Source organism: Pelophylax lessonae, assembly GCF_965119305.1.
Source record: "Pelophylax lessonae genome assembly, chromosome: 5".
NCBI lineage: Eukaryota > Metazoa > Chordata > Amphibia > Anura > Ranidae > Pelophylax > Pelophylax lessonae.
Genome location: NC_138772.1, coordinates 451,050,229 through 451,122,317, shown reverse-complemented (window position 1 = coordinate 451,122,317; position 72,089 = coordinate 451,050,229). Strand labels below are relative to the sequence as shown.

The window sequence follows — 72,089 nt, the reverse complement described above, 5'->3', positions numbered from 1 at the left end:
CAATAGCACACCAGGGTTTATGACTGCCCCAGTGGGTGGGCATTGTTGCAATGCATCCTGGGATTGGGAATAAATCCTGAGGGAGTATGTGACAGAGTGTCTTTTGGCAGGAGCAAAGTCCCAGGAGGAGGTGGATGGCTGTCTCTCCTCCTGCTGAAGTGAGGAATGTGGTCCAGGCAGTCGGCCTGGAGACCAGGGGTTGAGCTGTGCTGCAGAGGATCCAGTGTGCTGACCAGTGGAGCTGCTGGGAAGAAGACTTCAGGAAAAATAGTGTTGTGAGTACTCAAGGATCTGCCCAGGGGTCTGCCTAAGAGAGGGGACCACTCCAGAAAGGTCAAGGGGATCAAGGAGCCAGCTAACCCAGAGTGTTACAGTAAAGTGGGTGCCACGTAGTTAAGCCCTTAAGATTAGGGATAAAGGGGCGCCAGGAAGGGCCCTGAAGTTGTTCAGCAGTGCAGTCTACCTCAATTTACAGCTTGCCTTAGGAAAGGATTACCTCAGGAAGCTTAAGGACTCTTTTCACAGCCAAGGGCAAAGTGAAGCAGCGGCATAGCCGTGACTAGCTCAACATAGCGTTACTCAGCGTTAACCAGCGTTAATCAGCATCTTTCAGATAGTCCCTGCCTATTGTGCATAGTTCAATTCAGTTGGAGTATCCCACTCATCCCTTCTCCTATCCAAGTTCCTAATAAAACTTAAAAACCAAAGAAACAGGACTGATCCTTGTCTGGTAAACACTTGAAAACATGACAGATTATTCTACTGTTGCTAATAGTAACCCAGGGGAACCCGTATTCAGCAGCTCCCAAGGGAGTAGTGCTACACAAGTAAACTTGAAAAGGTTTTGTATAATCAACATACAGCAGCAAGCGGGACATGATTGTCCTCATAAAATTTGTGTAAGAGGGGATGCAATCTGAGAAAATCTAAAAATAAAGCGTCAGTAGTAATCTACCAGCCCTAGGAAGGAACAAAGTTCTTTCACAGTTTTAGAGCAGGCCAGTGCTGCACTGTTTGTATCTTACCATCATGTGGTAAAGAGCCATTGTTATTGGCTCTTTACAGTGATCAGGCATGGGCTGTGTCCCGAGGGACATGCCTCACCTCTGATCGCCCGCACTGCGTGCCCCTGGGGGTGCGCGAGAACAGGCGGACGTCCTATTACGACTGCCCATGGGGAGAGAGCACTCCTGCTGGTGTCATTTTACAATGTGCCGGTAGGGAAGTGGTTAAGCTTTGGCAAAAAAACTTGGAAGCTGATTGGCTTCTGCACAGAAGTGAGCCTGATTTTGCACTCTCCAGCTATAGTAAATAAACCCCAAACTGACACGGATAACAAGGAAAAGTAGTGATGTTCCCCATTATAATAGATACAAAACATACAACTCCTTCAATAAAGGGGGGAAATTGTTTCATGGGGATCGGTAACTTCCCCAGCATCCAGCCCTCCTCCCTTCTCAGCATGGGCTTGGGACTGGCCATGGCGAACTTAAAAACTGAAGACCTAGAAGTTGCAAGTAAATACATTACAATAGGTATTGGCTTTGGATTGAATGAAAATATAATAATCAGCAGGGGGGAAAAAATAAGAAGGAAAAATACCAATATTATTTTTTAAAGTAAAAAAAGCAAAATTGGCAAGCCACAAAATCTACCAGTGACAATCAGTGGGAAAAAATATAATAATATGAAAAATACATTTGTAATAAAGGGAAAAAACAGCATTAATAAGAAAAATCATTGGTATTAGTGGGAAAACTGTATTAATGAGAAAAAAAGCTAATAATAGGCAGGAAGAATCCCATTAGGATAAGTGTTAACCAAAAAAAAAGGTATTTAAAAGGTAAAAACACTAGTAATAGTGGGAAACACATTAGTATCATTGGGAATAAACGCAGTATTAGTTCAGAATAAACATTAGTATTTGAGGGAATAAAAGCATAGTTTTCAGAGCATTATTATTAATGGAAAAAAATAATTAGTATGAGTAAGGAGATAAGCATCAGCGTGACAAAAAAGCAATATTGGCATGCCAAAAATATTACTATTAGTCGGAAACAATATTAGTAATAATGGTACAAACCATCTGTATGGTAATTAAAAAAAAAAAAACATTTTAAAGTGATTGTAACCTATCACTTTGTAAAACAACCCATTCAGTTTAAAATAGTTGAAAGTGATCACAATCCCTTTGTTCTCAGCTGCAAAAGCGCTGGGGGGAGAAGAAGCAACAGGACACTGAGCTTCCTAGTGAAAGGGCACACTGAGTTCCCAGCATAGCTAGAGAAATGACCATGTTTTGTTCTCATGTCTAGCGTGATCAGTTTTTAACAGGAAAACAGAGGGACTGGCAGAAGCACCAAGGATTTCACATAAAGAAAGCAAAACAAAAAGAACGGAATGCTTTTCCATACAAGTACATGGTACAGCAAGCACATACTGTATCAGGAATATGAAATGTTGGGTTTACATATTCTTTACGACCAGGCCAATTCTGACACTTTTGTTTACATTTAAAAATCTGTATTTTTTGCTAGAACATTACTTAGAACCCTCAAACATTATACATGTTTTTAGCAGAGGCCCTAGAGAATAAAATAGTAGGTGTTGCAATTTCTTATGTCACACAGTATTTGCACATCTGATTTTTCAAACGCATCTTTTTTTTGAAACAATACACTTTACTTAATTTAAATTCCACAAAACCACAATATAATACCCAACGCGTTTCGCAGAGCATTTGCTCATTTAAATGTTTCCTCAGAAACCATATATGACAATCAAAGACTGTTTCCACAGGCTTAAAAAAACAAGAAACAACATGATAATACAGAAAAATATATAATATTTATGTACCATAACAGTACTTTCATTTTTAGATAGTTCAGACTATATTTTTGCATAATATGGTGTGCTCACCCATTAGATCAACTGCTGAAAATGTCAGACACCTTAAACATTGGACGGTGCACAGTGGATGACACACAACGGATGGCCATAAGCCCCCAGTGGCGAACAAATTTGTCACTATTCTCATACCCAATATTTATTTGCCACTATTCTCATACCCAATATTTATTCACTATTCTCTTACCCAATATTTATTCTTTGATTACTTTGCTACAAGTAAGAGTAAACAAGTAAATGTTACTCCATCTGGAGACCGTGGATTTCTAAAATTCTTCCTCCAGATTTTAATGAATCTGTGCTACTTTTTTGGTAATGCCTTATTCAAACCGGCTCATGTGTCATATGGATACCTGCCCTATTCTCAAGATCTACTTCCTTCTTTTCTTACATACATACATACAGTGCCTTGAAAAAGTATTCATACACCTGTAGCCGGGTCATACGGCTGGCATTGATTTGTTCAAACTGTTATTTGTTATTAAAGTTCTGCAAAGACAGTGACTTTGGAGTTATGGGAGATGTAGTCCGGGAGGAGCCAGGATCATAGACTGCTGTAAGAGAGACTCTTCTCCCAGGGAGCAATGGGACATGCGGAGCTTGCTGGGAGGGTCCTTATAAAGGGGGGTGGGATCAATTCTCGCTCTCTTGCCTCGAGGACAGCGCACTGGAAGGAAGGGGAAAAGCTGCTGCGGATCGCAGGAGAATAGGTCGAGGCCTAGTGGCGGACACCGGAGCTGAGGTGGGCGGTGTGAGTGTGTGGAGGAGTCTCAGTAGCGTGACTGAGCTAAGGGTTTCTGGCAGGCAGAAGGAGACGCTGAGGTGAGCGGGGCCTGGCTGCAGCGGAGAGCAGAGCTCCCGGTTTGGGTGAGAGACATCCGGTATCTACATCTGCATTAATCACAGATCTAGGCTGAGTGAGGGCAGGATTACCAAACGGTTTACTTCAACAAGGCCACACTGACATATAGTAAAACCACTGGACACTGCAGTTATACATATAGTGTGAGGTGGGTGAACTAGGCCTCAAGCCCTCTATTCAGTCCTAGGCTGTTAGTTGTTAAGACGCGTCAGGATTTGTTTTACCTACATCTCTGTGGATTACAATTATTGATTGCTTTGGGGAATACAGTTCATCATCATTATCTTTATTGGAATACAATTACTTTCCTCGGATTGTTGGGATTTCCTTGCCGGTGAAGACTAGTGAGGCCTCACTTTCCAGGAGACTCTTGAAATTCAGCATAAAGGGGGCCCCCGTTAGTACACAGAGTGCACTCTGACAGCAATCTAGCATTGTTATATTGTTTATTCTACATCAGGCATCACTAAATGGCGGACCGCGGGCCAGGTCCGGCCCCAATCACTCTCTCACCCGGCCCGCAGCGGTCGCGCCATTTAGATGCCTGTTCTTCTCTCAGGTGTCACGCTTTCGCTTTCATCTTCACAGAGCCAACTGCGGGAGGCAGGGACAGTTCTGAAGGGAGGGCGGAAGCTAAACAAGCCAGTGATTGGTTGCTAAGATAAAGGGCAGTCCAAGCAACCAATCACCAGCTTGCAGCTTCCGTCCTCTATTCAGAGCTACTGTGCCTCCCGTCCTCCTGTCTGTGTAAGGCAGGGGAAATGTGTGAAGAGAGAGAGGTGATGTGTGGCGAGGACTGAGTAGGAGGAAGAATGGACTACAGCAGAACAAGGTGCAGTGTATGAATAGGTCACTATTTTTACAGCATTAGAAAACTATGATCACTGAGTGGGGAGAGATGTTGCAGCAGTGATCACTGTGAAGGAGGTAGTAAGCAGTGATCACTGCTGCTGATTGATGGGAGATCAATGTCTGAACCTGTGTAAACCCTACATCTGGTGCCTGCTATGTCTGCTGTGTGTGATGGTTGCAGGAGACATTGAAAGGGAAATGCTAACTAATTGTCAGAGTGCTATAGTGCTTTTTTTCTCCTATCTCAATCTTAAGTGCAGTCATTGTTTGCTGCCCCCTATTTTATGTTAAGGGGCACACTGATGGGCACAGCAAAATGTGTCCATCAGCATATCCCTTAAAGTGGTTGTAAACCCCCTAGTAGTGTTTGTATCTAAAGGTAAGCCTATAATAAAGCTTACCTATAGGTACTGTAGATATCTACTAAACTTGCACCGTTTGACGTTATCAGCACATGCGCTCTGAAGGAACCCGTGTGCCCTGTGCCATGATTGGCGGCTCCCGCGCGCATGCACAGGAGTGACGTCATCACTGCTCTGGCCAATCAGGTGGCCAGATGACGCGAACTCGGGAATGTAAGGCGGCTGAACATGTCAGCCATGTTACCAGTGAGCGAGCGGCGCTGCGGGGGCTTCGTTCTAAGGTAAGTATTTCATAATGAGCTAGTATGCGATGCATACTAGCTCATTATGCCTTTGTCTTCCAGGTTTTTTTTTCTTAGGTTTACAACCTCTTTAACATAAAATGTACCCATCAGAGTGCCCCTTAACATAAAATAAGGGGGATGCTGATGGGCACATATTATGTTAGTGGGATTGCGCTGATGGGCACATGTTAAGGGGCACTCTGATGAGGACACCTGAAGTAAGGGGGCACACTGATCTGAATACCTGATCTAAGGTGGCACTGTGATGGCCCCACCTGATGTAAGGGGGCACTCTGATGAGGACACCTGATGTAAAGGAGCACTCTAACCTTATTTGATGGGTACAAATGATGTAAGGGGGAACTCTGATGATGGCACTTAATGTAAGGGGGCCTTATGATGAAGAAGCCTGATGTAAGGGGGGCACTCTGATGGGGACATCTCATATAAGGGGGTACCCTGACAGTGGCAACTGTTTTATGGGGGGACCCAATGTAATGAATCACTCTGGTCGGGGCACCTGATGTAAGGGGGAACACTATTGGGGACAGTTACAGAGTATTACCAGAGCGTGTGGGGAAAACAGTAAGAAAAGCATCATAGAGCGTGGCTGTGCCAAAAAAAGGAAAGTAGAAGCGTACAATCTTTCATGGCACAGACTTGAGATTCGGACCTCGGCCAGAAGAAAATTTTAGTGACCGGACCTCCTTGAATTTTAATTCACTACCCCTGTTCTACATTAAGTTACTAAGTGTAGTTATTCTAATCTGTGGTCATTCTCTAAGTACACTATTACAATCCAATGTGTTTTTACTGTTGCTGAACACAATCCTCTAGCATACATATGCATTTATTTGCATATGTACAGTATGTGCGGCTTGTGTTCCAGATCCTGGGTGCTGAACTAAACCGAAATTCTTGGTTGAGAATTCAGGATCTACTTCCTTGGCAACATTTGCATTATCTTTGGTTCTGTTTGTATACTCTTGTTCATTTCAAAAGTCAAAAGCAGTAAACTGATTCTTCACTGCGATACTTGTGGTCTCAATTATTCTCAATGACAGAGCAAATAGCGTCAGTTGGATTGGAACAGGCTCAGGGCCAAAGAAGTGAAGAGGATACCCATGCAATAAGCCACCCCCTTGGGGGCAGGGCTACACACCTTAAAATGTTCCACATTTTGTCATGTTACAACCAAAATGTAAATGTATTTTATTGGCATTTTTATGTGATAGACAAACACAAAGTGGCACATATTTGTGAAGTGGAAGGAAAATGATAAATGATTTATAAATTTTTTACAAATAAATATCTAAAACGTGTGACGTGCATTTGTATTCAGCCCCCTTTACTCTGATACCCCTAACTCAAATCTAGTGATCCAATTGCCTTCAGAATTTACCTAATTAATAAATAGAGTCCACCTATGTGTAATTTAGTCTCAGTATAAATACAGTTGTTCTGTGAAGCCCTCAGAGATACTTTGTTAGAGAACCTTTGTGAACAAACTGCATTATGAAGACCAAGTAACACACCAGACAGGTGTGAAAACCTGTCAAAGTCTGCAAAAGACTTGAGACTGGGGTGGAGGTTCACCTTCCAGCAGGACAACGACCCTAAACATACAGCCAGAGATACAATGGAATGGTTTAGAACAAAGCACATGCATGTGCTAGAATGGCCCAGTCAAAGTCCAGACCTAAATCAAAATGAGAATCTGTGGCAAGGCTTAATAATTGCTGTTCACAGATGCTCTCAATCCAATCTGACAGAGCTTGAGCTATTTTGCAAAGAAGAATTGGCAATAATTTCATTCTCTAGATGTGCAAAGCTGGTAGAGACATACACAAAAGACTTGCAGCTGTAATTGCAGTGAAAGGTGGTTCTACAAAGTATTAACTCAGGAGGCTGAATACAAATGCACGCCACACTTTTCACATATTTATTTGTAAAACATTTTTAAACCATTTATCATTTTCCTTCCACTTCACAATTATGTGCCACTTTGTGTTGGTCTATCACATAAAATCACAATTAAATACATTCATGTTTTTGGTTGTAACATGACAAAATGTGAAAATGTCAAAGGGTATGAATACTTTTTCAAGGCACTGTACGTGGTCTGGGCAAACAATAAATAGGCTCTGGTTCTATTTAAATATGCACCTTTACCTGTCAGTACAGTAAGTGCCACATAATCCTTGTCCTTGTCGTGCCCATGGGAACCCTAGGTCTTTAACAGTTCTAGCAAGGCTCCCCAGCCTAGACTGCTTACCTGTACCATGTGATTAGCTGTAGCCAATCACAACCATAGGCAAGTTATTCATGAACATTTACCCATTCATCACAGCTAAAATTATTTCTTACACAATGTGTGAAAAAAATGATATAAATTTCATTTGCATACAGTGTTGCATGACCAAGCAATTGCCAGTTAAATTAGCATAGTGCTGAATAGCAAAAAAAAATGTTCTGGTCATGAAGGGGGCAAAACCTTCTGGAGGGAGTGTGATTAAAGTATAGCTAAAATCTAAACTTTTTTTTTTCGTTTTGGATGGAGTGTAGAGGATTTAGAACACCTGTCAGTTATTATTACTGTCTGGGCCCCCCTTAGGGAGATTGCCCTCTCTACTCCCTATTTGTCCTGTTTACCATTATCGTTGAAAGTGAAGGTAAAAGAAAATCTCAAACTTTGGGTTAACCCAAGAAAAGTAATAGAGGGGAAATCTTCCAATGGGGACACTAGTTCTGGTGGTCTGGGGGTCCCCAAGGAATTTCCTTTAATTTTCAGGGATTTTCTCTCAATTCCTGCTTTGGCTAAGGGACAGGAACTGAATGGAGTTGTAAAGTCTCAAGGTTTTTCACCTTATTGCATTCTATGCATTAGGGTGAAAAACCTATGGTGCTGCAGCTGTCCCCCAGAGCCCCCCCCCCCCTTATTCTTAACTGAACCCAATTGTTCCAGTAACGAGCACAAGCCCAGCAGCTCTGGCCACTGTCTTGGACTTCATTGGATAGATTGATAGCAGCAAGAACCATTGGCTTCTGCTGCTGTCAATCAGATCCAATGACAGGGGAGCGGGGAGCGGGGAGCGTTCCCACTGTCTGTGTCAGTAGAGCAGCAGCGGGACTCGTGGGCACACCCGCACGGGGGCCTCCATAGAAGGCGTCTCTCAGTGGAGCCACCAGATGAAAAGGAGGAGCCAGGAGCGCTGCCGGGGCACCCCAGAAGAGGAGGATCGGAGCTGCTCTGTGCAAAATCCTTGCACAGAGCAGGTAAGTAAACATGTTTGTTATTTTGGAAAAAAAGACACCTTTACAATCACTTGAAGGGAAATCTCCCCAATAACACACAGATGGCAAAAAATAATTTGACAGGGGTTTAACTCTCCCTTACTCTATCTAAAATAAAAAAAATGTTTTGCCTATAGTTCTACTTTAATGCATGTAAAGCATTCTCTGATTGGGAAACGTGTAGTGGTGGAATAGGAACTGCACAGCATGGTATATGGAATGAAACAGTGTGGAATAGGGAACATACATCATGGTATAGCAAACGCATGGCATACAGGATGAGAAGAATGGAAAGTACAGCATGGCATATGGAATGAGTTGGAGAGGAATAGGAATGGTACAGCATGGTATATGGAATGAGTTGGAGTGGAATAAGAATGGTACAGCATGGCATAAGGAATGAGTTGGAGAGGAATAGGAATGGTACAGCATAGTATATGGAATGAGGTGGAGTGGAATAAGAATGGTACAGCATGGCATATGGAATGAGTTGGAGTGGAATAGAAATGGTACAGCATGGCATATGGAATGAGACAGTTTGGATTAAGAAATGTGCAGCATAGCATATGGAATGAGATGGTGTGGAATAGGGATCATACAGCATATTGCAAGAGGCCCAGCAATATTGGGAACATATCAATATGTTTTGGGTAATAACACTAAAACAAGTGCAGAGTTTTGCCCATTGGGACTTTAGATGAAGCGCCACACGACCAGTAATAAAAACATAGTACGAGTTTATTAAATATATGCAGCAATGAAACTGGGAAGAGATGTCATGATTAGGGATGATCGAACTTTTCAAAAGTTCGGTTCGACCAGAACACCCGAACTTCCCAAAAGTTCGGCCCGGATTTCAGAACCCCATTGAAATCAATGGGACCCGAACTTCGGTAATCAAAAAACACAATTTTGAAGCCCTAAAACCCAATTAATGCCCCTAAAAGTGCCTAGCGTTCTGGGTCATGCCCCAGAGACTATTAATCACACAAAAAAAGTTCTTAAAAATTTTCATTTTTGATAGAGAGCCAATTATTGAAAAAATTATTGAGAAAAAAAAATGAGATTTCTTTGGATTTAGTGTCTGAGGGGTCTAAAAAGTGTACCTGTGAAGTTTCAGCTCTGTAGCATGTCCAGAACCAGAAAAAAAAATTGTTTGTATTAGAATTAATATAGAACAGGGATATGGCTCCGCTATTTTCACACCTTGCCGGTTTTGTAGCAAGCATTTTTTTGGGCATTTTTTGGGGGTTATTGGAGGCAGGCATAACATCAGAACTTCTGTGTAGGGGTATATATACACACACACTTATATGTATATATACACATACACATATATAGGTGTGAAAGTAGCAGAACACTATACTTGCGCTAATGAAATAATTAACACCCATATGGCTTCTCTGCTACCACACCTATATGTGTGTATGTGTATAAATACATATAAGTGTGTGTGTATATATACCGCTATACAGAAGTTCAGATGTTTTGCCTGCCTCCAAAGACCCCAAAAAAATGTCCAAAAAAACGCCTGCGCCAAAAAAAACACCCAGGTGTGTTATTGAAGGCGTTTTTTTGGGCATTTTTGGGGGGTCTTTGGAGGCAGTCAAAACATCTGAACTTCTGTATAGGGGTATATATACACACACACTTATATGTATTTATACACATACACATATATAGGTGTGATAGGAGCAGAGCCATATGCCTGTTAATTATTTCATTAGCGCAAGCATAGTGTTCTGCTACTTTCACACCTATATATGTGTATGTGTATATATAATTACATGTGTGTGTGTATATATACCCCTACACAGAAGTTCAGATGTCATGCCTGACTCCAAACATGTCCTCAAAAAAGCCCTATAAACGCCTGCAGCAAAAAGCAGGGTGACAGGCGAGAAGCCATATCGCTGTTCTATAAGTGACCGATCTTTTCTCTATAGCTGTCACCCTGAAATGGAAGGGTTCGGTCGCCCTGCCATAGCAGTCAGAGTCAGTTCACTTAACACTTTTCCTACAGAAACTAGATTTTTGAATCTAACTAAAGTGAAAAATAGCACCCTAACTACACTAGATATCCCTTTCCTCACACTAATAATTGCTAAATGACACTTTGAAGCAGAAGTAACAGAACTGCTTCCACTCTCTTCCACGTCCCCGTATTACAATGCTAGGAATTTGGCGGGGCTATCTTATATACTGGGAGTGCGTATTCACTAATGATTGGCCTCTGGACCCCCTAGTCACTCCAATCACATTCCTAGCATTCTCCTGCCCCCTCAATTGGCTTTTACTGTTGGTTCTGGTCCAATCACGGGCTTTTAAAGCCCATTTCCTGTCCCATTGTATTTTGGTCGGTTCTGGTTGCCGAATTCCAAACTTTTTCAGCAAAAAGTTCAGAATTCGGCCGAATTTCGAACACCCAATGTTGGGGCCGAACCGATGGTCGACCCGAACCGTTCAATTATTCCTAGTCATAATGTGAAACAGTTGGCCGAAGTATACAAATCCATTAGATAGGTACATACAGTAATCAAATAGTACATAGTACATGTGTCGTAAAACAGTAGTAAACCGACACATTTTGTGAGTTCAGTCTCACTCTTCAGGGGTAGATGAATAGACATAATCTATAAAGTAAATGGTTAAATATATAACACAGTAATGAGCATGGAAATGTATCAGATAGATTGGAATGTGGGAATCAGACTAAGGGATCCATACTCACAAAAATGCCAAAATTGCACCGGCAGCTACCGGTGACGTCTGACCCGGGAGCTGTGGGTAAAGGTTCCAAAATAGGCCGGCATCGCAAAACAGGACAGATGGAAAAACGGGCAAACAGAATCGTCCAACATAACCTGCCAGGATGGTGGCTAGAAAAAAAAGGAGTCTAAATAGGTGGGGATGTGCACAAAAAAAAAATCGAAAAATTATGAAAAGGTAAAAAGTCAGTAAGAAAAATAAAATGATGATTGAATAGCCAAAAACAACAACATGGTACAATTAGAGTAGTGAAAGTGACCTGCACAGCTGAATTAGAAGAATCCACATGTGAAACTAAGTGTATTGGTTATAAAGTATAAATGCAACTTTGTAGAGGCAGTGACATCAGTGCATGGGAGGGATTACCAAATCAGGTCAAAAAAGTAAGTATGTGACAAATAGAAGAAAATATTTTGTAACTACCAGTACCAAAAATAGTGCTGACCAAAAAATGTCCATTCATCTGGGCGGCATTGCATAGACTGGTGTCTGAGCCCTCCTATTTATAGCCCTGAAGGCCCATCATAGGATCCCTCCCAATGCCAGGTGGACGCCCAGGAGAAGGGCGGGGAATTCCAATCTACCTTATACATTTCCATGTCCATATGTGTAGCACTGCTCCCTAGAGGACTGCAGAGTATTGCACTTTCTGGATTCCCCTGCATTACCCTTAGCAACTGATGGCAGACAAATAGCATTAAAAGTCCTTGGCTCAGTCAATAATCAATCCAGGGGATGTTGGTTTTTTGTGTTTTTATTTAGAACTGGGATAGGAGAAGGGATGAGTGGAATACTCCAACTATGAACTATGCACAATCTTGAGGACAACTAGCTGTGGTGTGCGGCAAGGCCGCTGCTTCACCTTGCCAAGATAGATAATGACTTGGCTTTCTTATTTGCTGTGTGCACTGACACCTGCCCACTGACTCTCCACTGGAGTGGTCCCCTTCCTGGGCAAACCCCTGGCAAGCTTCCCGTTACTTACAGACACTTTTTTTCCCAAGGTTGCTATGCCTCCAACTCCACTTGCCACCACACGCTTGGCTCACTAGGCCGACCGCCTGTGACCACCTTCCACAACAGACAGGAGGAGAGATGCCGTCACCCTCCTCCTGGGACCTGGCTTCCAGCCCAAAGACACCCTGTCACATGTGCCCTTGGCTTTTATAACATATACCAGGATGCACCACTGTTTGTGCCAACCCACTGGGATAGTGATAAAAGCCTGTGTGTCACTGGCTGGGTTTCCTCCACTGTCTAACAGGCTTCCCGATTGGATACAGTGGACACAGTGGGAACACTCCCTCAGCTCAGATGAATCACACCCTGAGCCCATGTAACAGGCCTAACTACTGATCAGGCTCCCCTGATAAGCAGATGGAGCAGACTATAATTTACCTGCTACTGTTCTCCCTGCCTAGTACCTATCTAGGAGGGTGCTACATATGTTATATATTTAACCATTTACTTCATAGATTATGTCTATGCATCTACCCCTGAAGAGTGAGACTGAACTCACAAAACGCGTCGGGTAACTACTGATGCTACGACACATTGTTACATAGTAAGTCAGGTTGAAAAAAGACACAAGTCCATCCGGTTCAACCAAAAAAAAAAAAAAAAACAGTATTGAAAACTCAACCATACAATCCCATATACTCAATCCTATACCCACTGTTGATCTAGAGTAAGGCGAAAATAAACCCCAGCAAAGCATGATCCAATTTGCTACAGTGGGGGAAAAAAATTGCTTCCTGATCCCACGAGAGGCAATCGGATATTCCCTGGATCACCTTTACCTATAAATATTAGTACCCATTTATATTATGTACACCTAGGAAAGAATCCAGGCCTTTTTTAAAGCAATCTAGTGAGCTAGCCAGAGCCACCTCTGGAGGGAGTCTATTCCACATTTTCACAACTCTTACGGTGAAGAAACCTTTCCATATTTGGAGACTAAATCTGTTTTCCTCTAGACGTAAAGAGTGCCCCCTTGTCCTCTGTGTTGACCTTAAAGTGAACAACTCAACACCAAGTTCACTATATGGACCCCTTATGTATTTATACATGTTGATCATATCCCCCTTAATCTCCTCTTCTCAAGAGAGAATAAATTCAATTCCTCTAATCTTTTCTCATAGCTGAGGTCCTCCATGCCTCTTATCAGTTTGGTTGCCCTTCTCTGCACTTTCTCCAGTTCCCTAATATCCTTTTTAAGAACTGGTGGCCAAAACTGAATTGCATATTCCAGATGAGGTCATACTAATGATTTTTACAGGGGCAAAATTATATCTCTCTCTCTTGAGTCCATGCCTCTGTTAATACAAGAAAGGACTTTGCTTGCTTTGGAAACAGCAGCTTGGCATTGCATGCTATTATTAAGCTTAGGATCTACCAGAACACCCAGATCCTTCTCTGCTATGAATTCCCCCAGTTCTACTCCACCTAGTATGTATAAAGCATGCATATTCTTAGCCCCAAAGTGCATAACTTTACATTTATCAACATTAAACCTCATTTGCCACATAGTTGCTCAATGAAACAGTGCATTGAGATCAGCTTGTAAGTTGGAGACATCCTGTAAGGAAGTTATTCAGCTGCAAAGCTTGGTGTCATCTGCAAAGACTGAAATGGTACTTTTAATCACAGACCCTATATCATTTATAATTATATTAAAAAGTAAGGGTCCCAACACTGAACCTTGGGGTACACCACTGATAACCTTATAGCATTCATTAAACACTACTCTCTGAATTCTATCTTTTAGCCAGTTTTCTATCCAATTACAAACCGATCTTTCCAAGCCAGTAGACTTTACCTTACACATTAGCCGTGTGTGGGGAACTGTGTCAAACGCTTGTGCAAAAGTATACTACGTCCACAGTCACCCCTCTGTCCAATGTTTTACTTCCCTCCTCATAAAAAGAAATCAGGTTTGTTTGACAACTTCTGTCTTTCATGAATCCATGCTGTCTGTTGCTTAAAATATTTTTTTTCCAGCAAGAACTCATCTATGTGGTCTTTTATTAAACTCTCCAATATCTTCCCGACTATAGAAGTTAAACTAACAGGTCTATAGTTACTTGGCAAAGACTTTGATCCCTTTTTAAATATAGGCACCACATTGGCCCTACACCAATCCAGTGGTACTATTCCAGTCCCTAACGAGTCCCTAAAAATTAGAAACAAAGGCTTAGAAATGACAGTGCTCAATTCATTTAGGATGCGTTAGTGGATGCCATCTGGTCCAGGTGCTTTATCCACCCTTATTCTGTCTAAATATTTCTGGACCATATCACTTTTGAGCCATTGTGGATCATTTGGGGCTATGTCTCATGAGCTCCCCCATGCGCCTTTGTACTATCTACTATTTGATTACTGTATGTACCTATCTAATGGATTTGTATACTTCGGCCAACTGTTTGGCATTATGACATCTCTTCCCAGTTTCATTGCTGGCATATATTTTATAAACTTGTACTATGTTTTTATTACTGGTTGTGTGGCGCTTCATCTAAAGTCCCAATGGGCAAAACTCTGCAATTGTTTGTACAATCGGGATGGAGGCGCTTCGCAGGGCACTACCAACCATATTTTGTTTCTTAACCCTAAAACAAGTGTGTAGATCAAAAAGTCAGAACAAAGAAAAATGTCCTTATCTGCCTACATTGTTCCTTGTAAATGAAGCCAGAGGATCAGCATCACAGCCAGCCAACATGGGGCTCAACAATGGCAACCCTCATGTTTCTCCCAAACCAGGTTACTAAACCAGGACTAAAGCCCCGTACACACGTACCGATTGTCGGCCGTAAATATTCGGCCGGCGACCGATCGGCTGATTGTAGGCTTGTTAGTATGATGCTTCCGACAGCCGACAGCGCATTTTCAGCCGAACAGAATCTGTCGTGCAGGCATTAAAATTTTTGTTGGCCAACACCAGAACGGCCGATTGTTCGCCAGTCAGTACAGATTTCGGCCGACAGACAGCAGATTTGCAAGACTGGGCATGCTCAGAAAAGAAAAAAGACAAGGAAAGTTAACCATCACATGACATCACTTCTGCAGTCGGCTGTTGTTGGCCGACAAAATTCGTGTGCAGTCTTTTGCACTTTTCAACAGACACGACAGCCATCGGACAAAAGACGGCCGATCGTTCGGCCGACGATCAGTACGTGTGTACGGGGCTTAAGTCACAAAATTATCCCTGCGGTCGCTATATGTGTGTTATTTCAGTCTAAAATAAGCAGATTATGGCACTTTTGCTGCTTGTAGGCTTAAAAAATCAACCAACTAAATGAAGAAGTAAGTGTTTTGACATGGGAATTTTTATGGAAAAGTACCTGAAAACCACCTAGAACTATAAGATACCATTGCAGAATCCAGGGGCACGCTGTACAGAACAAAACGCTTTGCTTCTGTTAGAGACTGAATTGGACAACAAACATTCGGAGGCTTTCAGTTACTTGAGCTGAAAGTTATGCAAACTTAATACAAGACATAATATTTTAAATATAGCATTAGCTTACCAGAGCAATTCAGAAACCACCCGCTGAAAAGTACACAAAGTGCTGAGGGTACATGGGAAAGTTTATCCCCTACGTAAATCATCATATAAAAATGATGTAAAAACATATTTAACGGGATTCAAAGGGCACCAATCTCACAGGGGTACTAGAATGTATCTAAATGTAATCACTGTGACGTTCGGTATAAGGCAGCCATTGATGGTTAGGCTTATTCAAATGACAAAATCATAGAGTTAATCTTTACATTCGACCCAGGTGAACAAGAAAGATCAACAGAAAAAGGAGCATCTGTCCCACTGATACTGCAGTCTGCTCTCATTTTTTTTAATTTAGTGTTTTGGCTCAATTCAACATTAATGGCATGCCAGGAATAATCACTAAAGTGATATTAAAGGCTATGTTTTTTTTTAAATGAAAATAAAAAAAAAGATTTTATACTTACCTGCTCTGTGCACTGATATTGCACAGAGTGGTTCCTTACCTCCTGTTCTGGAAATCCCCCGTCTGCTTCTCCCTGCTATGGGTGCCTCCTAAGCAGGCCAAATGCTATGGGAGCACTCATGCGGACACACTCTACAGCTGGGCTGTGTGCATCCATAGCCACACATAGCGTCAATAAGCCGCTGCTTCCTACTCACAAAAGTTTGACTGACAGCAGCAGGACCCTATGGTTCCTGCTACTCTCAATGCCTCCTGTGAGACCAGGAAGAAAGAAGAGCAGTTCTGAAGCAGGGACATTGCTGGATCAGTGAGAGGAGGTAGGTGTTTAGGGCTAGGGGGCGGTGGAGGGGACATTTAGGGGGGTGTTCTTTACCTTCATGCAGAGAATGCATTAGGGAAAAAACAGTTTGACTTTACAACCACTTTAAGCACCCCCTTTTGATGCAAACTTTAATTATTCCCGTTTGTGCTTATTGCGGTTTCCTTCTGGCCTTGCCCATTTTTTCACATTGTACTGGCTTCTATTCCTCTGCCGCTGGTCACGTGGACAAAATAAGAAAAAAAAAAAACAGCCTTTGGAATATGGAGTAAAAATAAAAAATTATTATCAATAAACGGTTTTAAATTGCCATATAAATATATATTTGAAATTAAATCTTTATTATTTTTGGAAATACCATCTGTCACGCCCCTCCAGCCTGTGTTTTAGAATAAGAGGGAGGTGAAACCTCCATCAGTCTACATGTAATATCCCACCCCCATTGTGTTGAGCTGGTTAGTGGGCATGGGAGAGGAGGGAGGGATTGCGCTCTCATTTGCCATTATGTATACACCCACATGTGTGACTCTATAGTCACATGGGCTGCTCAAATGTAATAGGGAGGAAATGCTCAGCATAGAAACTCACTGAAAACTGAGCATGTGCAGAGCTGCCACCACTGCTCTGCAAAATCCCTAGCTGCATTGGGGACACGTACAGAAGGGGGAGATAGAGAACAGCAGGATCAACCAGTTTTTTTTGCAGAATACAGAGAACAAATTTCATAGTGACTGAATGAGTATGAACAGCATATAATACACCATGTATTGATAGTTTTTTTATAATGTGGGTTTAGTGACACTTTGAATGTAGTGGCTGCATTAGTTTACCTTTTTCAGATTTTTTTGCTCTATTTTTACCAGGTGATCTGACCAGTAACTCTGTTATTTTTCAACTTTGTGAATGAGAACATGATGTCCAGCAGAAAAGGCAGTTAGAGGGTTTGAGATGAACCATTTAACACTGACAGGGGTTCTGGCAATGGTCATCTTTTATTCATGTATGTAAAATATTTATCATGATGACAGCGGCAGTCAGTTCCCACAATGTGTCAGTGTCAGATTGCCCGCCGCACTATCGCAGCCCCATTATAAGTCGCTGATCACCGCCATTAGTAGTACAAAAAAATAAGTAAATAAAAATTCCAGTATTTATCTCAAAGTTTGTAGTTAGTTTCTATACCTTTCATGCAAATCAACCAATATACACTTATTGGGATTTTTTTACCAAAGACATGCAGCAGAATACATTTTTGGCCAAAATTTTTTGAAGAAATTTGATTTTTGATTGTTTATTTTGCAAAAAAAAAAAACCCCAGTGGTAATCAAATACCTCCAAAAGAAAGCTCTACTTGTGTGAAAAATGATATACATTTCCTTTGGGTACAGCGTTGCATGACCGCACAATTACCAGTCAAAGCAGCACAGTGCTAGATAGCAAAAAATGGCCTGGTCATTATGGGGGTAAAATCATCCAGAGCTCAAGTGGTTAACATAAGATTGGGATGATTTTGTGTTGTATGCAAAGATTTCCCTCCTTGGGAAAATATTTCCTCGTACTTTTAATGGTGACTCTGGGAGAAGAAGTGAAGGAAAAAACCTCCCAGTGAGATACAAACTGCATAAAAAAAAAAAGCGAAAGGAGTTTTAACCATTCCCTACTTTCCTCAAAAAACAAAACAGTTTTGGCTTTAGATGCACTTTAACTACCTGTGACTGCCACTTGTGCACATTACAGCTCTAAATGTCAATCTAAATAAAACGTAAGGATACAGTTAGATAGTAAAATATTAATTTTCTCTTTTTCCTGAATGTGAGGTCGGAGTATCTCCTTGAATACAGTTGAAGGTGGTATCTGAAATAAATATTGCTTTTGGCTCTCACATTAACGCGTGTTCAATCATAAATCTGCGGGTGTACGAAGTTTGGAGTGAAATTGCCCTGGAAGCCTTCCTCCTTTCCCAACGCTACCATTTATCATGTTTCTCTACAAAACCATCTCTGTTATAAACATCTATCCTTTCTGAACACCACGTTCTCCACTTTATTTGGAGGTAATTCAGCTGTTTTGCTCAAATCAGGCATTAACATTTAGAGCTGGATAGTGATTCTCCTTAGCAATGGATGAACAAGAACAGATGGCTAAAAGGACGAGATCTGTATTCATGATTTGCACAATTCCTCATCATAGAACTCATAAATAGCCCTCTTTGGGCACAAATCACTAAAGAGTGCCCAACATTAAATGGGATTGCCTAAAATGGTTAGGACGATCCCTCTGGATTTTATATTGAAGTTGTGGAATTGTACTGTTCTAACAGCTGATAGGAAAGTGATTTTACCTAGCAGCACCAGGGTCATCAGTTTGAATACCAACCACGGCACTACCTGCATGGAGTTTGCATGTTCTCCCTGTGCCTGCATGGGTTTCCTCCCACCCTCCAAAGGAAGGGTAATTGGCTCCTGTCTACATTGGCCCTAGTATGTGTATGTATGAATGTGAGTAAAGCCCCGTACACACGCACCAATTGTCCGCCGAACGATCGGCCGTCTTTTGTCTGGTGCTGTCGTGTTGGTTGAAAAGTGCTCAAGACTGCACACGAATTTTGTCGGCCAACAACAACCAACTTCAGAAGTGATGTCATGTGATGGTTAACTTTCCGTGTGTTTTTTCTTCTCTGAGCATGCCCAGTCTTGCTCATCTGGCTTTTGTCGGCCGAAATCTGTACTGACTGACGAACAATCGGCCGTTCTGGGGTTGGCCAACAAAAATTTTATAGCATGCACACCAGATTTTGTTCGGCCGAAAAGTCGCAGTCGGTTGTCGGAAGCATCATACTAACAAGCCGACAATCGGCCGATCGGACATTGGCCGAATATTTACGGCCGACAATCGGTACGTGTGTACGGGCCTTTAGGGACCTTAGATTGTAAGATCCTTGAGGGCAGGGACTGATTTGAAGGTATAATATATATATATATATATATGTAAAGTGCTAAAAAAGTACCTGGAATAATAATAAAATTAAGAAACAGATTAAGTGATTCATAATTCGCAGTAGGGAAATGCGGTCTTTTGCCAAGGCTCATATAAAAGAAACTGACAAGCACTTCAATACCGGGCACTTTCACCCCCATCCTGCCCAGGCCAATTTTCAGCTTTAAGGGCTGTCACACTTTGAATGACAATTGCGCGGTCATGCAAGACTGTACCCAAATTACATTTCTTTTGGTGGTATTTTATCACCGCTGGGTTTTTTATTTTTTACTAAAAAAAAGAAAATAATTCAGAAAATTTTGAAGAAAAAAAAAAGTTTTCTTAGTTTCTGTTGGTAAATTTTGGAAATAAGTCTTTTTTTCTCCTTCACTGATGTGCGCTGATGAGGCGGCACTGATAGGCTGCACTGATGGGCACTGATGAGGTTTCACTTATGGGCACTGATTAGGTGGCACTGATTAGGTGGCACTGATGAGGGGGCACTAATATGCTGCACTGATGGGCACTGATAGGTGGCACTGATATGCGGCACTTATGAGCACTGATAGGTGGCACTGATGGGCACTAATTGGCATTGATAGGCAGCACTGGTGGGTGGCACTGACAGGCGGCACTGACGGAAGGCACTGATGGGCAGCACTGATGCGCAGGCACTGACGGGCATTACTAATAGGCACTGATTGAGGTCACTGGTGGGGACTGATTGGTGTCACTGATGGGCATTGATCGGTGTCACTGATGGGCACTGTTTTTTTCTTTACTATAATCAGGGCAATGATAATCAGTGCCGATTACTTGTCCTGGACTCCCCTTTAAGGAGGAGCCGCTGATAGACTCGCCTCACCACATACACTGACAGTGTGAGGCGAGCAGCACCGATAATTGGCACTAGCGCATTTACATGTGACTGACTGTGATTGGACATAGCCGATCACATAGGTAAAGAGCCACATCATTGACTCTTTACCAAGATCAGGGTCGCGCTGTGTCCGAGGAACATGGCATAGCCGCGATCGCCGCGTTGCACGTGAGAGCTGTCCTTCTGGGCACCGTCATATGACATCCTCCCAGAACAAGAGCCGCACCCCTCCGCTGTCATTTTACGGTGGCCGGGCAGCAAGTAATTAAAGGGGTTGTAAAGTCAGAAGATTTATTTTTATCTTAATCCATTCTATACATTAAGATACAAAGCCTTCTGTGTGCAGCAGCCCCCCTAATACTCTATAGACCTCAAAATGCATCAAAGTCTGACCAAAGTTGTGCAGGGACTACTTTGAAGTTATTGAGACTTTGAAGTCGCATAGATATGATGAACAGTGCACATTGGAAATCATAGAGTAAAGCCCCATACACACACGCAGATTGTCGTCATACAAATGTTCGTCTTTTCTCCCCGGGATGTCGGTGTCTGTTGAAAAGTGCAAAGACAGCACAAGGACAGCACAAGAATTTTGTCCGCAGACTTCAGCTGACTGCAGAAGTGATGTCTTGTAATGGTTAACTTTCCCTGTGTTTTTTATTTTCTGAGCATGCCCAGTCTTGCAAATCTGCGGTCTGTCGGCTGATTTCTGTACTGACAGGCAAACAATCGTCCGTTCTGGTGTCCGCAGACAAAAATTTTCATGTTTGCAAGAAAGACTCTTGTCCGCGGATTGTGTGCAGACAGCTGTCGGAGGCACCATACTAACATGCATACAATCGGCAGATCTTTCGTCCGCCGACGTTTGTATGACGACGATCTGCGTGTGTGTACGGGGCTTAAGACTTGTTATGCAACTTTGCAGTCTCAAGTCACAGGATGAGTTGCACAAGTGTGAAAGGGGCCTTAGGGCCAGTTCACACCATAGAAACGCAGTCCAGATACGTTCCAGATGCTTTTCTGCATGCACCTTTTTGATGCGTTCCAGTGCGTTTTGTATGAGTTTTTGATGCAGTCGAGTGCATTTTTTCCCCCTTTTTTTTCTTAACCTTAATAAGGACATGTATGTTCCAGTGGGTTTTTTGTGCATTTAGGTGCATTCTGGTGCGTTTTTGATGCGTTTTACAGCATTCCAGTACAGCCCAGTGCAGGAAAAATGCAGCATGTTCTACTTTTTTTTCTGGAACACTCTGGAACTGCATGTGGTGTGAACTGGCCCTTATGGGCCATACATACTATAAGATTTTCTGAAGACTTTTTCCTTTAGACTTACCAAAACCATATAACATGAGGTCAAACCTAAACACTTTTAATTTGTATGCAATCTGGCAGGCCCTTGTACTACATAGAAAAGGTAAATCTGAAGGAAAAAGTCTTCAGAAAATCTTATACTGTGTATGGCCATTTAATCTGAAAATTAAGCCCTGCTAGATCACTTCAGGTTGGCCCGTTGCAGGCTTAGCTATGTAAAAGATTAAAGATAAGTGCCTATACTGTGTAAAATCCAGTACACTGTCTCACCCTGTTCTGCACATGCTCAGTTGCTCTCTGTTTTTAGGCACTGTGCTGAATTTGTAGAGGCCGATCTGCTGAACTTGCTGATCAAGAGCTCTGGACTTCAGCAAAATGGCAGCAAGAAGAAACATGAACAATGCTGGAGGCAATTTGAAGCATAATTAATAATGTGGAATGTATTTTCCTTACTAAATAAGACTATTTTTAACAAGCTGTTATGTAAAGTTCAAGGGAGGACTGGGCCGGGGGCAGGGGGGAAATTGCCCCCTGAGCCGCTCTGATGTCCCGTAAAAAGGCTGCACCACTTCTGCCACAGTCATGCCTAAAGGATTCCTGGTGAAGAGAAGATATATAATGGCAGTGCCACTAAACCATTTTATAATTGCATATTGTGTCCCTCTGTAAGTGAATATTTCTACTTTATCTAGTAAATGATATTAATGATTTTTTTGCTTTTGGTTTTCAAATGTTATAACAATAAAAACATGATCATAAAAGTTCTGTAGAAATGTTAATGTGAAAGATGAATTAATTTAGAGTGACACACTGCTGACACCTGGTGGTACTTCTTAGTATGTCTTTTTATCATATAAACTGCAGTACAGTACTCCTAAAAATGAATTGCAACTAAAAGCTATAGCTTTCCTGTTCTCCCAATCATAAAATATTACCTATTATACTATTAGATGTAATGGTCTTTTCAATTACCTCAACTCTTCTATCTTAAAGTTTCATGGACAATGAAATTGCATGATATAGATAATTTAATTATATAAATTATATTAATTTAATTTATCATTTATGCTAAATCTATTGTATAATTCACAATTTTATAATATCTTTATTTTTGCACGTGATTACCGGGCGCAGCATATATATAATTATCATAATTATATATATGCTGCGCCCGGTAATCACGTGAAAAAATAAAGATATTATAAAAAAGCAGGTGACAAAAAATCGTGAATTATACAATAGATTTAGCATTAATGATAAAGGAAGGTGCAGTACTAATCAAATGACAGAAAGCCCACATCCAAAGAGGGAGCATAAAGCAAATCCCCAATCCATAGTGTGAGGACCACCACCAACACCCAATTACACAGCCTCTTACCATATGCCACAGACCCTCACTACAAAGGTCTATGGAAGCAGTGCATTATACAATAGGCACAGGTGATAGTGGAATCCTTCAATGCTCCTCCTCAATGATCCTCTTCGCAATCATAGCATCTTATGTGGAAATAAATGAAACACTTAAAGAAGATCTTCATTAAAACCTGCACCTTCTCCAAATTCATAACGTGTGAAGCATGGGGGAGGCAAGGCACTGTCAGCAGCCAGGTCCAAAGGAGGAAGTTCCACACACACAGGAAGTAGAGTCATACTATGTGGTTGGTTGGTTGATAGCAACCAACCACTGTTAGCTGTAGGAGTAAAGCCTCGTACACACGCACCGATTGTTGGCCGTAAATTTTCGGCCAACGTCCGATCGGCCGATTGGCTTGTTAGTATGATGCTTCCGACAACCGACTGCGACTTTTCGGCCGAACAAAATCTGGTGTGCAGGCTATAACATTTTTGTTGGCCATCAACAGAACGGCCGATTGTTTGTCAGTCAGTACAGATGTCGGCCGACAAAAATCAGATGAGCAAGACTGGGCATGCTCAGAGAAGAAAAAACACACGGAAAGTTAACCATCACATGACATCACTTCTGAAGTTGGTTGTTGTTGGCCGAAAAAAATTGTGTGCAGTCTAGAGCACATTTCAACCAACACAACAACACTGGACAAAAGTCGGCCGATCGGTCGGCCAACAATCGGTGCGTGTGTACGAGGCTTAAGCCTTTAACATTATTGCAATTGCATGTGTTTACTAATAGCATTTAGAAAAGCAGATTTGTCATTGGAGAGTACATAGGAATGCAAGTATTATTTCAAAATATATTCAGACTGGCCACACTGATTACATGGATTTGCTTTTATTATTAATCTTGTCCTATAAATGCTGATCTCCAACAGAGCAGCAGATATAATAACCATGTCCACAAGATTACTCTATGCTGAAATAATGTTTTGGGTAGAGAACCTTCAGGTCTTGGTAGTGCAGAAATCATGGTTAGCATGGGAAGATCTTAGCATAAACCTTAAAGTGGAACTTCACCCAAAAGGGGAAGTTCCGCTTTTCCTCTTTCTCCCTCCCCCTCCTCTCCCATATTTGGAATGTCTTTTTTTTTTATTTTTTTTATTTTGGGGGGTGCGGGGGTGTGAGCGGGTACCTTATTTTGACAGATACTTGCTCCCACTCATGGTTGGAACGCCATAGCGATCTGAGCGGAAATGTGTCCCGCCCACAGTGGGCAGCCACTGTGAAGCCACTAGGAGTCACAGTTGGCCACTCACAGTTAAGATGCCAGTGCCTGGACCCGAAGACCAGCAAAGAGTCAGGTTGGGTGAGGATATCGCTGGATCCTGGAACAGGTAATTGTGTATTTTTAAAAGTCAGCAGCTGCAGCTTTTGTAACTGCTGACTTTTAATTTTATGCTTACGGAGTAAAGATCCTTTTTAAGGCCCCTTAAAAGCTGAACCTTGGGATTAAAAAAAAGAAATACCCTTGCAGTAGTGCCCCCTCCACCCCACACTGCAAGGGTTAGCTGCTTGTTAAGTCTTGGGGTAATCTGTAATGCTTAACTACTTCCTGTGTGGCAGACTTCCACCACACTGTGTGACCAGCCCTTTGAAGCCAGAAGAGAAGAAAAGGCGCCACTCCGTGACGCAAGTGTAACATGTTTAATGACACACATTAAAAACTTACATAAAAGCTGTTCTGAAGAAGGAGCCGTTGTCCCCATGCTCCGAAAACCGGTCACCGCCCATTTACGTCATTACGGCCGTACGGTCTTCCTGTGAGGTATGCGGTTCATCGCGGCCTCGCTTTGACCTAGTTCCTCGATTGGTCTGTTCCAAGGGTTATCCCCGGCCGCTGGCAGCTTTGAGGACGGGTATACCATCGATCTGGAAGGACGCCGGGCCATGACGATTAACTTCTGCTTTTATGTAAGTTTTTATTGTGTGTCATTAAACATGTTACACTTGCTTCACTGAGTGGCACCTTTTCTTCTCTTCTGCCTGTTTGGGGGACTTTGCTTCGGCCCTCCAAGTGCTGCCCTTGATGATAGTGCTGTATCTCTGCACTTGGGACACCCACCATCAGTCTGGCTTAATTTCACCTGTCAAGGCCTTTTTTTTTTAAATTGAAGACTCATCCCCCAGCAGGAGCGCCCATCTATCTTTCTTTCTTTCTTTCCATTAGTCCTTTGAAGCCTCTTCCTTTCTTATCTTCAGCTGGCGACTGCACTCTGACATCATCACATACAACATAGGGTTAACAGTCCTGCATTGTACATGAGGACAGCAAGAGCCTGCCCACAACCCAGAGAGAATAGTACAGCGATGGGGCCTGCCAGAGCGAGAAATATAGTACGTGTACAGCTTATTCCTCTTCCCCTAATCTTGATGAGCATTAAACTGCATTATTTGTAATGTGCTGCCAATGCATCACAACTTACCAAAATGTAGACAGTTTTGACATGCACTGCACCAAATATACAGACTTTTTTCCAATCTGGTGGTACAGATTTTTTTTTTAATCTGGTGGTGGTCTGGTGCATTCCACATGTGTTGGGAAGCATTTTTCAGGTGCATTGAAGTGGCATCACAACACACTATCTGGTGTTATAGTAACGCAAAGTAAAACACGCACTTTACCGCAACACAGAGATATGAAGCCTAATGCCTCGTACACACGCAACGATTATCGGCCGACCGATTGTCCGACTTTTGTCCAAGTTGTGTTTTGTTGGTTGGAATGTGCCTAGACTGCATACAAATTTTCTCGCCCAACAAAAATCTACTTCAGAAGTGATGTCATGTGCTGGTTTACTTTCCATGTGTTTTTTCTTCTCTGAGCATGCCCAGTCTTGCTCATCAGATTTTTGTCTGCCGAAATCTGTACTGACTGATGGAAAATCGGCCGTTGTGTTGACGGCCAACAAAAATTTTATAGTCTGCACACCAGATTTTTTTCGGCCGAAAAGTCGGAGTCGGTTGTCGGAAGCATCATGCTAACAAGCCGAAAATCGGCCGATCGGACGTTGGCCGAAAATTCACGGCCAATAATCGATGCGTGTGTACAAGGCATAAGTCTAAGGTCTCATGTACACGGGTTCAGCATTTCATATAACTCCAAAGTCACAGCAAATACGTTGTTTTATGCTGCAATGCATTTATGGGCCCCACACAGCACATTTGTTATTTAAATACAAGTGTCTTCAATAAGATTTTTTTTGACCAACGCTTTATGGTTTTTAAAGGTTGAAACCACAAATGTATTGACAGACTTGTGTATTTTCTCATTGTGTAACCTTCCCAGGTGTGTAGCACAATACCAGCTTGTGTAAGAGCTGAAAATATATCATGTTGATGTGTATGTAAACTGTGTGTGACTCATGAAGCAGTTCAGGGAAGGGGAACTCCAAACAGAACTCACATGCTGGGCCTAGCTGTCTCTATTTAAGCCCCGGTTCACACTTGTGCGTGTGCGGGGTTCACATGTAATGTCGGAGCGCACTGCTCCGACATTACATGCGATCGGCTGTGCGGTGCGAGTTTAGCCATACACTTTGTATGGCTAAATTCGCACCGCAGCCACACCAAACACGCACAGGGACCCTCTTTGGAAGCCGCATCATGATCGGATCGCACAGCGGTTCACACTTGTGCGATCCGATCCTGTGCGAACTGCACGATCGCACTGCGATATGCGATCAAACTGGGGGTGTCGTTAAGATTACATTGACACCCCCAGCGTATCGCATATGGCAGTGTGAACTGCCGGGGGTGCGTGTGCGATGCGGGAACAGGCTGCGGATTCGCAGCCTTCCCGCACTCGTATAAGTGTGAACCGGGGCTTAAAGCGGAGTTCCGGGTACAGAATCGTTTTTGTATAATTCACTGCATGGTCTTCCTTACCCTTTGCTGAGCCTGAATTGGATATTCCCGTTTTTTTTTTTTTTTTCCCTTACCTGTTTAGAGAGCATTATATACTCACCTTTCCATCGACTTCCTCCCTCCAGAGCCGCGGCTCTCCCCGTCACTTCCGGTCCTGCAATGCGTCCTGGGAGCTCTTACTCGTGCAGTGACGTAGGCGGCCGGCTGCTCTTATCACGCGATTTCCTCTAACATTTCCGGACGGAAACCAGTACTATGCCGATCGCATAGTACTGGGCATGCGCGAGATTTCACGCTCGACTCACAGGCCTACGCCCACTCGAATGAGGAAGAAGGGAAGACCTTTCCCCACAACGGACTCGGCGATCCACAAGAAAGATGGCGGCGCTCGTCCAAAATTTTATAAAGTAAGATTTCATACTTGCAAAAAGATTATTCCAGTCTAAGAAACAGGATTAGCGGATATATAGTGGTGTAAGGGTCACTGTTTGGGGGACATTAAAATAAAAAAAACGATTCTGTGCCCGGAACTCCGCTTTAAGAAGAAGCTCTATTGCAGTGTTTGCACCAACCAGCGAGTAAGCATAGCTAGAGAGATTATGTTGAAACTTTTTGAACTTTTCTGTTCAAATAGGGCTGGCCATACATTATATAATGTTTTTATTCAATTTCCTTTAGATTTACCTTCAACTGTGAAGTGCAAGGGCCTGCCTTGAAAGTTTGACCTCATATTATACGGTTTTGGTAAATCTAAAGGAAAATTGTACATGACAGTTGTATGTATGACCAACTCAATTACCTGATAGTTACAAGCAAGAGCAGTGGTGTGTCCTTTATGTCCAGGGCTTATGTGCAAGCGGACGAAGTGAGCACTGCACAGAGAAATTAAGTTTGGCAAGACAGTCACCTAACATGGCTTGATGACTACTCAGAAATGGTAAGAGGAAAGATCTGCTGTTTTCCATGGACTACTAAGTTGAGGTGTACTTCAGTGACTGATATTTTTACTTTAACCACTTGCCGACCAGTCACGTTGACTGTATGGCGGCAAAGTGGTTCGTTATTGTCTGGCGACGTAGACCAACGTCACCAGACATTCCCCTCTGTCGGCGGCACGCGCGCGCCGCCGGAGGCTCGCTCCCACTGTATTCAGTTACAGCGGGAGTCGGGCCAGGGGAGGATCGTCGGGGAATCGAGTGTGGAGATCCGCCCACTTGTGTAAACACAAGCGGGCGGATCTCCTAAGTGACAGACAGGATCAGATTGCAGGGTTCAGCATAGCTGAACCTGCGATCTGTCCCTGTGTTAATCAGTCACCTCCCCCCACACACGTCAGTAAGCACCAGGCATACATTAACCCCTTGATCCCCAATAAAAATTAACCCCTTCCCTGCCAGTGTCATTTTTATAGTAACAGTGCATATGTATAGCACTGATTACTGTAGTAATGTCACTGGTACACCCAAAAGTGTCAAAAATGTCAGTCAAGGGTCCGATCTGTCCGCCGCAATGTCGCAGTCCCGCAAAAAAAATCGCAGATCGCCGCCATTACTCATTAAAAAAAAAAACACCAAAAATGACAGAAATCTTTCCCTTAGTAAACGCAATAACTTTTGCGCAAACCAATCAAAATACGCTTATTTTTACCAAAAATATGTAGCAGAAAACAAATTGGCCTAAAATGATAAAAAATTTTGATTTTTACATTTTTTTGGGGGGGAATTTCATATAAAAAATTTTGAAAAATATTGTTATTTTTTCAAAATTGTCGCTCTTTTTTTGTTTATAGCGCAAAGAGTAAAAATCGCACAGGTGATCGATTTACACCAAAAGAAAGCTCTGTTTGTGGGAAAAAAAGGATGTAAATTTCGTTTGGGTATGGCGTCGCACGACTGCGCAATTGTCAGTTAAATTCGCACAGTGCCGAATCGCAAAAAGTGGCCCAGACGTAAGACAGCAAAATCCTCCGGTGGTAAAGTGGGTAACCCTAAAGCTGGAATTTAGTCAAATCTTTTTAGGTAGACTGCATCTCTCGTCTTGCTGGCTGCATCTTTTAATAAAAAGCCTTCCTTCATTGATGTTGGAGGCTCTTTGCAATTATGATCTTTCAGCACTGCATTGGTTATGAGTAGCTGCTGCCGCTGTGAAAGTCTCCTGACACTCACTGTCCCCTTCCTCCAACTGCCTCAATTAAGTAAACTGTATACTGTTTTCAAAGAATGAAACACAATCTGTTAATATGGAAGAAGTGGATGAATGACAGGATTCCCCCACCTCACAGAACATATTGCATTCGGTTAAACCAATACATTGAGTTTTCCTAATTGAGGAGAGGGGAGGAATGGAAGGGCTGGCATCAGGGCTAGCCACTGCTCTTAACCCATGCAGTGCTGAAAGTTGACAGCTGTGATGAGGGTCCAACGTCAATGAAGTGAGGGTTTCTACAATAATAAACATCCAGCAGGCAAAGGATACCCTTCATTGAAGCTGAGTTAGGTTCCTGGTGTAGTATAGCAAAAAAATAACTTCAGCTTAAATGCTGCCCTGCTGCGTTAAGGTAAAACCCCCTGTGAGCCTGGCTGGAGGTTAGTAAGGCCTACCTCACTGAGAAAGAAAAAGGCTTGTAATGGTGGGCTGCTGCTCACTTCAGATGGATTTTGCATACTTAACAAGTCTATGGGAATGCAAATCCTGCTTTAAGCAGGTCAAATGCAGGTAAGAAGTAGACCAGCTGCAAGTGTCTAAAACTGAAGTCAACATCAGGCCAACGTCTGTTGCCAAAAAAAAAAAAAAAAACACCCAGAAACAATGACCATGACGGGGAGATTGGACTGTTGGCAATGGTGACTGTTGTATTAGACAAAAAACTAAAAACTTAAAAATGGAGGAAAAAACTTTTGTCCAAGTAAACAAAGGGAGAACATAAAGGAGCAAAGATGCTACCAGTCTTGGTTTGGAGTCCAAACTACTTTTTCCATTTTAGGACTTCTTTCCTTTATGAAGGCCTTCTGTTCCACATTTGTGTTTGTTAGCTAAGAATTAGGTAATTTTTTTGTCCATGGAAACTGTTATATATGTAAACATTTCTGAGAAACAAAGTGTATTAACGTAGATTTAGACATGCGTCTAAATTTCCTTGTTCTCTGAGACTACTGACCGGGGACACTTGACAAAGGAGTGCGCATGTCCATACCAGACATCGGCGCATGCTCCGAAACGCATAATTAGCCCAGACTGCCCACACTACCCTCACCTTCCAGTGACGTTAGACGCTCCCGCCGGCCGCCGCACCAGCCCTTCCATCTCGTCCACAGCGACCCTGGGAACCACAGAGCAGGCCTCCCAAAGTTCTTCAGAGCTGCCGGACCCTATCTGGATGCTGCATACAGCTACACAGCTGCACCCACCGCCGGAGCAGGACACGCTGGACACTCAAATCCACTTACCTCCATGTAAGTTGCTACTATTGTCATTGTAATAAATTACTTTTATCACACTCAAGAGGCGCTTTCCCCTCCTTTACTTGTTTACTAGAGTCGGCTTCACTCCTCCGGTCAGCAGCCCTGAGTGTCATCCATCCATCCATCCATCCATCCCTGGAATCATCCCGGATCCGCTCATCCCCCATTGGATCCCAGGTCTATTTATCATTAATTATTCCTGGTTAGAGACTAGCACATGGACTTTACATCCTTGTGCATAGGACTCCTCAAACTTCTCTCCCCTTTGATACCTTACTTCCCTTTCCCCCCTTTTTCCCCCCCCCTTCCCCGTTGTTGCAGCTGATTTACCCCCCAGCACTACCCTTGAGCGCCATTACCTCCCTTGTATTTTATCACTGACCGGTGGTGAGGAACCGACATGACACCACCTCACCACCTGCTTTAATTCCATTTTTGCTGACATTTGCGCTGCTACCTTGTGCATTGCAGAAGGTTGCGGGGTGTTTGCTGCCCTTCCTCGTTTACTTGAGTGTGTAGCATTCGGCTGGATCACTACATGTCGGGTAAACTTTGATGCAGATGCAAAGCGAATCATCACAACTGCGGCATGTAAATAACCCCGTCCGCTGCCTATTGCCGCTGGGGGGGGGGTTGGCGGGATGCAAAAACATAGCTAAACTGCGCACTTTTGCCACCCCAAATAAAGCCTAAGAAGGTTTTATAATCTTCATCAAACCAACTGATGAATAAATATTTTTAGATATGCTTTCAGGTATATTCGGATGAATACAGTCAAGCGCATTTTGACATATCAAATAAAAATATACTCCATGAATATTTATCCATTTATTATGGCGTAATATATTTCATCACAGTTTTATACTTGGGATATGTGTCTAGCTGGGCAGTTGTAAACATACACTGACTATTATCGCTTTCAATATTTCACCCTATACTTGTATATTTATTAGCAGTGGTGATGACATATTAAACTGATATCCATATTCACATCCTTAAAAAGAACTAAAAAAAGTGCTTTGCCCTAACTGAGGTGAAGACATTAAACAGTCTTTTTCTAATGCACATGAAGAATATGTACCCTGCCCCGGCCAATAACCCCACCATCAAAGAAGAACCAAGAATGGAGGGAGCTCGTTTTTTTGCCACACGGAACGCAGTCGGCAAGACCGCGGAGATTAAAATATTGTTGACATTTCCCAGAACTTGATTGAAAGTCTTTCTCTGCAGAATCCGTTCATAATAAGCCTCTAGATGAGGGCGCTTGCCATTCCCCCAGTTTCTTCTAGCAAATCCTAGGAACTTCAGCCGGTGGAGAGTGACAGCTAACGATACATCTGCCAGGCTGAAGAATTGTCCACACAGCCAGGAATCGCTACTTGTGCCTTCCTCTACAGCCAAGAAAAATAAGAGCCAATCTGTTAATGAATCTTTGTAACATGTAAGCATAACAAATCTAATAAAGAATACACATAGGTTGGTTTTATTGGAAAGAGGTTGACATTAGTTTTATGGATAAATATAACTCATCTTTATACATATGGTTATGGGAATCCAGCCAGACAATTTATAAAATATTTTTTAATAAAAGCTTTTAAGGATCATTAAACCAGGTAGTATCTTTTCTATCTGGTTGTAAACCCTTACACACTGTGCATCCAAAAAGGGACCACCAGAACTCAGGCCAAGACCCAGTCCTATGCAACCTCGCAAGGCGTTTAGCCCCCGTCCAGTAGGGCTATGTCGCAGCCAACCTAGCACGGAGCTGTGGTCTGCGTGCGCTCGCTAGCCAGACTGGGGTGACCACTGAATCAAAATGATCCAGCCCATCGCCCAGTCCGGCATCTGACTGAAGATCTCGCAGGAAGAAACCAGGAAAAAAAGCCATTTAAAAAAGGGCAAAAAATTGCCAGGACCATAGATTCCAGCAAGGAACTAGGTCCTTACTCCTGACTAGGCAGAAAAAAAAAGTACCTATAGCAGAAAGGGGGGGAGTATACCTCCTGGGACTGCCCATAGGCGTAGTCAAGTTCTTTTTTCTGCCTAATATTTTACTCCTGTAGGGGGCAGTATAACCCAATGGTAAAGAATCTTAAGGAGCTGTGTCTGTCAATGAACAAAAGAGAAAAAATCTCTAGCAATATACACCAAACTGAGCATGTGCAGCATGACTCCAAAGGCTCTGGAGTCAGTGAAAGAAGAGGAGGATCTGTGCATACAAGATTACACAGCCTTTTTACACAATGCAGAGGATAAACCCCTTAGGTTCCACATTGAGTATAACAAGCATGCTTTACTGCATTTGCAGACTGATTTTCCTGTTGTGGTTTTAGTAACACTTTAAACTCCTGTACCTGTATACCACTGTATCTGTATATGGATCAGAGTTTTTTGTACATATCTGGTATGGGCCTACTGATTTAGGGCACACTTTGCCATTCTTTATGACAAGGCTATTTTTGGCAATACTGTCTTGCAAAAAGTACTTTTCTTTTTCTATATATTTTACAGATGAAAAAAAAAAAATTTTGCAAAAAATAATATTTAAAGTAAGAAGACGTCAGTTAAAGTGGAGTTCCACCCAAAAGTGGAACTTTCGCTCTTTTGTTTCCTCCCCCCCTCCGGTGCCACATTTGGCACCTTTCAGGGGGGAGGGGGGAACGGGTATCTGTTTTTGATAGGTACCTTTCCCCACTTTCGGGATACGGCGCCTCGGAAGTTTGGCCCCCTCCTCCCTCACCGAGCCAATAGGAATGCGCAGTAGGGACCCGCCCATGAAGCCGCAAGGCTTTACTGCCGGGTTCCCTTAACGGCAATGGCGGCGGCAGCACCCAACAGCCGATGGAAACATCGGCTGCAGTGCTGACATTGCTGGACTCCAGGACAGGTAAGTGTCCTAATATTAAAAGTCAGCAGCTACAGTATGTGTAGCTGCTGACTTTTAATTTTTGGAGGGGGTGGAGGGGGAGGCGGAACTCCACTTTAAGTCTCTTTCACAGAGGACGGGCTCCATTTTGATCAGCAGGGAATCTGTCCGCTGATCCCCTGCTGATCAGAGCAGAGTGGGCAGATGACAGGTCCCTATCTACTCAGTTTCTGCACAATGGACACGGACTGAGCCCGCTCTGCTCTATGGCCGGCCGGGTGTAAACAGACTCCGCTGTCCGTTTACACCTGACTGCCCTCCAATCTGCTTAGACGGTGGAGGAGGGATCCCTTTCTGTCTGCCTGAAAAACTGACTTGATCGGAACGGTCATGCGAAAGGAGAATTAGGGTTGATTTGAATTAACTATTAGGTAAATATACACAATTTTGATTGTGTCCACTGTCTTTCCATCTAACTCCAAGTCTGTCGGGGTCTGAAAAAAAATGAAAAAAGGTAGGCATCCTATATGTATTTTCGGACCTGAATGTGACAAATCGGAGGTAGCTTGACGTAAACGGACACAAATGTGTTGGGTCTACCACAGTCTGCTCGTAAAATGTCAACATAAACTGAAAGAAGTTTAGCGGCACCCTTACTGGATAAGGAAAAGATGTGTTACCACAGTGAACAATCAGATCCTTTCTTTTGCCAAAATATCTGTTGGAATCTAAAGGACTGTGCTGCACAGACAGTTCCTACACTTATGACACATTTACACATGCTGCACTGACCTGGAGTTTCTTCACTCCGTCTCTGTAACTCCACTTCAACTTGATCCAAGACTTTTTCCAGCTCATCCAGTATTTTTGTCAGGTATTTTATATTATCATGTTCCATCAATTTGCTCTACGAAGACATATGCATAAGCAGATTAAATATAGTGTTAACACATCATATGGTAATACATTCTGATGTCTGATTATAAATCCTCTGTCAGGCAGCAATATATGGAATCAAATTATTTACAGAAGAATTTATGCAGTATATCCACAAATTAGAATTCATCATGTTCTGATTGAATTTTATATAGTGATTGCTTTTTGAAAAGCCAACCCCCTTACTATAAAAAGTAGGGTTCAAGAAGGCTACAGGGGTTAATTTACTAAAACTGGAGAGTGCAAAATGTGGTGCAACTGTGCATGGTAACCAATCAGCTTCTAACTTCATCTTGTTTAATTAAGCTTTGACAAAAACCTGGAAGCTGATTGGTTTCTGTGTACAGCTGCACCAGATTTTGCACTCTCCAGTTTTAGTAAATGAACCCCATTGTGTCATTATAATGGTGCTTTTGTAGGGAGAAGAAAGGAAGAGATAACAAACTACTAGGGTCAGTTAGCAAACTGCATCTCTAAACCTGTAAAACTATAGGCAAACGTTTTTTTTTTTCATTTTGGATAGAGCAAGGTGGGGTTATAACTAGGGATCGACCGATTATCGGCAAGGCCTATACTTTGAGGGCCGATGCACTTTCCCCGATATATCAGAATCGGCCCCGGAAGTTACCGATTTTGCCGATATTTTCGTGACGTTATTCTGCCTTTTTATGCCGCCTCCCTCGCCTTGGACAGCCTCGTCTGGAGTCGGGACTAGTCTCGCGGGAGTGTATCACAGCCATACACCCACCCACAGTAGCCCAGTGCCAGCCAGCCACCCACATCCACAGGCCCTGTACCAGCCAGCCACAGGCACTGTACCAGTGAGCCCACCAGCCACCCACAGGCCCTGTACCAGCCAGCCAGCCACAGGCCCTGTATCAGCCAGCCACAGGCACTGTACCAGCCAGCCAGCCACCCACAGGCCCTGTAACAGCCAGCCACCCACAGCCCCTGTGCCAGCCACCCACCCACCACAGGGTGCCAGCCAGCCAACCACCCACCACAGGGTGCCAGACAGCCAGCCACCCACAGGCCCTGTACCAGCCAGCTGCCCACAGGCCCTGTACCAGCCAGCCACCCTCAGCCCCCGTGCCAGCCAGCCACCCACCACAGGGTGCCAGACATCCAGCCACCCACCACAGGGTGCCAGCTAGCCAGCCACCCACCACACAGCCAGCCGCCCACCACCACAGGGTGCCAGACAGCCAGCCACCCACCACAGGGTGCCAGACAGACAGCCACCCACCCACCACAGCATGCCAGACAGCCAGCCACCCACCACATGGTGCCAGCAAGCCAGCCACCCACCACAGGGTGCCAGACAGCCAACCACCCACCACAGGGGGCCAGACAGCCAGTCACTCACCACAGGGTGCCAGACAGCCAACCACCCACCACAGGGTGCCAGACAGCCAGCCACTCACCACAGGGTGCCAGACAGCCAGCCATCCACCACAGGGTGCCAGACAGCCAGCCATCCACCACAGGGTGCCAGCAAGCCAGCCAGCCACCCACCACAGGGTGCCAGACAGCCAGCCACCCACCACAGGGTGCCAGACAGCCAGCCATCCACCACAGGGTGCCAGACAGCCAGCCACCCACCACAGGGTGCCAGCAAGCCAGCCACCCACCACAGGGTGCCAGACAGCCAGCCACCCACCACAGAGTGCCAGCCAGCAACCCATCCACCACAGGGTGCCAGCCAAACAGCCACCCACCACAGGGTGCCGGCAAGCCATCCATTAAACATTAAAAAAAAAATTAACATGTTCAGTACCAGATTTGTGTCAAAAATTGTCTTTATTTTTCAAAACTTTAAATGTACAAAATATCGGCCCATATCGGCCGATACCGATATGCAATGGCCAAAATATCGGTATCGGCAACTAAATTCGATATCTGTCGTTCCCTAGTTATAACCCATTTTTTTTTTCGTAATCTGTGTCCCATTGCAGAGACTTCCCTTCACTTCCTGTCCTATAGCCAAACAGGAAGTGAGAGGAAATCCCTGAAAATTAAGAGAATTGCTTGGGGACCCCCAGGTCACCCGACCTAGCGTTTCCATTGGAGATTTCCCCTCTATTATTTTTTTTTTTTTGGGGATAACCCAAAATTTGGGGTTTTCTTTTACTTTCGCAGCAATAAAAACTGATAGGTGATCTAATCCATCTCCACTCTATCCAAAACTAAAAACAAAGTTTTTGCCTTTAGTTATACTTTAAAGGATTTGTGTTGTCCCCTAAGCAACAGGTAAAAAGGCCCTCTCTCAACTGTGTATTTTTTTATTTTTTATTTTACCTTTTCACACATTTCATGATTCACCTAACCTTAGGCATATTCACTCATCACTACACGTAAAGTAGAACTAATGTATAGACAAAACTTTCTTTTCAAATTGGACAGAGCAAGGGAGAGTTAAAACTCCTGTCAGATTTTTTTTTTTTCACCATCTGTGTTCCATTGGGCGGATTTCCCTTCACTTCATGTCCCATAGCCAAATTAAGGGAATTCCTTGGGGACCTCCAGGTCACCAGAACTAGTGTCCCCATTGGAAGATTTCCTCTCTATTACTTTTCTGGGGACAACCTTCCTGATGAAGCATATACTGAGAAATGCATTAAGGCTGTGCATCCGCCATTACTGATGTCACTTCTGGCCGGGATCCCTGCATCAATTCTGGGTGTTGGAATGCACGCTGGCTCTATATGACCCGCGAGCAAGGAATAATTCCAAGGCTGTTTATGTTGGTGCTAATGGAAGCACTATAAAATGTAAGTGTCCATTTTATGTGTTTTTAGCAATTGTTTAATAAAATACTACACTATTACCATTATTATCCTTTTTGGGTCCCTGGCATAATAACTCTTAAGGCCTGGCTAGTAGCTCAGGACTTGACATTTTGAGCCCTGATAATATAATATAATAACAACATTTAAAAATGTTGTCTCTATGGCTGACGACATCGGTTGGGTGCTTATTGATCAGCAGGCCCTCAGACAATGATGTTCCTACTGGCGACAGGTACATTGCAAGCATTATGTTTCTAAAAATAATACCAATATTATGTAAAATACATACCAGGACATTTAAAGCCCTTTTGATGGGACTTACTTTTAGGCGTTTCTGTTTTGCAATGTAAGCATCTTCAAGATCTGGATTTTCTTGAGCAAGTTTCTTAAGTTCTGACTCAGTGCTTCCAATTTGAGCTAGACAAAAATATATTTGGATAGAAAATACATTTAGATAACTCCAAAACAACAAGAGAAAGGAAACATAACAATTGCATATAAAACAGCTTACATCCTTTTGGTATAAAATGCACAATATAGTGTCTAGGTAAGAAGAACTTTCAGTAATGAAGCATTTTCTATGCTGCTGAGAATAGCTCCACCAGGACAAAGGTCTGTGCAGAATGAGCCACACAAGGATAATGCCTTATTTTAGACTTGCAGGTCCCTCTACGTATGACCTTTGTCTCTAAATATAAATGATTTTTTCATACCTATCGTTTATACATACCTCTCCAGCAGGTGTTAACTGCTTTGCTGAGGATCTAAAACCAACAGTGACTCTCAAACATCCAACAAACTTCTGGATTTTCTGGATGCCCGGTCCTTCACTGTGCACTGATTTTTTAGGCGCTATGTCATTACTGTGTCCTCTAGTGGCATAGGGGTAAGGGATGTAACCCATTTCTGCTAGTGTTGGATATCTGTGTCCCCCACTGTTACATTATTACATAGTCAGGGCGAAAAAAAAAAAAAAACACAAGTCTATCTAGTTCAACCAATAAAAGATCCCATATACACAGTTGATCCAGAGGAAGGTGAAAACCCCCAGCAAAGCATGATCCAATTTGCTACAGCAGGGGAAAAAATCCTTCCTGATCCCCTAGGAAGCAATCAGATATTCCCTGGATCAACTTTACTTATAAATATTAGTACCTGGTTATAATATGTACATTTAGGAACCATGGCCTTTTTTAAAACCAGCTCATGAGGGAGTCAATTCCACATTTTCACAACTCTTACTGTGAAGAAGCCATATTTGGAGATGAAATATCTTTTCCTCTAGACCTAAAGAGTGCCCCCTTGTCCTCTGTGATGACCTTAAAGTGAATAACTCAACACCAAGTTCACTATACGGACCCCTTATGTACTGTATCAGTACATGTTGATCATATCCTCCCTCGAGAGAAAATATTCCGTTCCTCTAATCTATCCTTTTATCAGTTTGGTTGCTCTTCTCTGCACTTTCTCAAGTTCCCCGATATCCTTTTTATCAACTGGTGCCCAAAACTGAACTGCATATTCCAGATGAGGTCTTACTAATTATTTGTACTGGGGCAAAATGATATCTACCTCTCTGCAGTCCACGCCTCTCTTAATACAAGAAAGGACTTTGCTCGCTTTGGAACCTGCAGCTTGGCATTGCATGCTGTTATTAAGCTTATGATCTATCAAAACCCCCAGATCCTTCTGCACCATTGAATCCCCCAGCTGTGCTCCCCCTAGTATGTATGATGCATGCATATTCTTATCTCCCAAGTGCATAACTTTATATTTATCAACATTAAACCTCATTTGCCACACAGTTGCCCAATGAAACAGTGCATTGAGGTCAGCTTGTAAGTTGGAGACATCCTGTAAGGAAGTTATTCCACTGCATAGCTTGGTGTCATCTGCAAAGACTGAAATGGTACTTTTAATCCCAGACCCTATATCATTTATAAAGGTATTAAAAAGTAAGGGTCCCAACACCGAAGCTTGGGGTACACCACTGATAACCACTGATAAGATCATTCAGAGTAAGAATTATTAACCACTTCTCTCTGAATTCAATCTTTTAACCAGTTTTCTCTCCAATTACAAACTGATCTTTCCAAGTCTGTAAACTTTACCTTACAAAAACGCTTTTGCAAAAGCCAAGTATACTACGTCCACAGCCACCCCTCTCTTCAAGGTTTTACTTACCTCCTCATAAAAAGAAATCAGGTTTGTTTGACAACTTCGGTCTTTTATAAATCCATGCAGTGTGTTACTTAAAATATTTTTTTCCAGCAAGAACTCATCTATGTGGTCTTTTATTAAACGCTCAAGTATTTTCCTGACTGTCGCTGTGGTTCCTTTTGCTGGCTCCTACATAACTAAAGAGCACAGAGCAATGGCATATTGTTTAGAAAATTGACAAAGTATCCTTAGTATCAAAGGATTTGGGCCATTGTCCTGAAAAACCCACACAACAGTCTACAGCACACAATATACACCCTGTGAGTTACCGAGACATTCTTGGCAGTTGGTAACACATAACAATAGTTTGCATCAAAGGGGACCTTGATGAGATGCTGGGACAAATACATATAGCAAGAGTGAGGCAGATTATGTCGTTCACAACCAATTCATATTTGCTGATAAGCTGTGAACATGCATGTAAGGATGCTGATATACAAATTAATTTATTCTGCATCTAAAGAGTTTGCATGAGCAAATAAAGTGTCATTAAACCCACATCATTAAAAACTATCAATACAGTGCCTTGCGAAAGTATTTCAACAAGGAATATGAATTTGTTATCTTCCAACAAGACAATGATCCAAAGCATAAAGCAAAATCTACAATGGAATGGTTCACAAATAAACATCCAGGTGTTAGAATGGCCAAGTCAAAGTTCAGACCTGAATCCAATCGAGAATCTGTGGAAAGAACTCAAAACTGCTGTTCACAAATGCTCTCCATTCAACCTCACTGAGCTTGAGCTGTTTTGCAAGGAGGAATGGGAAAAAATTTCAGTCTCTCGATGTGCAAAACTGATTGAGACATACCCCAAGCGACTTACAGCTGTAATCGCAGCAAAAGGTGGCGCTACAAAGTATTAACTTAAGGGGGCTGAACAATTTTTCACGCCCAATTTTTCAGTTTTTTATTTGTTAACAAAGTTTGAAATATCCAATAAATTTTGTTCCACTTCATGATTGTGTCCCACTTGTTGTTGATTCTTCAAAAAAATTACAGTTTTATATCTGTATGTTTGAAGCCTGAAATGTGGCAAAAGGTTGAAAAGTTCAAGGGGGCTGAATACTTTCGCAAGGCACAGTAAATGTTGTATTACATGCTGTTTATACACACTCAGTCACTATGCGATTTGTTTTCTGTATTCTGTAAATACCTGGTTGATCCTGCTGTCCTCTATCTCCCCCTCCTGTCCATGTAGTTGGGCATTTTGCAGAGCAGTGTTGGCAGCTCTGCACATGCTCAGATTTCAGTGTATTTTCTACCCTGAGCATTTCCTCCCTATCACTTCTTAGCAGCCCACGTGACTATAGAGTCACACGTGTGGACATATACACAGTGGTAGATGACAACCCACTCCCTTCCTCCTCCTTCACGCCAACTAACCAGCTAAACACAATGAAGGTGGGATAGTACATCTTGATTGTTGGAGGCTTCTCCTACCTGTTATTCTAAGACACAGACTGGACATGCCACGTGACTGGCAGAAATCAGCAAAACAGTTTATTGCTATTAATTATTTATTTTTACTCTGTATTCCAAAAGCTGTAGCCCAACTGTACAGGGACTGCAAGACGCTGATACCAGGTAAAATTCAGGTACTTGCACTGCTTGCATTTAAAAAACACAGTTTATTATGTATTATTGATTACAGAGCTGCATTCATATCTGTTTTTTATATCTGCCCAAAGTTGGGATTTAAGTCAAAGATGATTGAGCCTGAACAACCCACAGGAGATCTCCCCATATCTGTCCTCTGACAAATGCCACATTTGTCAGTTTGTTAATTTGGACTAAGTATATCTTATTCTGTAAACGCAGAATTACTCATTGAGGAATATGTACAGTAAATATTAAATATTCTATACATACTGCGAATCCTGGATGTGGCATAAGCTGGAATCATGGATTCTGCTGTTAGTTCTGGGTGTAGGATACAGCCGTGAGTGTAAGCATCCATGGGCAAGGAATCCAATAGTTCTCTGTAGTGTTGTACCCTTACGTAGTACACACTTCCTTCTTCTGGAACTAGTCTTGCTGTTTTATCTGCAGACAACACAGGAAAATGTAATCAGATGAATAGAAAGCTGTTCATTGTATCTAAACCCAAGAACAAAAATTGAATTAATCACAGCTTACCAGCTAGTAAATGTGGTGGCTGCTTTTGTTTTCTTTTTTCAGGCTAAGAACACTATTAGCAAGTACAGAAAAAAATCAGTTGATCCTGCCAGAAATGCAGTGTCCTTGTCACTTACCGTGAGCTGAACTGGCAGTACAAACAATACTTTCTTCTTTTTTAAACTACCAACCCCATTAACAACCATAAAATGAAGAAGAACAGAGGCAGACTTGTTGCAAGTGTATGGTTACTGTGTAGAAGTGAGTGTAGCCACTTAGAGACAGGAGTTGCATTATTTGTAGGATTACAAGGAGAAAACAAAAGAAAAAAGCTGCAGTATACTGAAACTTGACTCTGGGCAAAAGATGACCCCCAACCCCTCTCATTATTCCTCCCTTCCTCCATCCTGCAGCATTTTTATCTTAGTCTAGGTCCCTCATCAGCGCCATTTCTGGGTCTGGTGCACCAACGATCAAGCTCTGCATATGGTCCTTTGCTAGCCAGTCCTCCCCTGTCCCCTTGCAATGATATCACTTCTCTTCTGGAACCTAAGAGGACCCCCCCTGCACAGTCAATAAAAAGTATCCATGTCACACAGGCAGTGACGTGACTACCCAGAGAAGCACCCCGCCTGATATAAACAAAGGAAAAAAGAATAATTCAGACTGGAGGAACATGTGACCACAGCTTTCAATAGGTAAAATGGGCATTTAGTTAAAGTGGAGTTCCATCCATTTTTAATAAATTGGATTACATAGATGTATGTAATCCCCTTTAAAACGACTTTTACCAATGGCAAGTTTTATTTTTTTTTTTTTGTTGCTAGTAAATACCATATTTTCTGCTTTATTTATCCTCTTCTCACTTCCGGGTCCGGTCGGCGATTACGTCATTCGGCGATTCGCAGTGTGTGCTGGGATGTATATCAGGCCATGAAATCTCGCATTATTACAGAGGAGATGAGCTGCACTGTGTGCTCTGCCCCGCATCCTCTCAGTGAGCTGTATGTATGTATTGTATTGAGGCCGTGCTCCGCCCCGCCTCCTCTCAGTGAGCTCAGTGAGGATATAATGCTTTCAGTCCTCGCTCACTGAGAGGAGGCGGGGCAGAGGCGGGGCAGAGCACGCAGTACAGCTCATCTCCTGTGTAATAATGCGAGATTTCATGGCCTGATATACATCCCAGCACACACTGCGAATCGCCAAATGACGTAATCGCCGACCGGACCAGGAAGTGAGAAGAGGATAAATAAAGCAGAAAATAAGGTATTTACTAGCAAAAAAAAAAAAAAAAACTTTCCATTGGTAAAAGTCGTTTTAAAGGGGATTACATACATCTAAAGTCACTAAAATGGGTGGAACTCCACTTTAAGGTTTTTTTTTTGGGGGGGGGGGGGTTTGCCAGCAATCAGTATGAGGAGTTTCGGAAAGGATGATAGCATTATCCTGAATATAGAATTTACATTTTGTTTTTGGGATTAGACATGCCTAAAAAGAAACATTCTAATGAGCAGGGCCCTCTGATTCCTCCAGCATTGAAGTGTATTTTAACTGCACTGTCTGCCCTTACATCCCAAAGCGCTTGCGGATACTGTTGGCGCTATATAAATCATGTATAATAATAATAATAATAATTATGATTGAAAAATCTGAATGACCCACCAGCCATGTATAGATCATCAATCGGGAAATAGAATAAAATGTCTCAACGCAAACTTGCAGCAATTTTAGCAAACTCACCTGAACTCCGGGATCGGCAAAAAAATCCCCCATTAGTAACACCACCCTACACAATACACTAAACAGGTATTACATTTGTGAAATTCCTTACCATTGAAGAGAAAAGTCTACTTCAATTTTCAGGAAGTCAGCTCTCTAATTCAAAAGATGCAGCATCTGCTCAGCCAAGGAGGAGCTGTTACAACTGGGACTACATCATATCCTTTCCTCTATCTTTACACCACATGTGTTAAACACAAGGCCCGTGGGCAGAATTCGGCTCTCCAGGCCATTTCATGTGGCCCTCACACCTCTCCTGCAGCTGCAGCACCCCCTTATCTCCACCCTCACCTTGTTTTAGCAGTCGGCAGCAGAAGAGGACAAAACTCCTCCGCCAGATCCTGCTCTTCTCCCTGCAGCCCCGAAGAGTCTTGTCTTTGTCGTCATCCCCCCATCTCAGCAGCCAGCAGCAGAGAGGAGGACAGGACTCCTCCTACAGATCCTGCACCTCTCTGTGCAGCCGCAGCACAACCTCGTCTCCACATCCCTGGTCTCAGCATTAAGAACATTCTGGCAGCTGACTCCTGCCCTCCCTGGGTCCTCCTCTAGACCCTGTACTTTCTGCTTCCCAGACCCCAGCTTCTTTCCAGTAGCAGTACAAGGTAAGGGGGTGCATTGTGATGTAAGGGAGGGTGGGGGTCTCTTGCCTTCTGATGGTGGGGTGCTCTGGACAACTAGTCTTACAGACACAACCGGCCCTTTGAGGGCAACCATAACGCTAATGTGGCCCATGAGGAAACTGAGTTTGACAACCCTGCTCTACACTATAATCAAACTACACTTCCCATCATGCTTTATAAATTGAAGTAAATGTGGGAGGGAACATTAGGCGTGTACATGTTAAATGTGAACAAGCTAACTTCAACATAAATCACACCGCCTCATTCTGCAGCCAGCCAGCCACACTACTCCGTAACACACAGCAGGATAGGTAGGTTACAGCCTTATAAATGCAAAGCATGCTTGTGCTCTCTCAGATAAACATATTGCCCTAACCTGCTTTATGTAATCATTGCCAAACTGTAGATACATGCCCATAATGATATATTTTCCCCCCTGTACTCTGCTGTAATTCAGTATTATAAATATTCCTCCTCCTTCTGTAGCTTTGAGATCTTTCAAACAGCAATCAGTGCTTGTATGGTATCTATGAGCACATCCCTAGTCACAACACAGAAAGAGCCCGGACAGGCTGCTTTACATCAGCATGTGGCACAAGTAAATGTCGGCAAGAGAAAAAAATAAAAACGTGCAGCGCTAACTTACTAATCAATAACACAATAATAGTGGAACCCTCTGATGTATGGAAATCTCAATAAACTTCAATATTACCACAAAACCAGTTTCTGTGATATGTAACATCACATATTATACACATCAAACTGAAAATAAAAAGTGACAGCAGACTTTGCAGGGAAAGTGGAAACCTCTGCCACAGATATTTGGCAGTGGACGGTGTCAGTAAAGCAGTGGACATGTCTACTGCTTATCAGTGCAGCCTATCAGTGCCCATAAGTGCAGCCTCATAAGTGCCAAAACATTCCTCATAAGAGCCAAACATTTAATATATTGCAGCTTACCAATTGTGATGGCTGCATTTGTTTTCTTTTTTAGTTTCTCTTTCTTCTATTTTTATCTGGTGATCCAGCCAATAGGTCTGTTGTTTTTGGTTTTCAAAAGAACATCCCTGCCAGAGTTGAATGGTTTGTCTCATGCCTGTAACTGCAAGCTAGAGGGATGAGACAAACCATTTAACACTGACAGGGATGCTTAATATGATCAGCTTTTATTTATGTAAAACCTTTATCCCAAAAAGAAAAACTGTTGCTGTAACTGCTTATAGGTCCGGTTCACACTGATGCGATGCGGGAAGGCTGCGAACTCGCAGCCTGTTCCCGCATCGCACACGCACCCCCGGCAGTTCACACTGCCATATGCGATCCGCTGGGGAGTCAATGTAATCTTAACGACACCCCCAGTTTGATCGCATATCGCAGTGCGATCGTGCAGTTCGCACAGGATCGGATCGCACAAGTGTGAACTGCTGTGCGATCCGATCCTGATGCGGCTGCAAAAATGCCTCCTGTGCGTGTTTGCTGCGAGTGCGATGCAAATTTAGCCATACAGTTTGTATAGCTAAACTCGCACCGCACAGCCGATCGCATGTAATGTCGGAGCAGTGCGCTCCGACATTACATGCGAACCCCGCACACGCACAAGTGTGAACCGGGGCTTAAAGTGTTAGCTGAAGTTTTGCTTCAATTTGTTAGTGTATTTAAATCTGCCAGTACATCTAACAATAACCTCCCTGTAGACTGACAATGCTGCTGTCTAAATGTGCCCCCTGTGACCCTTCACCCAGAGTGGGGGCACTCTAATACAGAAGGTGTATTACTGGCTAGATCACCAGGTAAAAACGAAGGGGAAAAGCCTAAAAAAAAATGAAAAGGAATGCAGCCACCACATCTATTGACTGGTAAGCTGCAATATATTACATTTTTTGTCTTGGGTTTAATGCCACTTTAAGATGACCAAATGACCATGCGATTTCCCTGCAGACCGCTTTTTAAAAAAGGCGCATGCACCTTTTTCTGCAGGAAAGGCGGGCACAGCAGCCCATTCAAATGAATATGCATAGAAGTGAACCAAGCCTCAGGATGGATTCACAGTTATGCGAACTGGATGCAGGTTTCCCTGCATTTAATTTGCATGACAGGAGACTGAGCCCGGCTCTCAATGGAGCCAGTTCTCAAACCTCCGGGGCGGCTGTGGTCCTCACTGGAAAAGGGTCCTGTGCGCCTTTGGTTCTGATTTAGGTCCAAATTCAGGCAAAAATTCGGACCCAATTCGCACCTGAAATGGAAAACAGGGACACACCGGACCCCCGAGGCTGCAGCTAATGTGAACCCAGCCTCGGAGAAAAATGACTTTTGTGAATTCAAGATCCAATTAATGGGAATATTTATGTTTTTGAATTGAGCATATTTAGGAAAAAAATATTTTGTGATAAAACAACAAATTAAAATAATATATCCAACTCAGTTAATTAAATGAGTTGTAAAGGCAGAACATTTTTATGTATTTTATGCATTAAGATAAAAAGCCTTCTGTGTGCAGCAGCCTCCCCAGCACCCCCAATACTTACCTGAGCCCCAACTCTGTCCAGCGATGTCCACGAACCCCTCGAATCTCCGGGACTCTCCCTCCTGATTGGCTAAGATACAGCAGTGGCACCTTCGGCTCCTGCGGCTGTTAACCGGTTGCCGACCGCCGCACAACTATATACTGCGGCGGTCAGCCCCAGCCAGGCAGAGTGACGTAAGGATACGTCACTCGCCTGTCACTGACTTGCGAGCCAATTGCCGGTGGGCGCGCGCCCGCCGAGGCGCGAGCCCGCCGCGGCTCGTTCACAGACAAGTCAGTGCGTGTGACTGGCGGACTCGATGTCCGCCGGTCACACTACGATCGCTCCTGTGAAGGGAGAAAGGCGGAGCGGCTTATGTAAACAAGCCGCCCGTCATTCTCCCTGTGTAAAAATGAAGATCAGACGGTTCTACTATGTAGAACCGTTGATATTTGTTTTTACACCAATAGCAATGTCCCTGCACAGTTAGAAGCACACCCCTAGGACACACTTAACCCCTCCCTGTCCAATAAAGTTAACCCCTTCCCTGCCAGTGTCATTTTTGCAGTAACAGTGCATATATATAGCACTGATTACTGCAGTAATGTCACTGGTACCCCCAAAAGTGTCAAAAATGTCAGTCAAGGGTCCGATCTGTCCGCCGCAATGTCGCAGTACCGAAAAAAAATCGCAGATCGCCGCCATTACGCGTTAAAAAAAAAACACCAAAAATGAAAAAAATCTTTCCCTTTGTTAGTAAACGCGATAACTTTTGTGCAAACCAATCAAAATACGCTTTTTGCGATTTTTTTTACCAAACATAGGTAGCATAAAACAAATTGGCCGAAAATGTTAAAAAATGTTGATTTTTACATTTTTTTGGGGGGGAATTTCTTATAAAAAAACGTGAAAAATATTGTTATTTTTGCAAAATTGACGCTCTTTTTTTGTTTATAGCGCATGATCGAAAAATCGCACAGGGGATCAAATACCACCAAAAGAAAGCTCTGTTTGTGGGAAAAAAAGGACGTCAAATTCGTTTAGGTACAGCGTTGCACGACCGCGCAATTGTCCGTTAAAGTCACGCAGTAAAAAATCGCAAAAAAACCCCTGGTCTTTTAGCAGCCAAATCCTCCGGGGCTTAAGTGGTTAATCAAAGTCAGTTAGCCAATCAGGAGAGAGAGGGGGAAGAGCCGAGAGGCAGCTCTATTTCTGAATAGACACAGGGAGCTGCAGCTCGGCTAAGGTGCCCCCATAGCAAGCTGCTTGCTATGGGGGCTCTCGACAGGAGGGAGGGTCCAGGAGCAGCAAAGAGGGACCCGAGAAGAGGGGGATCCAGGCTGCTTTGTACAAAAACAACTGCACAGAGGAGCTAAGTATAACATGTTTGTAATTAAAAACACAATCACTTTAAGCCCCTTTCACACTTGTGCAACCTAAAAGTCATGCAATTTTGACTGAACTGAAGCAATGCCTATGTATTCTTGAGGTCTATGGACCTCAAAACCCATCAAAGTCAGACCAAAGTAGTGCAGGGACTACTTTGAAGTCGCTGTTACTTGAAATTGCACAGATATAAATGGCACTCATTGGAAATCATGAAGTACGACTTGTCATGTGACTTTGGAGTCTCAAGTCGCAGGACAAGTCGCACAAGTGTGAAAGGGCTCTAAGCCTGATCAGTTCAGAGTTCCATTAACTTTATAACATCCTTGGTATCTTTATGTGACCTCCAATATACAATAAGCCAGAAATGTAATTAAATACCCTTAATATTGTATGCATCAAACAATGGTTTACCATCGGTATATGTCTGTTCCAGAAAATCAATAATTTGTGTAGCTTCACAGATGATATTTTCTCCGTGAACAAGGACTGGAACTTCTCCTGATGGGTTAAGGCGCATAAACCAGGGCTCATTGTGTTCACTCAAGGGTAGACTGACATCGTGTTCTTCACATTTCAGACACTTCTCCGCTATAACCAGTCGCACCTGAAATTAATCAGCAAGAAGAATGTCAGAGATGTCACCAGAACAAAAATCACTTACAGATCCTAATCAATCATTTGTCCAATAGTGCCAATACTATTTCTACTGCTATGTTTTGCTCTCCTATCATTTCAGTATAAGCTAATTCCTCATTATACTGTACTAGTAAAAGTGTTTTGAGGATGGGGATTTTACAAACAATGCTAAAGAAGTGTCTTAGTGGGCAATACAGTATGTGCTGAAGAGTACAGCATAGGGTATGGCAGAGGGCACCCTTTCCTACCCTCCTAAGAGGAGCCCACTTACCTTCAGACAGGACACAGCTATGTTCATACACAGCCCTGTGCAAAGCCACACAGCCATTGCAAAGAAAACCTCCAGCTAGCTCCTCTTTACTGCTTTCTAGGTGACAGCTGTACCCATAGCAGCCAACAGCAGTCCTGCAAAGTACAGACATCCAATAGAAATGGAAGTCAGCTAAAACATGATTTTATTGTAGCATGTGAACAACAGTCTAATATGAATCCAACGTGTTTCGCCATCAGGCCTTAATCATGGCTCCAGAGTCATGATTAAGGACTGATGGACGAAACGCGTTGCATTTTATTTGACTGTTGTGCACATGCTACAATAAAATTATGCATTAGCTGACTTCCATGGAATCAGCTTTTCTACCTTTTGGAGGTTTACAGAGACCTCACAGGCAGAGTGCTGTGTTCTTGAGGCTCACCAGGAGGTAGTAGCTCAGGATTAACCTGTTCTAATCCAAGTACTTGGCCTTCCATCTTCTCCTATCACTGTGCAGTGTCAGTACCCAGCCATCCTCCTCCTATCACTGTGCAGTGTCAGTACCCGGCCATCCTCCTCCTCCTATCACTGTGCAGTGTCAGTACCCGGCCATCCTCCTCCTCCTATCACTGTGCAGTGTCAGTACCCGGCCATCCTCCTCCGCCTATCACTGTGCAGTGTCAGTAAGCAGCCATCCTCCTCCTCCTATCACTGTGCAGTGTTAGTACCCGGCCATCCTCCTCCTCCTATTGCTGTGCAGCGTAAGTACGCGGCCATCCCCCTCCTCCTATCACTGTGCAGTGTCAGTACCCGGCCATCCTCCTCCTCCTATCACTGTGCAGTGTCAGTAAGCAGCCATTCCCCTCCTCCTATCACTGTGCAGTGTCAGTACCCGGCCATCCTCCTCCTCCTATCATTGTGCAGTGTTAGTTCCTGGCCATCCTCCACCTCCTATCACTGTGCAGTGTCAGCACCCAGCCATCATCCTCCTCCACCTATCACTGTGCAGTGTCAGTACCCGGCCAGCCTCCTCCTCCTATCACTGTGCAGTGTCAGTACCTGGCCATCCTCCTCCTCCTATCACTGTGCAGTGTCAGTACCCGGCCATCCTCCTCCTCCTATCACTGTGCAGTGTCAGTACCCGGTCAGCCTCCTCCTCCTATCACTCTGCAGTGTCAGTACCCGGCCATCCTCCTCCTCCTATCACTGTGCAGTGTCAGTACCCGGCCAGCCTCCTCCTCCTATCACTGTGCAGTGTCAGTACCCGGCCATCCTCCTCCTCCTATCACTGTGCAGTGTTAGTACCTGGCCATCCTCCACCTCCTATCACTGTGCAGTGTCAGCACCCAGCCATCATCCTCCTCCACCTATCACTGTGCAGTGTCAGTACCCAGCCATCCTCCTCGCCCTATCACTGTGCAGTGTCAGCACCCAGCCAGCCTCCTCCTCCTATCACTGTGCAGTGTCAGTACCCAGCCATCCTCCTCGCCCTATCACTGTGCAGTGTCAGCACCCAGCCAGCCTCCTCCTCCTATCACTGTGCAGTGTCAAAACCTGGCCGTCCTCCTCCTCCTATCACTGTGCAGTGTCAGTACCCGGCCATCCTCCTCCTCCTATCACTGTGCAGTGTCAGTAAGCAGCCATCCTCCTCCTCCTATCACTGTGCAGTGTCAGTACCCAGCCATCCTCCTCCTATCACTGTGCAGTGTCAGTACCCGGCCATCCTCCTCCTCCTATCACTGTGCAGTGTCAGTACCCGGCCATCCTCCTCCTCCTATCACTGTGCAGTGTCAGTAAGCAGCCATTCTCCTCCTCCTATCACTGTGCAGTGTCAGTACCCAGCCATCCTCCTCCTCCTATCACTGTGCAGTGTCAGTACCCGGCCATCCTCCTCCTCCTATCACTGTGCAGTGTTAGTACCTGGCCATCCTCCACCTCCTATCACTGTGCAGTGTCAGCACCCAGCCATCATCCTCCTCCACCTATCACTGTGCAGTGTCAGTACCCGGGCAGCCTCCTCCTCCTATCACTGTGCAGTGTCAGTACTCAGCCATCCTCCTCGCCCTATCACTGTGCAGTGTCAGCACCCAGCCAGCCTCCTCCTCCTATCACTGTGCAGTGTCAGTACCCGGCCATCCTCCTCCTCCTATCACTGTGCAGTGCCAGTAAGCAGCCATCCTCCTCCTCCTATCACTGTGCAGTGTCAGTACCCGGCCATCCTCCTCCTCCTATCACTGTGCAGTGTCAGTACCTGGCCATCCTCCTCCTATCACTGTGCAGTGTCAGTACCTGGCCATCCTCCTCCTATCACTGTGCAGTGTCAGTACCCGGCCATCCTCCTCCGCCTATCACTGTGCAGTGTCAGTACCCGGCCATCCTCCTCCTCCTATCACTGTGCAGTGTCAGTACCCGGCCATCCTCCTCCTCCTATCACTGCGCAGTGTCAGTACCCGGCCATCCTCCTCCTCCTATCACTTTTCAGTGTCAGTACCCGGCCATCCTCCTCCTCCTATCACTCTGCAGTGTCAGTACCCAGCCATCCTCCTCCTCCTATCACTTTGCAGTGTCAGTACCCAGCCATCCTCCTCCTCCTATCGCTGTGCAGTGTCAGTGCCCAGCCATCCTCCTCCTCCTATCACTGTGCAGTGTCAGTACCCGGCCATCCTCCTCCTCCTATCACTTTGCAGTGTCAGTACCCAGCCATCCTCCTCCTCCTATCGCTGTGCAGTGTCAGTGCCCAGCCATCCTCCTCCTCCTATCACTGTGCAGTGTCAGTACCCAGCCATCCCCCTCCTCCTATCACTGTGCAGTGTCAGTACCCAGCCATCCTCCTCCTCCTATCACTGTGCAGTGTTAGTACCCGGCCATCCTCCTCCTCCTATTGCTGTGCAGCGTAAGTACCCGGCCCTCCCCCTCCTCCTATCACTGTGCAGTGTCAGTACCCAGTTATCCTCCTCCTCCTATCACTGTGCAATGCCTATACTCGGCCATCCTCCTCCTCCTATCACTGTGCAGTGTCAGTACCCGGCCATCCCCCTCCTCCTATCACTGTGCAGTGTCAGTACCCAGCCATCCTCCTCCTCCTATCACTGTGCAGTGTTAGTACCCGGCCATCCTCCTCCTCCTATCACTGCGCTGCGTAAGTACCCGGCCCTCCTCCTCCTCCTATCACTGTGCAGTGTCAGTACCCCACCATCCCCCTCCTCCTATCACTGTGCAGTGTCAGTACCTAGCCATCCTCCTCCTCCTATCACTGTGCAGTGTCAGTACCCCACCATCCCCCTCCTCCTATCACTGTGCAGTGTCAGTACCCAGTTATCCTCCTCCTCCTATCACTGTGCAATGCCTATACTCGGCCATCCTCCTCCTCCTATCACTGTGCAGTGTCAGTACCCAGCCATCCTCCTCCTCCTATCACTGTGCAGTGTCAGTACCTGGCCATCCTCCTCCTCCTATCACTGTGCAGTGTCAGTACCCGGCCATCCTCCTCCTCCTATCACTGTGCAGTGTCAGTACCTGGCCATCCTCCTCCTCCTATCACTGTGCAGTGTCAGTACCCAGCCATCCTCCTCCTCCTATCACTGTGCAGTGTCAGTACCCGGCCATCCTCCTCCTCCTATCACTGTGCAGTGTCAGTACCTGGCCATCCTCCTCCTCCTATCACTGTGCAGTGTCAGTACCTGGCCATCCTCCTCCTCCTATCACTGTGCAGTGTCAGCACCCAGCCATAGGTGGAGGAGGAGGATGGCCGGGTACTGGCACTCAGCGATAGGTGGAAGAGGAGGATGGCCGGGTACTGGCACTCAGCCATAGGTGGAGGAGGATGGCTGGGTACTGGCACTCAGCCATAGGTGGAGGAGGAGGAGGATGGCCGGGTACTGGCACTCAGCGATAGGTGGAGGAGGAGGAGGATGGCCGGGTACTGGCACTCAGCGATAGGTGGAGGAGGAGGAGGATGGCCGGGTACTGGCACTGCAGTGATAGGCGGAGGAGGAGGATGGCCGGGTACTGGCACTCAGCGATAGGTGAAGGAGGAGGATGGCCGTGTACTGGCACTGCAGTGATAGGTGGAGGAGGAGGATGGCCGGGTACTGGCACTCAGCCATAGGTGGAGGAGGAGGATGGCCGGGTACTGGCACTGCAGTGATAGGTGGAGGAGGAGGATGGCCAGGTTCTGGCACTCAGTGATAGGTGGAGGAGGAGGATGGCCGGGTACTGACACTCAGCCATAGGCAGTGGAGGAGGATGGCCAGGTACTGACACTCAGCCATAGGTGAAGGAGGAGGAGGAAAGCCGGGTACTGGCACTCAGCCATAGGTGGAGGAGGAGGATGGCCGGGTACTGGCACTCATCGATAAGTGGAGGAGGATGGCCGGGTACTGACACTCAGCCATAGGTAGAGGAGGAGGATGGCCGGGTACTGACACTCAGCCATAGGTGGAGGAGGAGGATGGCCGGGTACTGCTACTCAGCCATAGGTGGAGGAGGAGGATGGCCGGGTACTGGCACTCATCGATAAGTGGAGGAGGATGGCCGGGTACTGACACTCAGCCATAGGTAGAGGAGGAGGATGGCCGGGTACTGACACTCAGCCATAGGTGGAGGAGGAGGATGGCCGGGTACTGACACTCAGCCATAGGTGGAGGAGGATGGCCGGGTACTGACACTCAGCCATAGGTAGAGGAGGAGGATGGCCGGGTACTGCTACTCAGCCATAGGTGGAGGAGGAGGATGGCCGGGTACTGGCACTCAGCCATAGGTGGAGGAGGAGGATGGCCGGGTACTGGCACTCAGCCATAGGTGGAGGAGGAGGATGGCCGGTTTCTGGCACTCAGCCATAGGTGGAGGAGGAGGATGGCCGGGTACTGGCACTAAACCATAGGTGGAGGAGGAGGATGGCCAGGTACTGGCACTCAGCCATAGGTGGAGGAGGAGGATGGCCGGGTACTGGCACTCAGCCATAGGTGGAGGATGGCCGGTTACTGGCACTCAGCAATAGGTGGAGGAGGAAGATGGCCAGGTACTGGCACTCAGCGATAGGTGGAGGAGGAGGAGGATGGCCGGGTACGGACACTCAGTGATAGTTGGAGGAAGAGAATGCCCAGGTACTGGCAGTGCAGCTATAGGCGGAAGAGGAGAAGGATGTCCGGGTACTGGCACTCAGTGATAGGTGGAGGAGGAGGAAGATGGCCAGGTACTGGCAGTGCAGCTATAGGCGGAGGAGGAGGAGGTGGTGGAGGATGGCCGGGTACTGGCAGTGCAGCCATAGGCGGAGGAGGAGGAGGATGGCCAGGTACTGACACTCAGCGATGGGTGGAGGAGGATGGCCTGGTACTGGCACTCAGCGATGGGTGGAGGAGGAGGATGGCCGAGTACTGACATTCAGCGATGGGTGGAGAAGGAGGATGGCCGGGTACTGGCACTCAGCCATAGGCGGAGGAGGAGGAGGATGGTCGAGTACTGGCAGTCATTGATAGGTGGAGGAGGAGGATGGCCGAGTACTGGCACTCAGTGATAGGTGGAGGAGGAGGATGGCCGGGTACTGGCACTCAGTGATAGGTGGAGGAGGAGGATGGCCGAGTACTGGCACTCAGTGATAGGTGGAGGAGGAGGATGGCCGGGTACTGGCAGTGCAGCCATAGGCAGAGGAGGAGCGTGGCCGGGTACTGGCCCTCAGTGATAGGTGGAGGAGGTGGATAGCCGGGCACTAAAACTCAGTGATGGGTGGAGGATGGCCGGGTACAGACACTCAGCGATAGGTGGTGGAGGATGGCCAGGTACTGGCACTCAGCCATAGAAGGAGGAGGAGGATGGTCGGGTACTGGCACTGCAGTGCTAGGCGGAGGAGGATGCCCAGGGTACTGGCAGTGCAGCTATAGGCAGAGGAGGAGGAGGATGAGGATGCCGGGTACTGGCACTCAGCGATAGGTGGAGGAGGATGAGGATGCCCGGGTACTGGCACTCAGTGATATGTAGAGAAGGAGGATGCCCGGGTACTGACAGTGCAGCTATAGGCAGAGGAGGAGGAGGATGAGGATGCCCGGGTACTGGCACTCAGCGATAGGTGGAGGAGGATGAGAATGCCTGGGTACTGGCACTCAGCCATAGGAGGAGGATGCCCGGGTACTGGCACTCAGCCATAAGTGGAGGAGGATGAGGATGCCCGGTACTGGCACTCAGCCATAGGTGGAGGAGGATGGCCGGGTACTGGCACTCAGCGATAGGTGGAGGAGGATGAGAATGCCTGGGTACTGGCACTCAGCCATAGGAGGAGGATGCCCGGGTACTGGCACTCAGCCATAAGTGGAGGAGGATGAGGATGCCCGGTACTGGCACTCAGCCATAGGTGGAGGAGGATGGCCGGGTACTGGCACTCAGCCATAGGAGGAGGAGGATGGCCGGGTACTGGCACTCAGCCATAGGAGGAGGAGGATGGCCGGGTACTGGCACTCAGCCATAGGTGGAGGAGGATGGCTGGGTACTGGCACTCAGCCATAGGTGGAGGAGGATGAGGATGCCCGGTACTGGCACTCAGCCATAAGTGGAGGAGGATGGCCGAGTACTGGCACTCAGCTATAGGTGGAGGAGGAGGATGGCCGGGTACTGGCACTCTGCCATGGGTGGAGGAGGAGGAGGATGGCCGGGTACTGGCACTCAGCGATAGGTGGAGGAGGAGGAGGATGCCCGGGTACTGACACTGCAGTGATTGGAGGAGGAGGATGCCGGGTACTGGCAGTGCAGTTATAGGCGGAGGAGGATGAGGATGCCCAGGCACTGAGCTGTCCAGGTGCTGAACGTGCAGCGCTGCGCTCACCTTCTGGGAGGTGAAGGAATGAGTCCAATGATAAAGGATCAGCTTCTCCTCTGTCACCCGATCTGCCGCACTGTCCTCCATGTCAGCCGGGGCGGGGGAGGGGAGCAGGGATCTTCACCGTCACCGGAGCCGTTACCTGCCGCACAGCATTGTGGGAGAGCCGATCATCAGCTTGCTCCTTGTGCTGCTTCCTTCTCTGAAATGCTGTGACGGGATTGGCTTGCTTGGCAGTCATTGCTCTATGACTAGTGTGGTTAAAGGGTAACTCTACTTCCACCATAGCAGTGCTTGTTGTAGCTGAGGATGACATCATTTCTATACCTGCACCATAATTATTACACACAGTGTATATTCACATAGCCTGTATATACACTCACCAGCTTCATTATTAGGAACACCTTGCTAGTATCGGGTTGGACCCCCTTTTGCCTTCAGAACTGCCTTAACCACTTGACTTCCACAAGGTTTCACCCCCTTCCTGACCAGAGCAATATTTGCAATTTGGCACTGCGTAAGTTTAACTGGTAATTGCGCGGTCATGCAACACTGTACCCAAACCAAATTTGTGTCCTTTTTTTCCCACAAAAAGAGCTTTCTTTTGGTGGTATTTAATCACCAATGGGATTTTTATTGTTTGCAATATCAACGAAAAAATGGAAAATTTAAAAACAAAATTATATATATACTTTTTGTTAAAAAATATCCAATAAACTCAATTTTTGTCATACATTTAGACCAAAATGTATTCTTTCAGCTATGTGTCTTTGGGCTCTTTCACACGGAGCGGACCGCAATGCAATCCGCTCCGGCACTTTTTTTTTTTTTTTTTACGGACACGGATGACACTTGTGTCATCCGCTCCGTATGTCCGCATATCATCCCATCTGTTTGCGGATGATATACGGACATAATGTATGTCTATGGGCATTGCGGATGTCAGCGGATGACACCGCTGACATCCGATTTTGCGTTCTTTCCGTTTTTTAAACAGAACAAAAATAGGGTTCTGTTCCATTCCAAAAAACGGAACAGAACTGAAAGGACAAAAATCGGATGTCAGCGGATGGTCATCCGCTGACATCCGCAATGCCATTGACATTCATTATGTCCGTATATCATCTGCAAAAAAATAGGATGATATACGGACATACGGAACGCCGACCGAGTACGGTAATAGTACTGCGGCAAAGTGGTTTGTTATCGTCTGACGACGTAGTATTAACGTCGTCAGACACTCCCCCTTCTGGGCGGCGCTTGCGCCCCTGGAGGCTCGCTCCCGCTGTTTTCATTCACAGCGGGAGTCGGGCCAGGGGAGGAGCAGCGGCGATCGCCGCTGCTCTGCCCCGATCGCCGGGGATCTAGTGTGGAGATCCGCCCGCTGTGTGTAAACACAGCGGGCGGATCTCCATAGTGACAGGGAGTGACAGATCGGACTGTTCAGCATAGCTGGACATCCGATCTGTCCATGACTCACACAGTCACCTCCCCCCCTACACGTCAGTAAGCACCAGGCATACATTAACCCCTCCCTCTCCAATAAAATTAACCCCTTCCCTGCCAGTGTCATTTTTACAGTAACAGTGCATATATATAGCACTGATTACTGCAGTAATGTCACTGGTACCCCCAAAAGTGTCAAAAATGTCAGTCAAGGGTCCGATCTGTCCGCCGCAATGTCGCAGTCCCACAAAAAAAATCGCAGATCGCCGCCATTACGCGTTAAAAAAAAAAAACACCAAAAATGACAGAAATCTTTCCCTTTGTTAGTAAACGCAATAACTTTTGCGCAAACCAATCAAAATACGCTTATTGTGATTTTTTTTACCAAACATAGGTAGCAGAAAACAAATTGGCCAAAAATTTTTTAAAAAATTGGTTTTTACATCTTTTTTGGGGGGAATTTCATATAAAAAAATGTTAAAAATATTGTTATTTTTTCAAAATAAACGCTCTTTTTTTGTTTATAGCGCAAAAAGTAAAAATCGCACAGGTGATCAAATACCACCAAAAGAAAGCTCTGTTTGTGGGAAAAAAAGGACGTAAATTTTGTTTGGGTACGGCGTCGCACGACCGCGCAATTGTCAGTTGAAGTCGCACAGCGCCGAATCGCAAAAAGTGGCCTGGACGGAAGACAGCAAAATCCTCCGGTGGTAAAGTGGTTAAGTGACAACGTTTTGTGAAAAAAAACATTTTTGGATTTTCCAAAAATATGTGGCAAAATATAAAATATTCCATGGACTCAACATGCCTCTCAGCAAATAGCTTGGGGTGTCTACTTTCCATAAAGGGGTCATTTGGGGGTGTTTGAACTGTCCTGGCATTTTATGCCCAATATTAGAAATTTATGCCACACATCTCCCACGCTTCTAACCACTTGAAGACCAAGCCTTTTCTGACACTTTTTGTTTACATGAAAAATTTTTTTTTTTTTTTTGCTAGAAAATTACTTTGAACCCCAAACAATATAGAGTATCTCAAAAAAGTGAGTACACCCCTCACATTTTGGAAATATTTTTATATCTTTTCATGTGACAACACTGAAGAAATGACACTTTGCTACAATGTATAGTGAGTGTACAGCTTGTATAACAGTGTAAATTTGCCTTTCCCTCAAAATAACTCAACACACAGTCATTAATGTCTAAACTGCTGGCAACAAAAGTGAGTACACCTCTAAGGGAAAATGTCCAAATTGGGCCCAATTATATATTGAATATATATTATTCAATATATTGTGTGGCCACCATTATTTTCCAGCACTGCCTTAACCCTCTTGGGCATGGAGTTCATCAGAGCTTCACAGGTTGCCACTGGAGTCCTCTTCCACTCCTCTATGATGACATCATGGAGCTGGTGAATGTTAGAGACCTTGTGCTAATCCACCTTCCATTTGAGGATGCCCCACAGATGCTCCATAGGGTTTAGGTCTGGAGACATGCTTGGCCAGTCCATCACCTTTACCCCCAGCTTTTTTTAGCAAGGCAGTGATCATCTTGGAGGTGTGTTTGGAGTCATAATCATGTTGGAATACTGCCCTGCGACCCAGTCTCCGAAGGGAGGGGATCATGCTTTGCTTCAGTATGTGACAGTACATGTTGGTATTCATGGTTCTCTCAATGAACTGTAGCTCCCGACACTTGTCTTTGCACTCCTCACCTAGTTGATGCCTCACACGCTTGACACCATCTGAACCAAATACGTTTATCTTGGTCTCATCAGACCACAGGACATGGTTCCAGTAATCCGTGTCCTTAGTCTGCTTGTCTTCAGAAAACTGTTTTCAGGCTTTTTGTGCATCATCTTTAGAAGAGGCTTCCTTCTGGGACGACAGCCATGCAGACCAATTTGATGCAGTGTGCGGCGTATGGTCTGAGCACTGACAGGCTGACCCCCCCACCCCTTCAACCTCTGCAGCAATGCTGGCAACACTCATACGTCTATTTCCCAAAGACAACGTCTGGATATGACGTTGAGCACGTGCACTCAACTTCTTTGGTTGACTATGGCGAGGCCTGTTCTGAGTGGAACCTGTCCTGTTAAACCACTGTATGGTCTTGGCCACCGTGCGGCAGCTCAGTTTCAGGGTCTTGGCAATCTTCTTATAGCCTAGGCCATCTTTATGTAGAGCAACAATTCTTTTTTTCAGATCCTCAGAGAGTTCTTTGCCATGAGGTGCCATGTTGAACTTCCAGTGACCAGTATGAGAGAGTGAGAGTGATAACACCAAATTTAACACACCTGCTCCCCATTCACACCTAAGACCTTGTAACACTAACGAGTCACATGACACTGTGGAGGGAAAATGGGTAATTGGGCCCAATTTGGACATTTTAACTTAGGGGTGTACTCACTTTTGTTGCCAGCAGTTTAGACAGTAATGGCTGTGTGTTGAGTTATTTTGAGGGGAGGGCAAATTTACACCGTTATACAAGCTGAAATGGTCAAGCGTGTCGACCGAGCCTCCTCGTCTATGGATACTTACCACTCTACTAGTTGCCAGACGTCTGATATTGAAGCACTGGATTGCATATACCCCTCCTCACATTTCTATGTTACAACCAGAGCTAACCAAACTCCTTTCCATTGACCGCCTAAACACAGACTTTACGTCGCCCTCGGCGACCAACGCCTTTCATGCCAAATGGAACGTTTTTCTTCAGCATCTGTCTAAAACCTTGGACTACCCCCTTGATGGATTTACATTCACGATATGGAATCCTCTGCCCTAAGCAACCTCCGCTATTCCCAGACCCACCTATGCTTAGTTCATTGAGTTCTGACCGCGCCCTCCTCCCCACTTCCCCCCCCCCCTTCCCCCCTGCCTCAGGCGATTTCTTTGCCCCAGTTAATCCTTATATGCTGTTGATTTTATTGTCTCTCGATACTTGTCGATCTCTGTTTTGCATTTTGTCAAACTTGAAAAGTTTAAATAAAAAAAAAAAAAAAAAAAAAACATTCTAGCGCTAGTTAGCCACTAGGATTGCTTTTACATTAAAGCCAACTGCCGGCTGAAAAAACTATACCACAATGATGCCTAAACCGGCAGGCATCATCCTGGTATAACTGCTCAAAGTCCAGCAACGTATTAGTACCTTGCTGGTCCTTTTTGGGCATTAATTGTATTGTTCTTTTTTCTTAATGCAGCCTGTGGGCTGAACGAAAAAAGAGAACCTAAGAGATTCCTCCATTCACATTGATCAATGTGGATGAAGAAATCTTTGCCAGAAAAAGTTTGTAGTATGCCCACCATTAGAATACACCACCCTGCATCCACCCACTTCTAATGATGGGCATACATGCTGTAGTCACTGACTTACGTATGTAGAAAGCAAACCCTGTTGCTGTCAGAATAAACAGATCAGTGCTGCAAAGCAAACAACGGTTAACAATAAAACACAGTAACAATAAAATGTTAACTCAATAAAACAACAACTTTTTTTTTGCAATCTGTGCCAAAAAAAAGTAAAAATTATATGGTGAAGCATAGGGGAGATCTGCCCTCTGTGTCCACCCCATCCCCTATGCTTCGCCATATATGCTCAATGATTTAACTGCGGTGGTGAAATCACCTCCTACAGTGCTGTAGTCACTGACTTATGTATTGTAAGAGCAAACCCTATTGCTGTCAGAATAAACAGATCAGTGCTGCAGCTAAATGGCATACCTGCAAAGCAAACAATGGTAACAATAAAACACAGTAACAATAAAACATTACAATAAAGCAGTATAGTATTCAGTACAGTAAAACAGTAGAATGGCGTGCCTGCAATGTAAACAATGGTCCACAATAAAACACAGTAATAATAAAACATTACAGTATAGCAGTATAGTATAACAGTAAGAACAGAACATTAACTCAATAAAACAACAACTGTTTTTGTTTTTTTATTTTTAAACTTTTTTATATACACTTTTTTGTAACTGTAAAAACGTTAAACGTTTCAGGCTAGGGTCTCTCAAAATACGATAACCATCTAACATCTTTCGAGACCCTGTGTGAATGTGTGCCCTAGACTGTGTCGTGCTGTACCAGCCTTTTTCAACCAGGGCGTATTCAGGTGTCTTCAGGGGTGCCTTGGCAAAATGCCTAAAAAATGCTCAAAAATTGTATACAAGGCAGTGGGTGGAGCAAGCCTGCCTTTTAGTTACACAAGTTTTCATTGGGCACCATTACAACCTTCTTGCCTCCAGCATCCAATAACAACTGATAATGTCATCAGTTGATTGGGAGGATGTTGGGTGCCTGCACATTATCCTTGTTTGCACCTCTCCTGCCCCTCTACATCAGCACTGTGGTCACTTTAGCTGAGTGAGGGAGAGAAACTGAGGGGCAAGAGAAACAGTGGAATATTAGACAGTACCAGTGTGCAAAAGTGTGTTTGCTTTGGAAGAATAACTCATCTCTAACACTGGTTGTCCTACATGTGTGGATTTTGCTGCGTTATGTAAAATTATTTGTTTAGCTTTTTACAATTTACAGTGGGGTGCCTTGAGATTCTGTAGAATTTTAAAGGATGCCTTGACTGAAAAAAAGGTTAAGAAACACTGCCCTATACTTATACTCCACTAGTGTGTGATAGCGATGAAAACAGTCCTTGAGGCAGAGACCAGGTTGGCCAGGAAAGAAGGGACAAAAAAAGCGGGTGTCCCGCCTATATCCGCATTTGCTACAGACACAACATCTTTTTTGGGGTGTTCTTTGGGTAGGGGTACCAGCAAGGTCATCCAGAAAATGCCTCTCATGCAGCCGACTCACTGCATCTGGATTGGGAAATTGGGCCACAGCATCTTCTGGATACAAAAGGGCTGTGATGATCTCTTCCTGGAATTTTAGGAAGGATAAACGTCTTTCTGGTGCTTTGTATAGCTCAAAGACGTTAAACGCGGCCAATTGGAATAAATATAAAAACACATTTTTGTACCAGTGTCTGGCTTTACAGGAAATTAACTAAGGCACAATCATCTGGTCATTGAAGTCCACCCCTCCCATGTTAAGGTTGTAGTCGTGTACTGCAAGCAATTCATTACTCCTCAAGTAGGCTGTCTCCCCTTGTTTAAGTTTAGAAGCCATTGGGGCTTCAATTAGGCTGCACGGTACCACATGCGCCAATTCCAAATTCAAAAAGGTGTCTAAAAAGTGACAGGCTTGAGTAATAATTGTCCACGTACATGTGGTACCTCTTTCAGAATAAGGGTGACGTCAAGTCCCAAACAATCTTGCCGCTGCTCCCCATGTAGTCTGGGCAGTTGGGGGGCTCCACATTGCTATCTTTTCCCTAGTAAATCGGGAAACTACATGTATAGCCTTTTGCCCTCTCACAGAGCTTATACATTTTGACCCCATATCTGACACGCTTGCTGGGAAGAAACTGTCTAAAAGCAAGACGATCAGAAAAATGAATGAGGGACTGGTTTACATTTTAGATGTATCATGTATTTAAGATTTTATGACTTTATTATTTATTGGGGTTGATTGAGCGCCGGTTCTATTTATTTTTCATTTTTATGTTTTTATGTAGAGACACTGTTAGGGTCCTTTCACACGGCCGCTCCGCTGCGGGACTTTTTTTTTTTTTTTTCACGGAGCGGATGACACTTGTGTCATCCGCTCCGTGTGCCCGCATATCATCCTATCCGTTTGCGGATGATATGCGGACATAATGTAAGTATATGGCACTGCGGATGTCAGCGGATGACACCGCTGACATGCGATTTTCCTTCCTTTCCGTTTTTTACACGGAAGAAAAAATAGGGTTCTGTTCCATTCGAAAAAACGGAACAGAACTGAAAGGAGGAAAATCGGATGTCAGCGGATGGTATTCCGCTGACATCCGCAGTGCCATTCACTTACATTATGTCCGCAAATCATCCGCAAAAAAATAGGATGATTTGCGGACACACGGAGCGGCCGTGTGAAAGGACCCTTAGGAATTGGCTGCTTATCACCGGGCTCCATTTGTTACAGTACAATATATCTCTATTTATTATTTTTTCCTCTATATACCTTATTATATATTTCTCTGGTCCGCCTACTACATCTGGTTGATGGTCAGTGCATAGGTTATTCTTATTTTCAAATTTGCTGTTTCCCTCCTGTATTCCGGGTTGGCCAGTGAATTGGGGAATTACAGGCACTGCAGAACCTGTATGCTGCCAATCAGGATTTGCAAGCGCATCAGGAATGGCACTATGAGCTCTATGGGTCTGCGTTCAAATTCTTGATGGCTGCGGAGCAACAGCTTGAATTGCACTTATGGAACTCGCCACGTCACCAAGTGTAAGATCAGGTTGTATTAGGCCGCTGGTGCTCGCCAGTTCACCAAAAGATAGAGCGGCACTAGTACTGGCACTCTACTGCATATGGGAATCATGTGATTATAGCACCTCAGCAACCTGGGCATGGGGTCGAGTACTCTTGACTTTGGCACAGACCTCTACTCTGTGGTCAAAGCTATTTGCCAAGGTGCCACTGCTATCTACAGGTTCGAATTCTGAGCCTGATTCTGACAGTGAGGCTTCCCCCATGTGACTGACGGGTAAAAGAGCACCTGGCTGTCAGGGACTGCTTGAACTGCTACAAAAAAGCTTACCAGCTAGTGCTAGCAGAGATCAGGCCTGACTCTCCTAACACTACAGTTTTGTGTACTGTGTATCGGAAGTGACAGTGATCTACTGACACTGCACTTGTTGGGGGGAGGTGGGCGGAGGGGCTAAACGCAGGTGCTGGCAGGTGTCAGGGCTGATCCTGCTAACGCTGTGTTTTTGGGAACACTATACTATTGGGTCGCTAGTATAGTTCTGATCTGATCAAACATGTTGATCCGTTTAGAAAATACTAGTAATGGGGGTGTACAGTGTGTGTGTGTGTGTTAGTGTTTCTGGCAATCAAAAGGTTAAAATTTATTAGTGAATATGGCGGGCAATCTGATGCTCTCTGGGACTGATGCTAACTGACGCAACGCTAACTGGCGTCACCCATGACACTATACAGTGATCAGAAAATAGATCTGTACACTGTGCTAATGAGACTGTGACAGGGCAGTGAAAGGGTTAACTGGGGGGGGGTGATCAGGGGGTTAAAACTTTATTAGAGAATTTGCGGTGGGACCCTGCTGCTATATAGGACTGCCAACAACTGCCGCTAACGATATCTACTGTCACCAGTGACACCAATACAGTGATCAGTAAAATATCTGTACACTGTACCTAGTGACACTGACAGGGAGTAAAAGGGTTAACTGGGGGGGGGGGGGTGATCAGGGGGTTAAATGTGCCTAAACTATGCGTTTTACTGTGTCAGTGTCCTGATTTTACTCACAGTGTGTTGTCTCTTCTCTCTCTGGAACCAAAAAGGGCTTCAGGAGAGAAGAGCTCATCCTGTGCCTGTGACGATCCCTCATTGGTCAGGACCAATTAGCAGATCCAGACCAAAAATCATTGGCCTGGGCCTGCAGATGGAACAGTGCTGGAGCAAATCGCGGCACCATCCTGGTGGGCGCGCGCGCAGACCCCCTTCCCGGAAGTGCCAATCACCTACTAGGTACGTGATCTTTTTTTTTCACCATGTGTCCCACTGCGGATTTCCCTTCACTTCCTGTCCCATAGCCAAACAGGAAGTGAGAGGAAATCCCTGCAAATTAAGGCAATTCCTTGGGGACCCCCAGATCACTAGAACTACTGACCCCATTGGAAGATTTCCCCTCTATTACATTTCCGGGGGCAACCTAAAATTTAGGATTTTCTTCTACTTTCAGTTTTAATGACAGTGGTAAACAGGACAAATGGTAAATGTCCCTAACGGGGGCACAGACAGTGATAAAAACGAACAGGTGTTCTAATCCACCTCCCCGCTATCCAGAACTACAAAAAAAAAGAAACGTTTTGCCTTTAGTTATACTTTAATTCTTTGTGGCATAGATTCAACAAGGTATTGGAAACATTCCTCAGAGATTTTGTCCATTTTGACATGATAGCATCATGTTGTTGCATCAGATTTGTCGGCTGCACATACATGATGTGAATCTCCCATTCCACCACATCCCAAAGGTGCTCTAGGAGATCTGGTGACTTTGGAGGCCATTGGAGCACAGTGAACTCATTATCCTGTTCAAGAAACTAGTTTTGAGATGATTTGAGCTTTGTGACATGGTGCATTATTCTGCTGGAAGGAGATGGGTACACTGTAGTCATAAAGGGATGGACATGGTCAGCAACAATATTCAGGTAGGTCGTTGCATTTAAACAATGCTCAATTGGTACTAAGTGGGCCAAAGTGTGCCAAGAAACCACCACCAGCCTGAACCATTGATACATGGCAGGATGGATCCATGCACCAAATTCTGACCCTACCATCTGAATGTCGCAGCTGAAATCTAGACTCATCAGACCAGACAATGTTTATCCAATTTTCTATTGTCCAATTTTGGTGGACTTGTACGAATTGTAGCCTAGGTTTCCTGTTCTTAGCTGGCAAGAGTGGCACCCGGTGTGGTCTTCTGCTGCTGTAGTCATCTGCTTCAAGGTTCGATGTGTTGTGCATTCAGAGATGGTATTCTGCATACCTTGCTTTTAACGAGGGATTATTTGAGTTACTGTTGCCTTTCTATCATCTCAAACCAGTCTGCCCATTCTCCTCTGACCTCCGACATCAGCAAGGCATTTTCCTCTCCACAACTGCCGCTCACTGGATATTTTCTCTTTGTTGGACCATTCCCTGTAAACCCTTTTATTTTGAATACTCCAACAACACCAACAACCATGCCACGTTCAAAGTCACTTAAGTCCCCTTTCTGACGGTCGGTTTGAGCTTCAGCAGGTCATCTTCACCACCATGCCTTTAGTTGCTGCCATGTGATTGGCTGATAAGCAATTTGTGTTACAAGCAATTGAACAGGCGTACCTAATATAGTGGCCTGTGAGTGTATCTTATGATTGTAAAGCTTTATTTTTATTTTATTACAATAACAAGCATGTCATACGTACCTGTGTAATGGTTTTGCACAGAACAGCCCTGATCCTCTTCTTCTGCGGTGCCTCACCTGGGCTCCTGGCTCCTCCTGTACAGCGAGTACCCTCACAGGAAGCAGCTTCCTATGGGTAAACTTTTGTGGACTCAATCCCGAGCAGCACTACCTGTGTCTATAGACATACACAGCGTGGCTCAGCCCCGCCGCCGCTCCCTCGTTACAGAATTTGATTGACATCAGCGGGAGCCAGTGGCTCCTGTTGCTATGAATATGCCCCGTGAGAAGGAAGAGAGCTGAGAGAGCCGCTGCACCAAGCTGGATTGAGAACGGGCTCTAGTAAGTTATAAGGGGGGCTGGGGGATCCTCTGCCACAGAAGACTTTTAAAGAGGAGTTCCACCTAAAAGTGGAACTTCCGCTCATCTGCTTCCTCCTCACATTTGGCACCTTTCAGGGGGGAGGAGGGAATGGGTATCTGTTTTTGATAGGTACACTTCCCCACTTCTGGGAAACAGCGGCACGGCACCGTCCCTTGGAAGTTCCGTCCCCTTTCTCCTTCCCCCTCCGCCGAGCCAATGAGAATGCGTGCCCGCGGGCTTCGCATGTGCAGTAGGGAACCTGCTGTGAAGCCAAAATATTTCATTGCCAGTTTCCCTTAGAGTGAATGGCGGCGGCGGCAGCACCCGGTAGCCGATCCGAAAATTGGCTGGGATGCCAACATCGCGGGCTCCCTGGACAGGTAAGGTCTATATATTAAAAGTCAGCTGCTACAACATTTGTAGCGGATGACTTTTAAGTTTTTTTTTCACAGCTGGAACACAGCTTCAACTCACCACACATATTACAATCTGATTGAACAATTTCCTTTAGATCTACTAACATACTGTATAGTACGTCAGCATATTTGTCTAGATACAGATCAATTAGATCATTTTGTTAGCTCTAAAGTTGATTCTACAGTCATATTGTGTATGGTGATTCTTAGGACTCGCTCACACTGGAAGGAAAGGAGACCTGACTTATTTCAATGGGCTGCCAATTACACTGGAATGTGGAAAAAGTAATGCAAGCACTGTTTATTCGGATCGTGCCGCATAAAACAGCATGGTGCTACAGTACTGTGCAGTTCGGTGGCTGCAAATGCACTGCTTTTGTGACAGATCTTGTAGGTAAAATACCGGTCGCCGTAAATTCCCGCCTCCTGGACCGGCTTTAGACCAGTGTGCTGTCTATCACAGGAGCTGGTCCAGGAGGCCTTTCAGTTGAACTTTCTTCAGTGTCCATTAGTGCCAACTTGATGCAGCTTTGTCACTGCCCATCAGTGCAGCCTCATCAGTGCCTATAAGTGCAGCCTCATCAGTTCCCATCACTGCAGCCTCATTAGTGCAGCTTATCAGTGCCCATAAGTGAAGCCTCAGTAGTGCCCTTCAGTGCAGCCTGTGCCCATCCGTGCAGCCTATCTGTGCCCATTAGTTCTGTCTCAGTGCCCATCAGTGCAGCTTATTAGTGCCCATCAGTGCAGCCTATTTGTGCCCATCAGTGCAACCTGTGCCCATCAGTGCAGCCTGTGCCCCACAGTGCAGCTTATCAGTGCCCATTAGTGCAGTTTATCAGTGAATCTTATTAGTGCCCATCAGTGCAGCAGGCATCGTTAGGAGAGCCGGCCATATGACACAGACCTGCTGTGACAGATCTTGTAGGTAAAATGCCGGTCGCCATAAATTCCCGCCTCCTAGACCGGCATTAGACCAGTGTGCGGTCTATCACAGGAGCTGGTCCAGGAGGTGAGACATTACAGCAACTGGCATTTCACCTACAAGATCTGTCACAGCAGGAAATCTCCAGTCTTTGTCATCCGGCCGGCTCTTCTAACGATCCCCATGCAGCAGTGACAGGTGACTGATGGGCGGGAGGGCGGGTGGCCACGGGGTATGCTGGGGGCTGTGAGTGGCATGCTGGCAGGGAGCAGAGAAGAAGGACACCACCTCCATGGGCCGTACAGACTGGGGGTCTGTGAGATCCCTCCGCCCACTACAGCAAGAAGGGATGGAAGTGCAAGTCCTTGCTTGCTGGAGAGAACTACAAATGGGCTCTCCAAAGACCGGTGGCTGGGGGTACAGGAGGAACAAGCAGTCTTACAAACAGGAAATCACTGGGGATTAACGGGTTTATTTCAAAATTATCAGGCTATTACAGAGAAACTACTGAGCTCAGAATTAAGATGAATGGCTTGGTCAGTGAAGGTAGGAGATCAGCAACAAGGACATGCCTTGAGCTCTCCTTTAAAGTCTGCACCTCTTCTACGCTGCCGTTGGCATTCCCTGTATTTGGCTAGGTTCACATCTGAGTGGGTACAGGAGTGGATGTAAATCATATGGTTTGCAGCACATGCAGCAAGAATGCGTATCCATTTTCATAGTCAAAGTAGATGTCAGGGAATTTCTTTGAGACGTCTGGTGTGCAGTTATGCGCATGTGAATAGTATTTCCCACAGAATGCTGACTAGGCACTCGCATGCATGCAAGAATGCTTGCTTATTTGCGTGCACACTTGCGTAATTCCCATTGGCGCCAGACAGGCTATTTAAAGGGTGCTCATACCCATGTTCTTTGCTGACTCTTCAGCTATTCCTGTGTCCTGCTTGTATCTTGTGTCTGACCTCCGTTGCTAACTCAGCTTGCTATTGACCTGATCTTTGTTCCTGATTGCTCTTCTGCCTACCCATTTCTGACCTTGGCTCTACTCTTGATTATGCTGCTGCCTTTCCTCTTTTATTGCATTGCCTGCCTGCTGCTGACCTCAGCTAGACCTGTGACTTCACTTCTGTCTCTGATTTGGCTACATGTTACCTCTAAGTCCCTGCTAAGGCTGTCACCTATATCAGTTTCAATCATTACAGCATGCTCCAGTCTGCTGGATGCTCTGACCAGTCTCATGCTCTGAACAAGTGGTGTATGCGTAGTGTTTCTTTAACCTCAGCTGGCTCATCCTGTACGATTCCAGTTCCTGACCTGATGCCATGCCAGTCTGCTCCAGCCTACACCTCCTACTGCAAGTTCTACTAGCAACACCTACCGACACCTGTCTTCCTCCTGTCCCTCGGCACCATCTGTTCCACCTTTAGTGGGTCCTGGGCTGTAGATAAAAGAGACACCAACCTTGTCATCTAAGTCTCAAATCAGAACACTGATTGGATGAGTTGGAGAGGCAGGGCAGTGATGTCACAATCTTCACTTCAGCCAATCAGAAAATGGCTTCTATTAACTGAAAAAATACAAGTCTTTATCTGAATGCTGGCAGTGCTGAGCAAGCGGCCCCTTGTTGTAAAAATGCAGAATTGCAGCCATTGGACTCTAAAGACAGCTGCTATCACCGTAAGAGTGGCAACTACTACAGTGATTTGCAGCCAGTGTTGGGGTAGTTACTCAAAAAATGTAACTTCTACTAGTTACTTCTGTAAATTGTAACGAGATTACTTTACTAGTTACTGCATTTGAAAAGTAACTTCACTACTTATTACTTTACCTTCCTCTTTCTTAACCTCCCTGGCGGTATGATTATGTCAGGAATTCTGTACAATTTTTTGCATGGAAATTTGGCGTTATGTATTATAGGCCTACAATTCTTAGTAATTACTGACTTAAACCTGACCAAAACAAGACTCTAGTAGACATCCCAGATGTGATAAATTTGAAACACAAACGCATTAATTATAATCTAATTAATAATATAATTTTATTACATAATATATAATATATATATTATATTATATAATAAAACTATATTATTGATTAGATTATAATTCATGCGTTATATATTATATATATATATATATATGTGTGTGTGTATATATATATATATATATATATATATACATATATATATATATATATGTGTGTGAATATAGGTATATATATATAATATAAATGTGTTATGTGTTTGTGTTTTGTGCAACGTTTGAATTTCCCTCGCAGTTCCGCTCCCATGCACCATTGCTGCTGCAGGGAACGGAACCAGGAAGTCATCAGACCGACGGACGAGCGGCGGGGATCTCGGCTGGCGATCACAGCAATGGAAGATCATCGCTTGATCGCCAGGAGAAGGTAAGAGACAGCACTGCGTGCTCTGCACATCTACCCCGAGCGTGACTCGGGGATACCCATAATAGCATGTAAAATCCACCCCGAGTCACGCTCGGGGATACCGCCAGGGAGGTTAATTGACCGTGTAGAAGAAGATACATGACACTCTTTCTGCATAGAGTTTATTGTATAAACACAGGCTTTGGGAAACATGAGAACAAAACCTGAAAAAACAGAATAAAACATAAAGTGCAACAAAAAGTCATAAACTTCATCCGTCTCTATTCTTCAAAATAACCATTGTATCGCAAGGCTTGGGTAACGCAGGAAAGCGCGTTCCTATAGCCTAGTAAAGTAGTGTAATTACTTCCTATAGCCTAGTAAAGTAGTGTAATTACTTCCTATAGCCTAGTAAAGTAGTGTAGTTACTTCCTATAGCCTAGTAAAGTAGTGTAGTTACCAATATTAGTATTGTAACTAGCTACGTTACTTCGTTACCAAAAAAAGTAATGTAGTTACTGTAATCCGTTACTTTGTAACTAGTTACCCCCAACACTGTTTGCAGCTTACACAAGCATCGGTCAGGTATGAGATATTCATGTTTACATTGCTCCAATCTGGATCAATGTTGCTATACAAAAAAAAACACACACACAATTTCAACTTTTACCAAATTAGCCTGTCCTGTCTTCACTCCCTATATATCATTATAGGGGTTGATTTACCAAAACTGGAGAGTGCAACATCTGGTGCAGCCCTACTTAGAAACCAATCAGCTTCTAATTTCAGCTTGTTCAATTAAGCTTTGACAAAAAAACCTGGAAGTTGAAAAGTTTCTATGCAGAGCTGCGCCAGATTTTGCACTCTCCAGTTTTAGTAAAACAACCCTAAAGTTTTCACTGCTTCAATCAAACGTATTGCTTTTCTGCAAAACCAGGAAAGGAGCTGGTACATACTGGCATCAAAAGGGGCAATTGGGATGTCACGTCGGGGGCCTCTAGCCACTCCCTGCTGCCCACTGTAGGTTGTATTGATCGAAAAGACATTGAAAGTTTGGTGAAACTTTAGATGTACATTATACCCTGACATGACAAGATGAATATAGGCTTCAGAAACTGTCTACACTTGAGACTGCACTCCAGTTCATTTGAACAATTTCTATGTGTGAGAACCCACCACACAAGGGTCTAATGGAAGCTGAGAGGCAAAAAAGTCAGAAGAGATGGATAATCTTTCAGCCTGTTTGGATATGAGCTCTCATAGCGGCTAAAATGAAACATGCCACAAGATGTCTCCCTCTTTACATTTTTAGAAGTACTTGAAGCAACCTAGTATGAATCAATGACAATAGATCGCTGATGTGTAAATTAAGGTCTGCTGATTTAGAAAATTCAGTTTGTAAATGAAGAAAAAACTTGGCTAAAAAGCACAGTCAAAGTATTGTGAATTGTGATTCTAAAGGAGTCTTCTGCAAGTGTTTTAGTTTTAGTCGTATTTAGTTGACTAAAACTCCAGTACATTTTAGTCGACTAAAACGTCCTACATTTTAGTCGACTTAAACTCATTTTAGTCATCTATAATCGAATGAGTGTAGTTCAATTGTAATTTGTAATGCATTATTTAAGCATTTCTCTATAATTTCCAAACTCATTATATATATATACTGCTGCTGGTCCTGTAGTGAAAAATCGAAAATGTTAATTTTTATGGTATTTAATGTGCTAATTTTACAGGCTCTGTATGGAATTGTGTTGCCGATTTAGAAATGGCCAGCAGAGGAGTGTTAATTTTGATTATGTAAATTTTCAATTTAGTTTTAGTTATAGTCTTATGACTAAAATGCCATTTTAGTTTTAGTCATCTGAATTGTTTTAGTTTTAGTCGTATTTTAGTCGACTAAAATTGTGTTAATTTAGTCGACAAAAACATTTTAGTCGTTTTAGTCGACCAAATTAACACTGGTTTACAGGTGAAACCGATCACCTGATCTCAATCTTTTTAACATTGGGAAACCCTTGAAATACCTTTCCAGGCTCAGAGAACCCCTACCAATATTTACGTTTTCAAAAGCTCACAGCACATTAGCATGATGGGGAGA

General features: G+C 44.5%; 1 protein-coding gene across 1 annotated transcript; it reads right to left on the bottom strand.

Moving 5' to 3' along the window:
* Positions 1 to 31,336: 31,336 nt before the first annotated feature.
* Positions 31,337 to 55,646, bottom strand: GDAP1 (ganglioside induced differentiation associated protein 1). Its single transcript, XM_082259904.1, has 6 exons — positions 55,446 to 55,646; positions 48,154 to 48,346; positions 41,205 to 41,378; positions 37,435 to 37,529; positions 34,180 to 34,294; positions 31,337 to 31,912 (listed from the first exon to the last, which is right to left on the bottom strand). Exons 1-6 carry the CDS (start codon positions 55,524 to 55,526, stop codon positions 31,527 to 31,529), a joined length of 1,044 nt encoding a protein of 347 aa, XP_082116030.1. The 5' UTR covers positions 55,527 to 55,646; the 3' UTR covers positions 31,337 to 31,526.
* Between the last annotated feature and the right edge of the window lie 16,443 nt (positions 55,647 to 72,089).

Coding starts and splice junctions, on each gene's coding strand:
- GDAP1 (XM_082259904.1), bottom strand. CDS start 55,526: ATGGAGGACAGTGCGGCAGATCGGGTGACAGAGGAGAAGCTGATCCTT. Junction 48,347..55,445: donor ATTCCTTCACCTCCCAGAAG/GTGAGCGCAGCG, acceptor GATTAATTTCAG/GTGCGACTGGTTATAGCGGA. Junction 31,913..34,179: donor ACGGAGTGAAGAAACTCCAG/GTCAGTGCAGCA, acceptor TCTTGGCTGTAG/AGGAAGGCACAAGTAGCGAT.